We start from the raw sequence: 53,824 nt of genomic DNA, 5'->3' as shown, positions 1-53,824 counted from the left end.
GTTATCTCATGATACCTAGAGGACCCACACTTGCTACAATATTTGTCATCCGCAAACTCTTTCCAAAACAAAAGATAGTTTTTGGGACAACAATCATACTTCACATAATCCATGCTGAGCGCTTTCAACATTTTCTTTGCTGCATACATGGTTTTAGGCAGACAATGGCCTTCGGGCAACATGTTACCAACTGTTACCAAATTTTTTTCAAAGCATGCACGGTCTTTGTCGAACCGGGCCTTGTCGGCTAGTACTTGCGCGATGGCATCGAGCTGAGAAATTTTTGCACCCTCGTATAGAGGCCTCTTAGCCGCAGCCATCATATCATAGAAGGCCTTTGCGGTAGGCTCGGGTTCCTCCCGGTTACGGCGGTTCCTCTGGTTCTGGCGGTCCCTCCGGTTCTGGCGGTTCCTCCTGTTCTGGCGATTCTGGCATGTAGGCATCGTGGAGATCATCTAGCAAGTATCTAATCCCATCGTCCTCATTGCCATCGATTCGCTGCCTCATCACCTCACCTCTGTCACGTTCGTACTGAGCAAAGTCGACACACGTGACGTAATCAGGCATATACCCATTCAACCAAAGATGTTTAGTCATATCATCCTTTCCGTGACGATTGTAGGATAACGTTGCATAGAAAACAAAAATTTTCCTACCGCGAACACGCAATCCAAGCCAAGATGCAATCTAGAAGACGGTAGCAACGAGGGGGTATCGAGTCTCACCCTTGAAGAGATTCCAAAGCCTACAAGATGAGGCTCTTGTTGCTGCGGTAGACGATCACTTGCCGCTTGCAAAAGCGCGTAGAAGATCTTGATCACGATCGGTTCCGGCGCCACGAACGGGCAGCACCTCCGTACTCGGTCACACGTTCGGTTGTTGATGAAGACGACGTCCACCTCCCCGTTCCAGCGGGCAGCGGAAGTAGTAGCTCCTCTTGAATCCGACAGCACGACGGCGTGGTGTCGGTGGCGGTGTAGAAGTCCGGCGGAGCTTCGCTAAGCTACGCGGGCAATATGAAGTGGAGGAGCAAAGCTAGGGTTTGGGAGGGGGTGGCCGGCCACTCAAGGGGGGCGGCCAAGCTATGGTCTTGGGGTGGCCGGCCCCCTCCCTTGGCCCCTCATTATATAGGTGGATCCCAAGTGTTGGTGTCCAAGTCTTCGAATAAGACCCGAAACCAAAACCTTCCATAGGAGGGGGAAACCTAGCCCAACTAGGACTCCCACCCAAAAGTGGGATTCCCACCTCCCATGTGGGGGGTGGCCGGCCCCCTATGGTGGAGTCCACTTGGGACTCCACCCCCACTAGGGCTGGCCGGCCATGGAGGTGGAGTCCCTTGTGGACTCCACCTTCCTTGGTGGTTTCTTCCGGACTTTTCTAGAACCTTCTAGAACCTTCCATAGAACCTTCCGCGACATTTTATTTCACATAAAATGACATCCTATATATGAATCTTATTCTCCGGACCATTCCGGAACTCCTCGTGATGTCCGGGATCTCATCCGGGACTCCGAACAAATATTCGAACTCCATTCCATAATTCAAGTGCTACCATTTCAACATCCAACTTTAAGTGTGTCACCCTACGGTTCGAGAACTATGTGGACATGGTTGAGTACTCACTCCGACCAATAACCAATAGCGGGATCCTGAGATCCATAATGGCTCCCACATATTCAACGATGACTTTAGTGATCGAATGAACCATTCACATAAATTACCAATTCCCTTTGTCTCGCGATATTTTACTTGTCCGAGGTTTGATCTTCGGTATCACTCTATACCTTGTTCAACCTCGTCTCCTGACAAGTACTCTTTACTCGTACCGTGGTATGTGGTCTCTTATGAACTCATTCATATGCTTGCAAGACATTAGACGACATTCCACCGAGAGGGCCCAGTATATCTATCCGTCATCGGGATGGACAAATCCCACCGTTGATCCATATGCCTCAACTCATACTTTCCGGATACTTAATCCCACCTTTATAGCCACCCATTTACGCAGTGGTGTTTGGTGTAATCAAAGTACCTTTCCGGTATAAGTGATTTACATGATCTCATGGTCATAAGGACTAGGTAACTATGTATCGAAGCTTATAGCAAATAACTTAATGACGAGATCTTATGCTACGCTTAATTGGGTGTGTCCATTACATCATTCACACAATGACATAACCTTGTTATTAATAACATCCAATGTTCATGATTATGAAACTAATCATCCATTAATCAACAAGCTAGTTTAAGAGGCATACTAGGGACTTCTTGTTTGTCTATATATCACACAAGTACTAAAGTTTCTGTTAATACAATTCTAGCATGATATATAAACATTTATCATAAACATAAAGATATAAATAATAACCACTTTATTATTGCCTCTAGGGCATATCTCCTTCAGTCTCCCACTTGCACTAGAGTCAATAATCTAGATTACATTGTAATATACCTAACACCCATGGCATTTTGGTGTTGGTCATGCTTTGCCCTAGGGAGAGCTTTAGTCAACGGATCTGCTACATTCAGATCAGTGTGTGCTTTGCAAATCTTTACTTCTCCATCTTCGATGTACTCGCGAATCGAGTGGTAACGCAGCTTGATATGCTTCAGCCTCTTGTGTGACCTTGGCTCTTGTGCATTGGCGATGGCACCCATGTTATCACAGTAAATGATTAATGGGTCCAATGCACTAGGAACCACACCGAGCTCTACAATGAACCTCTTCATCCATACCGCTTCGATGAAGCCTCTGCCGCTATGTACTCGATTCTGTTGAAGACTTCGCCACCGTGCACCGCTTCGAGCTTGCCCAGCCATCGCAGCACCATTCAATATAAACACGTACCCAGATTGTGACTTAGAGTCATCAGGATCAGTGTTCCAACTTGCATCGGTGTAACTTGTTACAACGAGCTCTTGGTCACCTCCATAACAAAGAAACATATCCTTAGTTCTTTTCAAGTACTTCAGGATATTCTTGACCGCTGTCCAGTGTTCCATTCCTGGATCACTTTGATATCTGCTAGTCAAACTAACCGCATGTGCTATATCCAGTCTTGTACATAGCATGGCATACATGATAGATCCTCGCCGAGGCATAGGGGATGTTACTCATCCTTTCTCTTTCTTCTGCCGTAGCCGGTCCTTGAGTTTTACTCAATACCTTGCACTGTAACATAGGTAAGAACCCTTTCTTACTTTCGTCCATTCTAAACTTCTTTAGAATCTTGTCCAGATATGTACTCTGTGATAGCCCTATTAGGCGTCTTGATCTATCTCTATAAATCTTGATGCCTAATATATACGATGCTTCACCAAGGTCTTTCATTGAAAAACTATTATTCAAATAACCCTTAACACTGCTTAATAGTTCTATATCATTCCCGATCAATAATATGTCATCTACATATAATATCAGGAATGCTACAGAGCTCCCACTCACTTTCTTGTAAATACAGGCCTCTCCATGACACTGTATAAACCCGAAGTCTTTGATCACCTTATCAAAGCGTCGGTTCCAACTTCTTGATGCTTGCTTCAGTCCATAGATTGAACGCTGAAGTTTGCATACTTTGTCAGCATTTTTAGGATCGACAAAACCTTTGGGTTGTACCATATACAACTCTTCCTCAATGTCTCCATTAAGGAACGCCGTTTTGACATCCATCTGCCAAATCTCATAATCGAAAAATGCAGCTATTGCTAACAAAATCCTCACAGATTTTAGCTTCGCTACAGGTGAGAAAGTCTCATCGTAGTCAACTCCTTGAATTTTTCGGAAACCCTTTGCGACAAGTCGAGCTTTATAGACAGTAATATTACCATCAGCATCTGTTTTTCTCTTGAAGATCCATTTATTCTCGACAGCCTTTTGGCTATCAGGTAAATCTACTAAAGTCCATACTTTGTTATCATACATGGATCCCATTTCGGATTTCATGGCTTCTTGCCATTTGTTGGAATCTGGGCTCATCATCGCTTCTTCATACGTCGCAGGGTCCTCATCATTGTTATCTACAATCATGACATTTAGACAAGGATCATACCAATCAGGAGTGGCACGTTCCCTTGTCGATCTGCGAGGTTCAATAGTTTCCTCGTTCGAAGTTTCATGATCATTATCATTAGCTTCCTCTCGTTGCCGGTGTATGCGGTACAGTACAACTTCCGGCATCGCGCTACTCTGATCAACGAGTATAGATTCATCAATCTCATCGAAGTTCTACTTTTCTTCCGATCACTTCTTTAGTGAGAAATTCTTTCTCAAGAAAGGTTCCGTTCTTAGCAACAAAGATTTTGCCTTCGGATCTGTGATAGAAAGTGTACCCTATAGTTTCCTTAGGGTAACCTATGAAGACGCATTTCTCCGCTTTGGGTTCTAGCTTGTCCGGTTGTAACTTCTTTACATAGGCTTCGCAACCCCAAACTTTCAGGAACGACAGCTTAGGTTTCTTATTAAACCATAATTCATACGGTGTCGTTTCTACGGATTTTGATGGTGCTCTATTTAAAGTGAATGCGGCTGTCTCTAATGCATAACTCCAAAATGATAACGGCAAATCAGTAAGAGACATCATACTACGAACCATATCCAAGAGAGTTCGATTACGACGTTCGGACACACCGTTTCGTTGAGGTGTTCCCGGCGGTGTCAATTGTGAAAGTATTCCGCATTTCTTTAAATGCATGCCAAACTCATAACTCAGATATTCACCTCCACGATCAGATCGTAGAAATTTGATCTTCTTGTTACGTTGATTTTCTACTTCACTTTGAAATTCCTTAAACTTCTCGAAAGTTTCGGATTTATGTTTCATGAAATAGATATACCCATATCTACTCAGATCATCTGTGAAGGTTAGAACATAACGATAACCACCGCGCGATGCTACGCTCATTGGTCCACATACATCGGTATGTATGATTTCCAATAAGTCAGTAGCTCGCTCCATCATACCATAAAATGGAGTCTTTGTCATTTTTCCCATTAGACATGCTTCGCATCTATCAAGTGACTCAAAGTCAAGTGATTCAAGTAATCCATCAAGATGGAGTTTCTTCATGCGTTTCACTCCAATATGACCAAGACGACAGTGCCACATATAAGTAGAATTATCATTAAGTTTAATTCTCTTAGCATCAATATTATGTATATGCGTATCACTACTATCGAGATCTAACAGAAATAAGCCATTCTTTTGTGGTGCTCGACCATAAAAGATATTATTCATAAAAATAGAACAACCATTATTCTCAGACTTGAATGAATAACCGTCTTGCATTAAACAAGATCCAGATATAATGTTCATGCTCAACGCAGGTACATAATAGCAATTATTTAGGCTTAAAACTAATCCCGAAGGTAGATGTAGAGGAAGTGTGCCGACTGCGATCACATTGACCTTGGATCCATTTCCAACGCGCATCGTCACTTCATCTTTCAGCGATTTGTCGTTTATTCTTTAGTTCCTGTTTCGAGTTACAAATATGAGCAACCGAACCAGTATCAAATACCCAGGTACTAGAACGAGAACTAGTGAGATAAACATCTATAACATGTATATCAGATATACCTTCTTTCTTCTTCTTGACAAGGCCGCTCTGGAGATCAACCAGATACTTGGAGCAATTACGCTTCCAGTGTCCCTACTCCTTGCGATAATAGCACTCAAGATCGAGGCTTAGGGCCGTTCTTAGGTTTCATAGGAGGCGTGGCAGCTTTCTTGCCACCCTTCTTGAATTTTCCCTTAGACTTGCCCTGTTTCTTGAAACTGGTGGTCTTGTTGACCATCAACACTTGGTGCTCTTTCTTGATCTCAATCTCAGCAGCTTTTAGCATGCCAAAGAGTTCAGGTAACTCCTTGTTCATGTTCTCGCATATTGTAGTTCATCACAAAGTTCTTGTAACTTGGTGGCGTTGATTGAAGGACACGATTAATCCCCGATCTGTTAGGAATCACTATTCCCAAGTCACCGAGTTTCTTCGCATGCCCGGTCATGGCGAGCATGTGCTCACTAACGGAGCTGCCTTCTTCCATCATACAGTGAAGAAATGTTTCGATGCTTCATAGTATTCCATCGCCGCATGAGTCTCGAATATAGCTTTCAGCTCATTCATCAACTCATGAGGATCATGGTGCTCAAAACGTTTTTGAAGATCGGATTCCAGATCGCACAGATGGCACACCGAACTTGAGAGTACCGAGTTTTCCGAGTCGCGTAAACAGCTTTTACTTCATCGGATTCATCTTCTGCAGGAGGGTCACCTAGCGGTGCATCAAGCACAAATTGCAGATTTCCGCCGAGAGAGGAAGATCCTCACATGACGGAACCAGTCGGTGAAGTTGCTACCGTTGCTCTTAAGTTTCTCTTTCTCTAGGAACTGATTAAAATTGATTGGGGACGCCATCTCTACAACATATATTTGCAATAGTTTAGACTAAGTTTATGACAAATTGAGTTCAAATTTTAATTCAACATAATTAAAAACCTAAGTGAACTCCCACTCAAAACAATATCCCTCGCATTGTCTTAGTGATCACACGAACCAAATCCACCGCACCTAAACCCGATCATCACGAGAAAAGGTGTGATTTCAATGGCGAACACTCAAAGTGTTCATCATATCAACCATATGATTCATGCTCTACCTTTCGGTATCACGTGTTCCGAGACCATGTCTGTACATGCTAGGCTCGTCAAGGCCACCTTAGTATCTGCATGTGCAAAACTGTCTTGCACCCGTTGTATGTACTTATCGAATCTATCACATCCGATCATCACGAGATGCTTCAAACGATAAGACTTGATAACGGTGCTACTAAGGATGAACACTTTATTATCTTGAGATTTTAGTGAGGGATCATCTTATAATGCTACCGTCGCGATCTAAGCAAAATAAGATGCATAAAAGGATTAACATCACATGCAGTTCATATGTGATATGATATGGCCCTTTTGTCTTTGCGCCTTTGATCTTCATCTCCAAAGCACGGACATGATCTCCATCATCTTCGGGCATGATCTCCATCATCGTCGGCGAAGCACCAAGGTCAATGGCACCGTCTTCATGATTGTCCTCCATGTAGCAACTATTACAACTACTTTGAAAAACTACTCAACATGAAATTTAAAGACAACCATAAGGCTCCTGCCGGTTGCCACAATACAATAATGATCATCTCATACATATTCATCATCACATTATGGCCATATCACATCACCAAACCCTGCAAAAACAAGTTAGACGCTCTCTAATTTGGTTTGCATATTTTACGTGGTTTAGGGTTTTCGATATAGATCTAATCTACCTACGAACATGAACCACAACGTTGATACTAATGTTGTCAATAGAAGAGTAAATTGAATCTTTACTATAGTAGGAGAGACAGACACCATAAAGCCTCTTATGCAATACAAGTTGCATGTCGAACGAGGAACAAGTCTCATGAACGCGGTCATGTAAAGTTAGTCCGAGCCGCTTCATCCCACTATGCCATAAAGATGCAAAGTACTCAAACTAAAGATAACAAGAGCATCAACGCCCACAAACCATTGTGTTCTACTCGTGCAACCATCTATGCATAGACACGGCTCGATACCACCGTAGGATAACGTTGCATACAAACCAAAAATTTTCCTACCGCGACCACGCCATCCAAGCCAAGATGCAATCTAGAAGACGGTAGCACCGAGGGGTATCGAGTCTCACCCTTGAAGAGATTCCAAAGCCTACAAGATGAGGCTCTTGTTGCTGCGGTAGACGATCACTTGCCGCTTGCAAAAGCGCGTAGAAGATCTTGATCACGATCGGTTCCGGCGCCACGAACGGGCAGCACCTCCGTACTCGGTCACACGTTCGGTTGTTGATGAAGACGACGTCCACCTCCCCGTTCCAGCGGGCAGCGGAAGTAGTAGCTCCTCTTGAATCCGACAGCACGACGGCGTGGTGTCGGTGGCGGTGTAGAAGTCCGGCGGAGCTTCGCTAAGCTACGCTGGCAATATGAAGTGGAGGAGCAAAGCTAGGGTTTGGGAGGGGGTGGCCGGCCACTCAAGGGGGGCGGCCAAGCTATGGTCTTGGGGTGGCCGGCCCCCTCCCTTGGCCCCTCATTATATAGGTGGATCCCAAGTGTTGGTGTCCAAGTCTTCGAATAAGACCCGAAACCAAAACCTTCCATAGGAGGGGGAAACCTAGCCCAACTAGGACTCCCACCCAAAAGTGGGATTCCCACCTCCCATGTGGGGGGTGGCCGGCCCCCTATGGTGGAGTCCACTTGGGACTCCACCCCCACTAGGGCTGGCCGGCCATGGAGGTGGAGTCCCTTGTGGACTCCACCTTCCTTGGTGGTTTCTTCCGGACTTTTCTAGAACCTTCTAGAACCTTCCATAGAACCTTCCGCGACATTTTATTTCACATAAAATGACATCCTATATATGAATCTTATTCTCCGGACCATTCCGGAACTCCTCGTGATGTCCGGGATCTCATCCGGGACTCCGAACAAATATTCGAACTCCATTCCATAATTCAAGTGCTACCATTTCAACATCCAACTTTAAGTGTGTCACCCTACGGTTCGAGAACTATGTGGACATGGTTGAGTACTCACTCCGACCAATAACCAATAGCGGGATCTGGAGATCCATAATGGCTCCCACATATTCAACGATGACTTTAGTGATCGAATGAACCATTCACATAAATTACCAATTCCCTTTGTCTCGCGATATTTTACTTGTCCGAGGTTTGATCTTCGGTATCACTCTATACCTTGTTCAACCTCGTCTCCTGACAAGTACTCTTTACTCATACCGTGGTATGTGGTCTCTTATGAACTCATTCATATGCTTGCAAGACATTAGACGACATTCCACCGAGAGGGCCCAGAGTATATCTATCCGTCATCGGGATGGACAAATCCCACTGTTGATCCATATGCCTCAACTCATACTTTCCGGATACTTAATCCCACCTTTATAGCCACCCATTTACGCAGTGGTGTTTGGTGTAATCAAAGTACCTTTCCGGTATAAGTGATTTACATGATCTCATGGTCATAAGGACTAGGTAACTATGTATCGAAAGCTTATAGCAAATAACTTAATGACGAGATCTTATGCTACGCTTAATTGGGTGTGTCCATTACATCATTCACACAATGACATAACCTTGTTATTAATAACATCCAATGTTCATGATTATGAAACTAATCATCCATTAATCAACAAGCTAGTTTAAGAGGCATACTAGGGACTTCTTGTTTGTCTATATATCACACATGTACTAATGTTTCGGTTAATACAATTCTAGCATGATATATAAACATTTATCATAAACATAAAGATATAAATAATAACCACTTTATTATTGCCTCTAGGGCATATCTCCTTCAACGATGACGCCTCTTGCAACGAGCGCAAGGGCAACTTGGACGAACGCCTGACTTTGAACCACGCGCTAACTCCTTCACTAATAAATTGGTCTTCCATACCCACTCTTCTGTCATTTCAGTCGAACTAGCACGGCCACTGTACATCCACCCATTATCAGCCATCCTCTGCTTGATTGGGAGACAAACAACAAATAGTACCATGAAATTAAATGCATCATATTTTTTTTTATTTTACCGGGCGAAACGCATGCATCAACCTACATCTCTACTAGGTGGGCTCCTAGCAGCCGCCGGATCCGTAGTTGGCTACGTTCTCCATGCTCTACCCCGGTCCAAGTTAGAATTTCGGCAGCACCTCCCCGCTGCTCTCCCGATACACGTCTCGGCAAAAAACCGAGAGGATGTGCATCCGGAGAACAACGGGGAGGCGCCGCCGAAATCCTGACTCGGACCGGAGTAGAACATGGAAAACGTAGACAACTACGCATCCGCCGACTGTCCCGTAAATGCCGCAAGCGTTACGGTTGAAAATATGCCGACCACTAATGCATATTTATCCGCGTAACGCTCGCGGACGGGAAGTGACTCCTAGGTTACGCAACTTTACTTGAAAAATGAATCTAGTGATGTAAAAAAAATGCGGAGAGGGGAGGCGAAGTTTTAGCTCACCCTCGGCGGTGGGAGAGAATCGCCGACGACACGGCGGTCACGACGACACGGCGGTCACGACGGAGCGGTCGTGGTCACGACGGGGCAGTCACGACGGAGCGGTCACGACGGGGCAATCATGGCGGGGCCTAGTTAAAACAACAACAAAATTAGTTTCCAACTATATTTCCAACTATATTTTGTTTTCCAACTATTTCTATTTGCTCTATTTACAACTAAATCATCTACAACAAATAGAAATAAAAAAAAGGAAAAAATGGGGGGGGGAAATGCTTACGATGAGGAGGGCGGCAGCGAGGACGGGCTCGGGAGGAGGGTGGCAGCGGCGCGCAGTGGCGGCGGCCGGCGGAGAGAGGGCTTCCGGGGAGGGGGCGCCGGGGAGGGGGCTGCCGGGGAGGGGGCTGCCGGGGACGGGGCGCCGGGGACGGGGCGCCGGGGACGGAGGCGGCCGGGGACGGGACGGAGGCGGCCGGGGAGGGGGCGCCGGGAACGGGGGCGCCGGCAGGGTGGCGTGCGCGGCGCGTGGGGAGAGGGGCGTGCGGCTGGCGGCGGCGCAGTGGCTGGCGGCGGCGCGGCGTGGCCGGCGGCGAGGGGGCTGGTGGTGGCGGGCGGTGGCTGGCGGCGGCCGCAGGGAGTGGCGCGGGCGGTGGCTGGTGGGGGCGGGGAGTGGCGCGTGCGTATGAGCCGGACTCGGTCCGGCTCGGTCACATAAGCTGCCCTAGCTGTGCCGACGGCCTAGCCGTCGGCACAGGTTTTTCATTTTTTTTTTTAATCTTTTCTGATTTTTTTTCTCTGCAGGACTACAATCAAGTAAAATATAGAATCTGGAAACTGAAAATCTATAGGCATTTTTTTATTTTCATTTTTTTTCCTTTTAACTGAAAATAAGGTGGTTTTGTGTTAAAAAATGACTTGCGCTAATTACCGTGCAGAAAATCTATAGGCATTATATATTGAAACGGAGGGAGTATTATTATAGGGAGACACACACATTTTGGGGCCATTCCGACCTTTCAATGCTCGATTTCTGACGAAAACCTAATTCTGTTGACCGCGCGATCTACCCCTTTGACTACATCCCACCGGGGCTCCCCTGGTGGGCATATGCCTCTATTTGATCTTGGTTACGTCATAGGTACATGTGATAACAACTATCAGCCCATATGACTTCGTTTGCTTAACCAATCGTGCAAAACGGGGCCGCCGTGACATGCGGTATGGTCGTAAATGCGGCGCGCGGTTGCACCCGTCCGCCAACGCGCGAAACGGAAAACATTTAGCACATAAAATGACGCGTCATAGACCTAAAACCATTTTTCCCTCCATTTATTGAGCGAAGGAAAGTGTCGCCCCAGTTCAAATCCGGTCAGTTTCCAGCGGATTCGGCGGGGCACCGCAGGAAGCGGGTGGGATTCCCAGATGGCTTCCGCGCGCATATGGCATGTGATAGGTGGTGCGTAGGAGGTATCCTACCGCTGCGCGGAGGTCCCGCGCGATACTGAAATGCGCACCATGTAGCTGCTTCAAAAAAAAAGCCCTTCCGGCACCCCGAAAATGGAAAAACCGTCGCCCGTGGTTCAGATTGGAAATCCGCGACCGGGGCCTTGCTTCCCATCCTAAGGCCCATGCACGTGCCAAATATGGCCTCGTTCCGACAAACTATGTGGTGAAACGGGCCGTTTCCTACTCATTTCCCCTAAAAGCCATAGAACTCCGGACGAGATAGCCCTGTTCGTGAAAGGTTCTCCAAGATAATTGCCGTATCCCAGTTCCGTCTTTTGCAGTGGTTGCTAGGACACATAAAATGATGCCACGCGGCTCCGCTCGATTTTTTGGCTCCGTTTGCTTCGCCAACTGCGCAAAACGGGGCCGGGACATGCGGTATGGCCGTACGGGGCGCGCGGTTGCACCCGTCCGCCAACGCGCGAAACGGAAAACATTTAGCACATAAAATGACGCGTCATAGACCTAAAACCATTTTTCCCTCCATTTATTGAGCGAAGAAAAGTGTCGCCCCAGTTCAAATCCAGTCAGTTTCCAGCGGATTCGGCGGGGCACCGCAGGAAGCGGGTGGGATTCCCAGATGGCTTCCGCGCGCATATGGCATGTGATAGGTGGTGCGTAGGAGGTATCCTACCGCTGCGCGGAGGTCCCGCGCGATACTGAAATGCGCACCATGTAGCTGCTTCACAAAAAGCCCTTCCGCACCCCGAAAATGGAAAAACCGTCGCCCGTGGTTCGGATTGGAAATCCGCGACCGGGGCCTTGCTTCCCATCCTAGGGCCCACGCACGTGCCAAATATGGCCTCGTTCCGACAAACTATGTGGTGAAACGGGCCGTTTCCTACTCATTTCCCCTAAAAGCCATAGAACTCCGGATGAGATAGCCCTGTTCGTGAAGGGTTCTCCAAGATAATTGCCGTATCCCAGTTCCGTCTTTTGCAGTGGTTGCTAGGACACATAAAATGACGCCACGCGGCTCCGCTCGATTTTTTGGCTCCGTTTGCTTCGCCAACTGCGCAAAACGGGGCCGCCGGGACATGCGGTATGGCCGCATCGGCGCGCGGTTGCACCCGTCCGCCAACGCGCGAAACGGAAAACATTTAGCACATAAAATGACGCGTCATAGACCTAAAACCATTTTTCCCTCCATTTATTGAGCGAAGGAAAGTGTCGCCCCAGTTCAAATCCGGTCAGTTTCCAGCGGATTCGGCGGGGCACCGCAGGAAGCGGGTGGGATTCCCAGATGGCTTCCGCGCGTATATGGCATGTGATAGGTGGTACGTAGGAGGTATCCTACCGCTGCGCGGAGGTCCCGCGCTATACTGAAATGCGCACCATGTAGCTGCTTCACAAAAAAAAGCCCTTCCGGCACCCCGAAAATGGAAAAACCGTCGCCCGTGGTTCAGATTGGAAATCCGCGACCGGGGCCTTGCTTCCCATCCTAAGGCCCACGCACGTGCCAAATATGGCCTCGTTCCGACAAACTATGTGGTGAAACGGGCCGTTTCCTACTCAGTTCCCCTAAAAGCCATAGAACTCCGGACGAGATAGCCCTGTTCGTGAAGGGTTCTCCAAGATAATTGCCGTATCCCAGTTCCGTCTTTTGCAGTGGTTTCTAGGACACATAAAATGATGCCACGCGGCTCCGCTCGATTTTTTGGCTCCGTTTGCTTCGCCAACTGCGCAAAACGGGGCCGCCGGGACATGCGGTATGGCCGTACCGGGCGCGCGGTTGCACCCGTCCGCCAACGCGCGAAACGGAAAACATTTAGCACATAAAATGACGCGTCATAGACCTAAAACCATTTTTCCCTCCATTTATTGAGCGAAGGAAAGTGTCGCCCCGGTTCAAATCCGGTCGGTTTCCGGATTCGGCGGGCACCGCAGAAGCGGGTGGGATTCCCGAGATGGCTGCCGCGCCCATATGGCATGTGCTAGGTGGAGCGTAGGAGGTATCCAACCGCTGCGCGGAGGTCGAGCGCGCTCCTGATATGCGCACCATGTAGCTGCTTCACAAAAAAAAGCCCTTCCGGCACCCCGAAAATGGAAAAACCGTCGCCCGTGGTTCGGATTGGAAATCCGCGACCGGGGCCTTGCTTCCCATCCTAAGGCCCACGCACGTGCCAAATATGGCCTCGTTCCGACAAACTATGTGGTGAAACGGGCCGTTTCCTACTCATTTCCCCTAAAAGCCATAGAACTCCGGACGAGATAGCCCTGTTCGTGAAAGGTTCTCCAAGATAATTGCCGTATCCCAGTTCCGTCTTTTGCAGTGGTTGCTAGGACACATAAAATGACGCCACGCGGCTCCGCTCGATTTTTTGGCTCCGTTTGCTTCGCCAACTGCGCAAAACGGGGCCGCCGGGACATGCGGTATGGCCGTACGGGGCGCGCGGTTGCACCCGTCCGCCAACGCGCGAAACGGAAAACATTTAGCACATAAAATGATGCGTCATAGACCTAAAACCATTTTTCCCTCCATTTATTGAGCGAAGGAAAGTGTCGCCCCAGTTCAAATCCGGTCAGTTTCCAGCGGATTCGGCGGGGCACCGCAGGAAGCGGGTGGGATTCCCAGATGGCTTCCGCGCGCATATGGCATGTGATAGGTGGTGCGTAGGAGGTATCCTACCGCTGCGCGGAGGTCCCGTGCGATACTGAAATGCGCACCATGTAGCTGCTTCACAAAAAAAAGCTCTTCCGGCACCCCGAAAATGGAAAAACTGTCGCCCGTGGTTCGGATTGGAAATCCGCGACCGGGGCCTTGCTTCCCATCCTAGGGCCCACGCACGTGCCAAATATGGCCTCGTTCCGACAAACTATGTGGTGAAACGGGCCGTTTCCTACTCATTTCCCCTAAAAGCCATAGAACTCCGGACGAGATAGCCCTGTTCGTGAAGGGTCAACGCCGGGTACATGCAAGGTTAGCCAAACCCTACATCACACTTGTGCACATATGCTAGGGACATATGCAAGTTTTTAAGCGGTTCCGACGCTCCGATGATCTGTATCTTCGGAAACCCTAGGGCGGGGACCCCGCAGATCTACCCCTATAGCTTTCTCCGTGTGACGGTGTAACAATGGATTTTTTTATTTGCTTTGGTTTGTTTAGGACATATGTACATGGGAAACCATAGGTTGGGCTTACTTTACCATAAAATAGGCTCCATTTTAGCCGTACTGTGAGTTTGCACATACGGATCCCGGATTTTCACCAAGTCTTGGCCCATGTCTGCGAAAATCGTCAACGCCGGGTACATGCAAGGTTAGCCAAACCCTACATCACACTTGTGCACATATGCTAGGGACATATGCAAGTTTTTAAGCGGTTCCGACGCTCCGCTGATCTGTATCTTCGGAAACCCTAGGGCGGGGACCCCGCAGATCTACCCCTATAGCTTTCTCCGTGTGACGGTGTAACAATGGATTTTTTTATTTGCTTTGGTTTGTTTAGGACATATGTACATGGGAAACCATAGGTTGGGCTTACTTTACCATAAAATAGGCTCCATTTTAGCCGTACCAGGAGTTTGCACATACAGATCCTGGATTTTCACCAAGTGCTGGCCCATGTCTGCGAAAATCGTCAACGCCGGGTACATGCAAGGTTAGCCAAACCCTACATCACACTTGTGCACATATGCTAGGGACATATGCAAGTTTTTAAGCGGTTCCGACGCTCCCTGATCTTTATATTAGGAAACCCAAGGCGGGGACCCCGCAGATCTACCCCTATAGCTTTCTCCGTGTGACGGTGTAACAATGGATTTTTTTATTTGCTTTGGTTTGTTAATGAAAAATTTACATGTGAAACCAAACGATCGGCTTACTATAACATAAAATAGGCTCCATTTTAGCCGTACCGGGAGTTTGCACCTACAGATCCTGGATTTTCACCAAGTCTTGGCCCATGTCTGCGAAAAATCGTCAACACTGGGTACATGCAAGGTTAGCCAAACCCTACATCACACTTGTGCACATATGCTAGGGACATATGCAAGTTTTTAAGCGGTTCCGACGCTCCGCTTACCTGTATCTTCGGAAACCCTAGGGCGGGGACCCCGCAGATCTACCCCTATAGCTTTCTCCGTGTGACGGTGTAACAATGGATTTTTTTATTTGCTTTGGTTTGTTTAGGACATATGTACATGGGAAACCATAGGTTGGGCTTACTTTACCATAAAATAGGCTCCATTTTAGCCGTACTCAGGAGTTTGCACATACAGATCCCTGGATTTTCACTAAGTGCTGGCCCATGTCTCTGCGAAAATCGTCAACGCCGGGTACATGCAAGGTTAGCCAAACCCTACATCACACTTGTGCACATATGCTAGGGACATATGCAAGTTTTTAAGCGGTTCCGACGCTTCGCTGATCTGTATCTTCGGAAACCCTAGGGCGGGGACCCCGCAGATCTACCCCTATAGCTTTCTCCGTGTGACGGTGTAACAATGGATTTTTTTATTTGCTTTGGTTTGTTTAGGACATATGTACATGGGAAACCATAGGTTGGGCTTACCAGGAGTTTCCACATACGAGATCCTGGATTTTACCCCTATAGTCTATAATCTGCTGAGTTTTGGGACCATTCCCACCCTCCGATGCTCGATTTACGACGACACACAATAATAATACACTTAAGAACTTGAGACCCACACACGTTACAAAGCACTTAAATAACTAGACCCACACACAAACCAAAACACTTAAAGAACTAGACCACACACAAACCAAAGCACTTAAAGAACTACACCCACACACGAAGCAAAGCACTTAAAAACTACACTACTAACACACAAACCAAAACACTTAAAAAACTAAACCCACACACGAACAAAGCACTTAACACTGGGTCGACACATGACCCGTTAGACACATGGACTCGACACACACACATACTAATCGGTTCTCGAAATCTTCGTCCTCGCTAGGGGTGTCCTCGAAGCGGTACTTGAGAGGTACGAAAACCACCGTTCATCATTTTCCCCCATGTCGACGCCTCTCCTTTGGCGTACTCCGCGTCATATTCGGCCCTCCTCTGCCGCTTTCCCGCCCTCCTCTCTCTCATGTACGCCGCTTCTCCTTCCGTAATGCGCGCGTGGCCGCGACGTCTCGGGATGGTCTCTGCGCCACTGTGCCATGAACTGCTCGTCCGACTCGGTGGGATCAATCAGCCGCTGGCCATCTCTGAACCGCTGCGTTTCACCCTCTGAGCGAATTAGCGGCTCGATGAGAGACTCTCGGCTTCCGTCGGAGACCCGACCTCCGGAAGTTCAATTCGTGGCGCGACCGGCCAAACCTCCAAGCCGCAACGTCGTATGCGCGGGCAGCAGCCTCCTTCGTGTAGAAGGTGCCGAGCCACACACGCACACCACCGGCGGAGATTTCGGACGCGAAATGGCCCGCAGCCCGCTGGCGAACGCCGATGAAGCCCGTGTTGCTACGGCGACGAGGAGCCATCTCGACGGCAGCTGAGCTCAGAGGATTCTATGGTGTTTTTTGGATGAGAGAGTTGATGAGGAGAGAAATGTTGTTGGTGATGTTAGTGTTGAGAAGACATGGCTATATATAGGACGACGAGGGCTGAAACGGCGGGAATAATTGGCGGGAGAGAATGGGCGCGAGAAGAATGGCGGGAGGGAAGGAGGGGGAAAAATGGCGGGAACCTGTGCCGACGGCCTGGCCGTCGGCCTACATAGGAAGTGGCGCGAAAAAATGGCGCGAATAAGGGCGGGAAGAAGGAAAATTTGGCGGGGAAGCTGTGCCGACGGCCTGGCCGTCGGCCCACATCACGCCGTTTGCCACCTGCTGACGCCGTTGTCGGTGGCTGTCTGTGGCCCCACCATATGACCATGTGCCGACGGAGGCTACGTGCCGTCGGCACAGATAGTGTTTGTGCCGACGGCCAAAGTGTGCCGACGGCGGCCGTCGGTTCTGGTGGTTCTGTGCCGACGGCCAGGCTGTGCCGACGGCTACTTTGCTGGGCTGACGGCGAGCGAGGCTGTGCCGACGGCGGCCGTCGGCACAGATTCTGGCCGTCGGCACGTCGGCGGGTTCCCGTAGTGATTAAGCTCACTAAGAATCCTAACAATATTAGCTTGTACATTGGCATCAGGCCCAAATATAATATAGACTTCAACATTTAAATGTTGCTTAACAAGCCAACCATCTATAACATAAAAAATCGACACCATGATAGTACATTACAATTAAATATGGCCTACCTATCTCTAGTGGCTACGCTCCGGCATGGATATGGCCTAGGTATTGTGCCCTCGCAAGCTGTACTTTGTTGTTGATTAAGGAAAATATGCAATGGATTAGTTCATAATGAACTACAAATGCTAGCTTGGCTCTACTCATTAATGTTCGAGTTTGAGCTGAGTTGAGCCGAGTTTCCGAGTACTCATTAGGCTCATGAGTTTTGGGTTTATTTCCACCCATAATCTTGACCTTGTACGGTTGGCTGCACCTGGCTAGCTACATGTATCAATTGACCATTGATTTTTTTACAACTATACCCATTAGCATATTATCTATGTTATATATGGCCCTCCAAAATTGGTTAAAAATACTCGGGAGAAAGTGGAAAAAGTGACATGTGGCACTTCCAGCTATAGAGGTGGCAGGATGGATCTTTTTTGCCATCCCCAATGGTCGGAAGTGTATGTTCGTTGTCTGCACCACCGTCACCTCCTTGTCACTCATCTCTCAAACAAAATAAAAACCTTTCTTCGGTCACTCCGAGTGGTGGGATGTACTTCCCGCCACCCCATTGGGGGATGACACGTTCACATTCACTTCTAGCCCGCGTAGTTTTTACAATCGATTTTGGGAGGGTATTTAACATTGACAATATGGAGAGGGGTATATGTGTAGAAAAATCATTTGACCATCATTTAACATTAACATTGACACTCATGTCCCTTTCCCAAGTTTCTTTTCTTATTCTCACGGCTCTCATCGCTCCCTTCACCACACCTCTCTGGCCCTCTCCCGTCTCCGAAGACACACGAGGCCGAGCTAGGCTAAGCTAGTGCAAGACAGGCAGAACGACCGAGCAAGGGAGGGACCGAGGGAGGGGAGATGAGGCGTCTCCTCCATGGCGCGGCGCTCTCGCTGCTGCTTCTTGCGGCGGTTGCCCACGCTCAACAGACGGCGAGGACCCATCCAGGCGACGGTGAGCATGTTCGATTTCGTCTTTCCTGAATCTTCAGTGTTCGTTTTCCCCCGCGCTGTTCGTTGCTGAACCGTCTCCAGTTGATTCGCCAGTTCGCCTCTGTTTAGCTCTGTTCTTCCATCAAACTGCCACGGAAGAAACTCAGGATACACTCTCTGTTTTGTCTGCTTGCTTCTTCTGAATTTTTTCCATGGTTAGCTGTTCCAAGAAACCAGCGCGTTCTGGATGTCTCCGTCGGAAGTTTAATGAGGCACGTCGACGTCTATGACTGACTTTTGCTCCTCGGGACAGAAAAGTCAGAAACCATGTCCCACAAGCTCGTTAGTCAGCGAACTGGCCGTCCAAAGGAGCTCGACCAGCCGTGTGGGACATGGTTAAGGGCATCTCAAACAGGGCGACGTAAATAACCTTGAACGACCGTTTGCGTCCGCTGGGCCGAAAACTGCGTCGGGTTCCTGCTCCAGCGGGACGACGCAAAGTGATCGGGCCGTTCGCGGCGATGCAAACCTGGCACAAATATGCGCCTCGGATGCATCTCTGCGGACGTTGCACGGACGCACAAAGTGTTCGCTCGCGGACGTTTCGTCGGGCCCGTTTGGCATTGGCCCTGCGTCGATGTCTTCTCAGGCACGCCAGCGACTGGCGCTGCTGCGTCGCTTTGGCAGTCTGCGCCACGTTAATGGCGATGCCAGCAGCCCCGTGCACCTCCACCAACTAAGTAATGGCTCGCCTGCCTCCCGCCTATATAAAGAGGGTGTGTGCTCTTCTTCCTCATCCACTCCTCCACACAAACCCTAGCCACCACAAGCTCCACCGCCTAGCTCTTCCTGCGATGCAGCCAAGACCTCGAGGAAGTCCATGGAGGGTCCTGGTGGCCGGCGAGGCAGTCGAGGCCGCGGGCCTGGGCACCCTCGGGGTCGGGGCAGGCGCCGCCGTGGTGAAGCAGCTACGGCCCCACGGTCGCCATCGCTTGCGCAGCTCCGAGTTGCTCCTATGGCATCGATGATGACCCACTCGGCATCAAGCGGCTCCCGAACAAGTTCGCCGAGTTCGTCGATGGCGTCGAGCCGACGCATTTGCAGCTACGGGAGGCCAGCTGCAACTTCTGCCGGTGGCCTGTCGAGGTCTTGTTCGATGGGCAGGGCAAGATGTACCTGCACATGGGGTGGGACAAGTTCGCTCGCGACCTTGCGCTCGAGTCTGGCTGCCAGCTCACCTTCCTCTACGAGAGGGACGGCGAGATGATCGTCAAGGTGTTCGACGATACAGCCTGCCACAGGCACTACCACACCGGCGAGTCCAGCTCGGACACCGATAGTTAAAATTGTTAGAGTGTTATTTTTCTTTGCAGCAATATGGCCACGAGCCAATTGAAGCCATTAGTGCTGGTCTCTGTATGTCCTACCTTGGTTGGACCAACAGAGCTATCATCACCAGCTGGATTTTCCAGTTTGGGTGACTGTGAGTGTTCTTTCTTGGTAGCAAATATACGGAACCAACACTACTGGCTTTCCTCATTTTGCAATATTTTTAATTTGTGTCAACCATGGTTCAAACTATGTATTAGTTTGTGTAAACCATATTCCCAATTATGTATTTGTTTGTGTAAAACCATGTTCTTAATATGTAATGTTTGGGACTATGTTTATAAATTGAGGAGAGAGAAAAAACAAGTAGAAAAATGTGTCGCCCCGCTGAAGCCACCCACACTCAAACAGACGCGCGAATAAAAACGGTCATTTTCGTATCCGTACGGCGACGCAAACGGGCCGCTCGCATATAATTAAATACGTCTCGAGATGACCCTGTTTTGACCAGTTTCTTTTGTCTCGCAGCGGCGGCGCTGAAAGCGGTGTTCGCCAAGCTCCGCCTGCCTTTGTCCGCATGGGACATGAGCTTCGACCCCTGCACCGGCCAAGCCACGGACAACACTGGCATAGACAACCCGCTTCTCAACCCGGGCATCAAGTGCGAACTCTGCACCGGCACCGGCAACACCTCCGTCTGCCGCATCACCAGGCTGTATAAATAACGCCAGTGTCCCCATTCTCCCCCTCCGCGCCCACAGCGTGCTTGACGGATTGCCCACGTCTGACGAGACACTTGTCATGCAGGAAAATATTCGCCTTGGACGCTGTCGGACCGATACCGGAAGAGCTGTGGAACCTCACTGCCCTGACCAATCTGTATGAGCTCCAAACCGAAACTCTGTATAGTGTCCCAGTCTCCTGCACCAAGTTCACTTATAACTGTATCTGATTTCCACGGTCTTTCAGTGAATTGGGGCAGAATTACTTAACAGGGCCTCTATCATCGCTCATCGGGGAGTTGACTGCTATGCAGTACATGTGAGATTTAAAACTCTGATCATGATTTCATGAGCTGAAATAAAACGTAATATTACTTTGCAATTCTTTGCATCTAATCTCACACTTTTTCTCTTTGAACATACAAGGTCTCTTGGCATCAACGCCTTATCTGGACCTCTACCAAAGGAGCTCGGGAACCTTACCAATCTTATATCACTGTAAGGATTTTTTTTTGTCACCACAAATTTAGAGTTAAATTCAGTTTGGATGGTAACTATGCTGATAGGCTTCATGCTTTTTAGAATATAAATTTACATGTCTAACCTAAAGTTTTCGGTGTATTTATAGGAGCATTAGCTCAAACAATTTTAGTGGCTCGCTTCCTCCGGAGCTGGGAAACCTGGCAAAACTTGAGCAGCTGTACGTATTTACTGAATTCTCGGGAATCAATTTTTCATCTGCCAAGCCAGTGGTCTTTTTCGCATGGACTATAGTCATCTCCATGTCTAATTTGTGATGTTTCTGTATTTCTCAATAACAGGTACATTGACAGTGCTGGCTTTACTGGTCCACTACCATCATCACTTTCCAAGCACACGAATATGAGAACACTGTATGCCTATAGTTTACGTGTTGTTGACATTATAATGTTCCACACCATTCAATCTTATGTACTTTTTTTCTTCTCCATGTTTAGGTGGGCGTCAGATAATGATTTTACTGGGCTAATACCTGATTATATTGGGAGCTGGACTAATTTAACAGAGCTGTAAGATTGCTACTGATCTCAGTCGTAGTAATTCTTTTACAAAAATGAAATTTCTGCAAATAATATGGGATATGTTGTTTACACATTTCAAAGAATAATTTTTGCAAGGAGCTTTGAAAGAATATTTGTGCAGTTTGATATTGTTATATACAAGCTGAGCTTTAGATTGTGCAAAACATAAGTTGGCGTGGAAGTGGGAGATTCTTTAAAATAAATAACTGTTTTTGTCCCAGAGATGGCATTTTAGGCCATAGAGCCTTTATTGACCACGCTGATCTCCGTATGTGGCATTTTGCAAAACATTGCATCTTCCTACATTGCATCTTCCTTCCTCCATTGTCCAAACTTATGGTTGCTAGTTTCAGATAGAGTGATAGTATCAGTAAGCATTGGATCCCTGGTATTTTGTTCTATAATAAGGTGTACATCTAGCTGCATAGATTCACTTTCTTTTGTTTTTGAAAGGATAGATCTCTCTCCTCTTTCACTACTAGATTGCTGCATCCGTCAAGAAGGTGATTCTCTAAATGACTAACTTGAGCTATGGAATTGTAGGAGGTTTCAAGGAAATTCTTTTCAAGGTCCGCTTCCAGCTACCCTTTCCAATCTTGGCCAATTGACAAGCTTGTAAGTGCCTATTGCCAGTGATAAGACCTAACTGTCATTCTTAAATATCAAGGTTGCAGCAGAGAAAAATTAATAATATACTTCTGTTGTGCAGACGAATCGGTGATATAGTAAATGGAAGTTCTTCATTGGCATTCCTCACTAATATGACATCTTTGACCACCCTGTATGCATAACTTGTTATTCAGTTATTGGATCAAATTACAGTTCCTACTTGTTGTAATTCACCGAGTTGTTATCTTAAAACTTGTATTATGTTCTTTTTGCAGGGTTTTGAGAAACTGTAGGATATCTGATAAGCTTGTATCAATAGACTTTTCGAATTTCACAAGTTTAGGTTTATTGTAAGCATTTTGACAATAAATTACAGCCCTGCATTGCTATGGATTGTATATTGGTGTATGACATCTTTCCTGTCTTGCTTTTTTTACAGGGATTTGAGTTTCAACAATATCACAGGCCAAGTACCACAAACATTGTTTAACCTGAGCTCACTCAGCTTCTTGTATGGATTCTCTTCACTTGCAAAGCGTATTTCTGTGGAAGGAAAACTTTCATCATTCTTCTCTCTAATCTTTATAAATTTTGCCATGACTAGATTTCTTGGGAACAATAGCCTTTCCGGAAGCCTTCCAAGCTCTATAGGATCTTCACTTAAAAATTTGTATGCAATGTGGTTCATTTTTATTTACAGTATTACACAATAAAAACCGGGAGATGTCTATTTAATTTCTAATGGTGCTTTCATTTTCTTATTATGTAGAGATTTTTCTTACAATCAGCTATCAGGAAGCGTTCCTTCTTGGGCTAAAAATTCACAGTTGTAAGTTCCAAGTTCTGAAACTCCCATTACGTGCTGAACCAAATCCAGGCCAACTAATGCTTATTAGGCTTATAGTGTACACATTAAATGAGCAAGAATCATATTTGATAAATATGAATACCAGTTTTGGTGCATCTATCTTATATTTATTAATAACATTTCATGATAAAAAAAAGTATTAACAACGTTTTGTAGGATGCCTATTGTTTGTGAAGTTAGACATTAATCTTACAGCCTGGCACTAATCGTGCCAGTTATTTAAGCCTTACTAAAGTTGTCCTATTTAAGCTATAGCAAAGAAGCCCTAAATGCTGTGTGAAGTATGAACAATGCCTTCTAATTATTGCTTATTATTCATTCTCTTAGGAATCTGGTGAGTAACAATTTCACGGTGGATAGTTCCAGCAACAGGTTCGTCCATATTTTAATAATATCTCCTCAAGATCTGAAGAGATAGTTCGTAAGCTCTCTCAACTTGCATTTTGGGTTCAAAATATCACTGTTACATTTGCAGTGTCTTACCTATGGGGTGGATGTGCCTTCAGCAAGATACACCATGTTTTCTTGGTTCTCCAGAGTGTGAGGCTTCTGCTTTTGCAATTTTAAGCATATAACTACTTGAGGAAATGTGAACCTGCAAAACTAATACCACTTTTAAATAATTTAACTTGCTTGCAGCTTCTTCCTTTGCTGTGGACTCTGGTAGTGTTCGATCCATATCAGGCTCAGATGGTCCCATGTATGAACCTGATGATGCCAGTCTTGGACCTGCATCATATTATGTTGCAGCATCATATTATGTTACAGGAGCACCAACATGGGGTGTGAGCAATGTCGGAAGGTTCATGGATGCATCAAATGGAAGTTATATAATATACAGTTCGCAGCAGTTTCAGAATACACTTGATTCGGAACTGTTCCTGAATGCAAGGATGTCGCCGTCATCTTTAAGATACTTTGGCATTGGACTTGAGAATGGAAACTATACAGTTACACTTCAATTTGCAGAGTTTGACTTCCCAGACGCTGAGTCCTGGAAGAGCCGAGGTAGAAGGGTTTTCGATATATATGTCCAGGTAGGTTCTCACTGGTAAGGGATAAGCAGTACTCTTAGCTTATCATCCATTCATACTTTCGTTCTTCTTGTTTGTATAGGGTGAACGTAAGGAGCAGAACTTTGACATAAAGAAGGCGGCAGGAGGGAAATCTTACACTGCAGTTAGGAAGCAGTACACTGTTCCTGTTACCAAGAACTTTCTTGAGATTCATCTCTTCTGGGCTGGCAAGGGCACTTGCTGCATTCCTAATCAAGGATACTACGGACCTACAATATCAGCTTTGAGTGCAACGCCAAGTACTCCCCTTAACTTGAAATAATGATTTTCATTCTGACTACCATATATTTTCCACGTTAACATGGATAATTCAATTTCTAAATATGCTGATGCAATCCTGAGAAGTAACAAATAAAAGCAAACGAAAATACTAGAGCATTGATATAAAACTAGGTAGGAAAGTGCGGCCGCGTACTTGCCCGCCGAAACAGGTCGATCCCACACCTAAGGAAAAACGTGAGAAACTCGTTCTGAAAGATATGTAGGGAAAAACATTAACTGCACTATTTTTTTAGAAGGAAAACATGTATTCCATTACTAACACAAGCTAGGCAAACCACGAACAACCAAGTTCTTTACATGATTTAGAAGGAAAAAAATTGCGCTCCCCTAATTGTGATAAAAGTTTGCCAAATGAGAAGCCCATTGAGTATCACTGGGTCTAGATAAACCCATTTCTTGACTTAGTCCACTTTCACTTTCAATTTCACCCATCTCAAGTGCTTCTAAATCTTGTGGAGCTCTAACATCTAGAAGCATGTCATGACACTTGCAAAAACTCCAACAGTATTGAACATGTAAGATACATGATAAAAAAAACCACACACTTGCTTCATTTTCCTTTGCCACGGCAATAAGAACCAATTGAAGTTGATGTGCAAAGCAATGGATATAATAAGAAGATGGAGACTCTTTCATGATCAATGTTTTCAACCCTTTAATCTCACCCTTCATGTTCATAGCCCCACCATATCCTTGTCCACGAATTTAAGTGGAAGACCTATGATGATCTTTTAGCAAGGATATAATTGCAACCTTAAGAGATAATGAGGTAGTATTGGAAACATGAACTACTCATCCAAAGAACCTCTCGCATATTCTTCCCAATCTGTCAACATAACCGAAGCAAAGAGGAAGTTGTTCTTTCTGAGATATATCACTGTCGGTATCGGATTGGATCGGAGGTGCGGAATCAAGGCACACCAACCAAATCCCATCGTCTTTGATTTGTTCATCATCTACTATCAAAGGTGTTCAAAAAGATGCAATTTTCTTTGCTTCATGTTTCTCGAAAAGTGTTGCAATTTGGTTATCTCTCTTCATTTCTACACCATAGAAACATTCAAACATATAAGTGACGTATATTTCTATTCATTTCTATAAGCATCAAACTACCGATTGAACCAATGCAATCATGCAAATTGAATTTTAATAGTAGCTAGTACAAGCCACACACACAAAAATTACCCGCAAAAAAAAGCACAAGCCACAAAGAACAGGGGCAATTTTAACATAGGATAGGGCCAAACATCCGGGTAGAATTGGGGCAGACCCGAAGGCAGCGTGACCCCTTCGCGAGGAAGCCGGGGAAGGCGGAAACCGGCGACCGGCGGCCGAGCACGACCCCGCTTCTGGATGAGGGAAGCGATGGCCACACAGAAGAGGGACTCAGGGAGAGGGGCGGTGCCGTGACCGGACAGCATAGGGAGAGGGGCAGTGCCGCGGCGGTTGGGGCCAACGCGGCTGCCCGCAGCTCAGGGTGCAAGTGGGACAAGATGCGGGGGCCTGCAGATGTGCCGCATGTGCCTCAATCGATAAACGGGATGCCGCAACAACCTGCAAAATCTAAACGCATTTAAGCGGGCCCCCGCCTAAGGCCCGCATAGCATTGGCATATCTCAAGCCTGGAGCGATTGGGCATACTTCCTGCCTCTGCGTTGTCGTCCTTCCCGGCGCCGCCCCCTTCTCGCGCCGTTCTCCCACCCTCTCTCTCTCCCTGGCGCCTCTGCGTTGGCGGAATCTGGCACCGGGCGGCCTGGCGGGTCTCCATCTATCAGGGGCAGCACTTGCCGCGGCGCCTGCGGAGGCAGCGCACGGCCATCTCCAAGACTGGCTCACTCGGCGGGAGGCTGGCAGCAGGTCGTCTGTCCGGCAGGTGGCGCCTGAATGGAGGGCCTGTGCTTCAACCGCAGGAATCGCCCAGCCACGGCCGTTCCTAGGCAGGGCGCGCCCCTGCCTGAGGAGCGCATCGACGCCCCGCTCAGCGTGGTTCACCCAAGAGCGGCGGAACGATGGATGGAAGATGTAGAATCTAGAGAGGGTCGAGGAGAGACAGAGGAGGTAAGATGGTCTCGAGCGCGGCAGGACGGCGGCCATGGGAGACGGTCGCCGTGCTCGGTACTCAGCCATGCCTGGTGTGCGGCCGCATCAGTTGATGCGGGCTTGGAAATGGGCCTTATGTTTAGCCGTTTAATCCAACATAAATAATTCTGTCTGCTGCGGGCGTCCACACATGATTATTTGCAGGGCGGTTGTGGGCCGCCGCAGAGAGCCCACCTCCGCTTGCACCCTGACCCGCAGCGGCGGTGGAGTCATCATAATCGTGTCCGCCATGTCCGTCTCCTTCCAGTCGCGTCGAGCGCTGTTGGTCGGGTCGTTGGGACGCAATGAGCACCCGGCCAATTGGGCTCTCCTCTGGTCCAAAATTTTGGGGTTGCCCCCCCCCCCCCCCCCCCGAGCACACAGCATACAGTTGTAAACCGTGAGCTAAAACATTACAAGCCCAAAGGTAAACTTCAACTTTACAAACTTGAAAATTGGAAAGGAAATCTGCATGAGATGTTTAACTCTCTATATCTTGAATAACTGTTGGATATGTCTGTTTGATAACCTGCTGAGACTTCTTCATGTTCTATGTGCCGCAATTTGGCCCTGCCCAGTGTCTATCCTATATAAGATGCTTCCACCTAGTGTTCCACCACCAGAAAGAGTTTTTCTAGCCGATAGTGTAAACCCTAACCTAAGGTTAGGCCCGCAACTTTTTCCTCATTGTATCAGAGCAAAGGGGGCAACGGCAGCAGGAGTGGTTGATCCAGAATGCTGATAGCGCTAATGAAGGTGATATTAAGCTTCATGCAGTAGCCAACGCAACCAAAACTCCGAACTGGTGGAAAGAGCTTGGCAATCTACTTATACACTTCAATCCCCTCATGTGTGATAGGAAGACAAGGAAGACAAGTTAACACGTGTAGCGTCAGAGGCAGGCTCAAGAGGCCTGTACATGCCTATACGAGGACACTGAGGGGGCAACACCAATTTTAGGATAAATTACGGAAGTCAGGGCGAACTTGAGAACCTGGGTTGTGATACCATGTTAAGCTTCATGCACTAGCCAATGCAACTAGAAGTTCAAACTGATGGAACGAGCTTGTCAATCTACTTATACACTTCAACGGGTAAGACCACATCTTAGAGACAGTACTGAGGCTCATAAACTCATAAGAAAACTAAGGCTAAACACTATAAGAGGGAACTACGGCAGCTTTAGCATCATCATCACTCCATTGAGTCTAAGTAGCCAGACCATCACGATAGGTACCAAGAGCAGCCAAGTAGTCAAGTACCTTTTGATCATATGCATCTGCAACGACCTCGACAACCTTGGTTGCATCCTTGGCAGCCTGGGAAGCATCAGCAGCAAGGACCGGTGGCACGGACGGAGTAGGAGCCACATGAGCAATAGGGCACAACAGACAAGAGATCTCGCCAGTGAGAAAATCTCAAAGTTGAAGATCGCGCATATGGATGCGAATGAAGGAAAAAAAACTCACCACAGTTGGTACCATCGAAAATCACCAGGAAATAAGGAATGCTAACATAGCCCGGCGAAAAGGATGCCATAATCATACCTTGCTCTCTATGATTTTTTTGTGTGGAATGACCCCTTGTGGTGATTGCTCGGAGTGAGCGAATGAGAGCGCTCGTGAGGGAGCTAGGCGAATGCCCATCCTTACGAGAGGAGTAGGTGACGAGTAAATCAGGCTAGAGGCCAGCCGAATCGAGGCATGGCTGGCCGAATCGTGGCGGGGCCAGCGGATCGGGGTGGTGGCCGGCCAAACAGGATGACCATGGCCGAGATCTGTGGCGGCCAGCCTGCAGCGGGCGTACGAAGAAGCGCCGACGGTTCCAAGACGGGGCCAGCGATGGCTCGTTGGTGACCAACTGTGCCAAAATAGGCCGACAATGACACGATCCGGCTGGAAAGGGGGCTGCGAGGACATGGGCTCGACGAAGACATCGACTTAACTGGGACGTCCTGCACGAATCGGAGCGGAGAGAGCAGCGGATTAGGATTTCGACGATGGCGATGGTGGTGGAGCTAGCACGGAGTTGTAGTGTGCCGAGACCCTAGCTAGGCTCTGATACCATGTTAGAACTATCATTCACAGGGGCCAAAGTAGAGCGCACCGGACTAGGATTTCGACGACGACAATGGTGGTGGAACTAGCAAGGTGTTGCAGTGTGCAGAAACCCTACCTTGGCTCTGATACCATATCAGAATGAGAACTATCATTCACAGGGAGCCAAAGGCTAATACATTTACAAGAGTGGCAATATGCAGAGGTGATGCGGGCTAAGCCCTAGGGTGTGCCCGATCTTCACGAATTGACCCGGGTGAGTGTGATTGCGGAGGGGGATTCGCGGGGAAGTGGATGAATGCAAAGAACTCGATACAAACGCACGCACACACACAAATTGGTTATCCTCGTTGGCCCGAACCACCAACCGGTAGAATTGCGAGAGAAAGACCAAAGGTAGAATCTCTTGCAAAAGATCGACAAATCCAAATAGAATTCCCAAAGAGCAAAAGACCAATTAAGAATAGAGTTGCAAAGCAAGAGATTCTCAATTGATAGAATTACTAGAATGGAAAAAGATCCGGATAAGGAGGGATACAATAGATGGGTAATCTAAGGTGGGGGTTTTCCAAATCCACAAAGGGATAATAGAGGCATAAGCCAATTCATCTAAACATCATCTCTCCCTCATGAAGGTGGGGGTAGGTTCCTGTTTATAGGTAGGGGCCGAAGGGGTAAGTTACAAGCCAAAGGGGCTGAGATAGGTTCGACAGGCCGGAAGTTCCGGCTCCTGGGGCGGAAGTTCCGGCCATCAGGAGCGGAAGTTCCGGCCGCAGCTCTTCAGTGCGTGCATCTTCGGTCTTGACAGTGTCTGGGCGGAAGTTCCGGCTGTGTTGGGCGGAAGTTCCGGCCTGGAGCGTCCAGCTCCTCTTTCTCCTTCTCTTCCATGCTTCCGTGACATCGGCCTTGCGTCCTCGGGTCTCCATGGCATCCTCTCTTCCCTCCGTACTTGTCGTCGAGTTCCTATCATCAAGGTATGTCGGAGTATGAAGTAGTATATCGTTCCACATAGGCGATTGTAGGCACGCATAAAGGAGAAGATTCACCTTTGCGTGTCGTCTTGGCGATGAAGCATATGATGCGGTGAAGACCGAAGGTCGGGCTGCATCAAGAGGACCCCTTATACAACGGGGATATACATGAAAAGGGTCTATACATCTCTAACAACTAGAACCTTTAATTTGACCTCACTTGAAATATACTTGCTATGTTAACATCACATTTCTAACAAGTGAACTTTCTGTCAGATTTCAACCCTACCGTACGTAATGCTTCGGCAAAGAAGAAAAGTAGTAAAACAGGTGTGGTTGTGGGAGTTATAGTTGGTGTGGTAGTTTTAGGATTGACAGCACTTGCTGGTATCTTTGTTTGGATACAGAAAAGGCGAACACTATCACTGGAGCAAGAAGGTATGAGATATACTAGTATCTCTTTATATTCTAAGAGAGAAAAGGAGTAGTCAAATTAAGTTTTTTATATGTTTTGTATGTCTTGCAGAGTTGTACAATATTGTGGGAAGACCTAATGTCATCAGTTATAGTGAACTGAGGTCAGCTACTGAAAATTTCAGTTCTAATAACCTTCTTGGTCAAGGAGGATATGGGTCGGTATATAAGGTTAGTTCATTTTGTACTTATAGTCTTGAATTTCCTTTAAAATCTTCGTTCCCGAAGGAGCTTCCGATAAGCTAGTAGTAAAAGTAAACATTGGAACTTTCAAAGACAAACCTGTTTATGCTGGTTAAATTTTTGTAATTATTTGTTTTGCATCTACATGCCCATAAAATTTCTAAAGTGAAGAGGGGGAATCTATTTCAGTGTATCTGGAGTGAATGATGACAGTGTGTTTTTGCAGGGAAAGTTAACTGATGGTAGGTTCGTGGCAGTGAAGCAGCTGTCTGAAGGATCTCATCAGGGGAAAAAAGAATTCGCGGCGGAAATAGAAACTATATCTCGGGTACAACATCGCAATCTTGTGAAGCTGTATGGTTGCTGCCTTGAGAGCAATAAGCCGTTGCTGGTTTACGAGTACTTGGAGAATGGAAGCCTGGACCGTGCTCTGTTTGGTGCAAATTCTGTTGATTGACGCAGCTGCATATCTACAAATTCAGACTTAGTATAGACAACTAAAAACTTAAACCTATATTTGCAGGAAAAAGGTATGCATACTTAGACTGGCCAACACGTTTTGAGATATGCTTAGGCATTGCAAGAGGTCTGGCATATCTTCATGAAGAATCTAGCATCCGTGTTGTGCACAGGGACATAAAGGCCAGCAATATCTTACTTGATGCCAATCTCAATCCTAAGATCTCTGATTTCGGGCTTGCAAAACTTTATGATGATAAGGACACACATGTCAGCACCAAAGTTGCTGGCACATTGTAAGTGCATGTCCATCTTCTTAATCTTTACGTTCATGTACTATAGGTATGCTAACGATGATTTTCCTCATATTTGTCAAGTGGTTATCTCGCACCTGAGTATGCCATGAGAGGCCGTATGACAGAGAAGGTTGATGTATTTGCGTTTGGCGTCGTGGTATTGGAGACTTTAGCTGGAAGACCTAATTATTATACTAAGGACGAAGACAGGGTTTATATATTTGAATGGGTAAGGGATAGAAGGAACTCTAGGCCCTAGTGATCTGTTTGTTATTTAGTTCAGATATCATTTCCCGGAATAAAACATTGTGAAAACTAGTTAACCCACTCGAGCCTAGACTATCTCGATGCTTTCAGGTCTGGGATCTCTTCGAGAACAACCGTCCTCTAGACATGTTGGACCCAAGGCTTGAGGAGTTCAACGGCGAGGAGGTGCTCCGGGCCATCAAGGTGGCACTCATCTGCACCCAAGACTCGCCCTACCAGCGTCCGCCCATGTCGAGGGTGGTGGCGATGCTGATGGGCGATGTTGAGGCCCCTGACGTGGTGACCAAGCCCAGCTACATCACAGAGTGGCAGATCAAGGGCGGCTGTGACACCAATTACATGATCTCCAGCGTTAGTGTGCAGTCTAATTCGGCACCGAGGGCACGCGGTTCATCGCAGATCCTAAGCTCTGCCATCTACGAAGGCCGTTGATATGATTCACATGGTCGACCGATCAGTCCATGGCGGCTTCGTGTGCTGCAGATTTGTTGAGAATGGTTGCGTGAATGCAGGTTTGATTTCATTTGCTGGTGTTCATATTTGCATTGGCGTTGGAACTATATATATAGGAGTAGTAGATAAAGCTTTATGTGCATGTGTAGGTGTAGGTGAGAGGCTGTTTATTCTTTGGTCCTCTTTGGACGCGCTCGCTCACGCGCATAAGATTTCGTCAATATTTTTTTCTAATGAACTGTACAGTTGCTGGGCCAGTTGGGGCTAATCTCGGACAAACGTATCTGGGTTGTTAGATGAAATTATACTTGCGGTATGATAGTGGGGGCGACAACACAAGTGAAGTTCAGAGTCCTACCTTTCAGGGTGAAAATCCAAGGTCTGGCCTTAACTGGTTGTGCCTGTCAATGACCTTGTTGGAGGCATTGTTTCGAGAGTGAGGACTATCTTCAGGGTGAAAACCTAAGATCGTTGATCGGGCGACGACGGTGTTAGAGCAATGTTCCCTTCTTGGAGGCGTCGTGTTTGGAGAGTCTGTATTTCATATGTTGTCTTGGCGGTGGATGTATTGTTGTTGGTAGGCCCGAGATAATGTTGCGGGACTTTTGTTTCTTAGTTTTCTTTTCCTTTTTTTGGCTGTGTGCATCCGTAGTGCCATTAGGGTGGTGCGTCGTTGCAGAGGCTGGGTGTAATTGATATCTTTTTGATATTAATATATTCCCTTTATCGAAAAAAAGATGAAATTATACTTGTCCCTTACCACGACTAATCTAAGGTGTTAAGCTTTATGCACTAGTCAACGCAATCAAAAATCCGAACTAATGGAAATGTCTAGTTAATCCGCTTAAACATATTTTTTTTCGAAATGGGGTCTACCCCGGCTTCTGCATCATGGTGATGCACACAGCTTTTTATTAAAAAATGTTCAAAGTAGTATTGTTTACAAATCACTCATCATCAAGAATCAACCCTCGAAAGAAACACATAGGAAGACTATAAATCAACATATCCTCTTAGTATGTCGCCAACCAGCCAGACACAAGATATCCGCTTAAACATATCAATACCCCTCTTGTGTAACTGGGAGAAGAAGAGAAGTTTAACACGTGGAAAGAAGAATAGCACATGTATGAATGATCGTATACGCGGCGGATATAGGGATGGGCAAATATTTCGAAAGCCAGGACTCACACGCATAAGATTTTGCAATAATTTTTGGATTTTGACTTTCAAGTTTGAGGAAGGTTTATTCGTGCTCACGTGCTTGCTTGTGAAGAATGTCTATCTAGTGATGGTGATACCACTGCACTTTTCAATTTCCTCCTAGCTTTTTAAACTGGACCACGAGCAGTTGCTGGCTACATGGTGCCCACCCTGGCACGCTTCGCTTCACAGATTTACTTGGCCTGTCGACTCTCTTTCAAGGAAACCACGAAAGCTACGAACTGAACCTTGACGCAACCCGTCCAAGAGCCCTCACACTTTCTTCTCACTAGTGGATGGGGCGCCCCATGGGGCGCCTCCTCGCTGTACAGCGGCTCTCCAATTTCGTCCCAATAGCAGCCATATTTTATTCTGTGTGTTCCTCTCTTTTTTTCGCCACTCCTTCGACTCCAACCGCATCCCAAATGCCTCATCAAAACGAGAAAACCACAGGTTGATAGAATGGTATAGTAGGTTTATTCCTATTAGGTATCCATAGTCAATCAGGCTGTAGAAAAAGCAAAAGTTAGATGTTACATCCACGGTCCATGATTCTTCTGTTAATGGCCAGGTTACAACATACATCTCTACACGGCTACACACAGCTTAGCTTGAGTTTTTTTAATGGATGTGGATTAATCTGAATCTGCCTTAGTACTATCTCTTACAAGAAAACCCATCGTCCTAGGCATACAGTGGCAAGCCCAATCTCATCATCCCAATCACTGCCCAATTTTGTTCTCTATCAATTCCTTTTTGCCGTACACTTCGGTCAATTCTTCAAAGCGTCCGTCGCAGCTCTCTTTGTTCACTCTTTTCCCGCTGGCATGCCGCTGCCGCCCCTGTTCGGTCTTCAATGTGGATGCCCTGCTTCATCAAGTCACGGGAGGTACCTGTCTTGGACCTTGGCATGCCAATCTGCATGGCCATCTTTTCCAGGAAACTGTCATGTCCTCTCGTCATCATTGATTAGTTCTGACAAAAGAGGAGAAACAGAAAGGCCTCAGTATATGGTGTGATTTCTAATTACGACCGAAATAAGAAAAAAACTGACTAGGCAAGAAGCATGATATCATAGTTTCATCAATCAAAGAATTTATCCTACATGAACTACATAAGTAATTAACAGGACGATAAGTATGTGCGAAACCTTTGTTTAATAAAAATAGGTGTAACCCTTGCTAGCAAAAATTAGAATGCAAAAGAGATCTGAATCCAACTCAATGCAAATATTACAACATAATGAGCAATAGAGGAAAGCAAGTTTATACAGTTCACATAACATTCTTCAATAATAGAACAATGTTGGTTTTTTCGGCCCAATAAGGTAAAACAACCCAAGTATGTGCATCACGAAATATGAAGTAGCTTACATAAAAAAATAAGGATAATGCAGTGCTAAATTATGTATGGCACCATAGCCAACATAGATCCTTATTTCATCCTATTTACCTAGAATAATTAGATTTATAAAAGACCAATCATCGCCCTAATTGTGACACTTGTTGGCAGACTAAGGGGAGATCGCAGATACATCAAATCTATCTCGAACCTAAAAAGAGAAGGCCGAAAGGCATTGAAGAAAATGAATATGGTGCAAGACCAACTTAAGACAGTTAGTACAAGGGAATTTTATGATGAAACAGGTAGGAGCTCACATTCCTCTTTTTTTTTTAGAAACTTCATTATACTCCGATCTGACCTCCATCCAACTGTCTTGGTGTTCATAACCTATATTGGTAGAGGCAACGATCTTGCACTGTCTTATTGATCTCTGAATACTCAGGAGTGTAACTATCCTAAACATTGTACACAATGGAGACAAATGCTATGGATATAGCCTAAGATGATAAATGTACAGTATGTAGTAGATTTTCTCAAATAGATTCTTATCATGTAATCGTTTAACAATACTGCTATTACATCTCCTAGCACGAATTATAGATAAATTGGAAGGAATGTCAATGTATCAATGTAGCTATACTATGTATGTCATTCTTTTAATGGACGAATGAAAATGGTTAGAGCAGCAAAGCATACACGGTTCTCACATGAACAATAGTTACCTGAGCTTCTTTGAAAAAAAAAAACCATTTAAGGAAGACATACACATGTGATTGGAACTATCTCAAGTATCTGATGGACATGGCAAGACAATTTGGGCATTGTTAGAGATATAGGAGCAGAAGCACAAAATTTAACAGAGTTAATAGTAGTGGAGTTAGAGTTTGTCCAGACCTGATTTCCCCAGAATCGATTTATGAACAAAAGCAAAATGTTTTAAGAAAACCTGGTCAATAAGCAATTAGATGAACTCAAACAATTTTGAGTGTTGCGCGCCTCCCTGGATGGTTTTTTTACCATATCTAAATTTGGTTCTTTGTGTCCTATGAATCAAGCACTCATGCAATAACAACATTGTATACATTCCTTCAAATGCAGAAAAAGGAAAACACTACCGCTATAAAGTCATAGTACCCTGACCTATTATTTTTACCCCTAATTATGAGCTATAATAGAGAACAATAATCATGATCAACATGATTGTTCAAGAAGAACCAAAGAAGCAAAATAAGACAAATAGGTTGTAGTATGTAAGAAGACCTTGTCTGGTCTGTAATAATTTCTAGAGGATCGGGCGGGTTGGCAATGAAATGGAAGCTTAAATCATCGGAAGCCATTTCTTAAAACTTTCATGAACTTTAGATCACCTGCAAAAGAAAAGGAAAAAGTTAGATTCTTACCAGAACAAAATTTTCTTGGTGGCAAGTTAACAAATTTTTTTTTTTTTCGAAATGGGGTATTCCCTGGCCTCTGCATCGGTTGATGCACACAGCCTTTTTATTAAAACATTCCAGTTTCAAGTTTACAACTCATGGATCAGCGAGGGTCGATACAAAAATCAACCATCGGAAAAATAAAAAAGTACGAAGCAAACTAAGCATCATGTAATCTCTTAACATGCCGCCAAGTAGCCCGGTTGAAAATATCCTGGGCAACCAAACGAAGGCGGTTGCATCCAGAAACCATGCATTCCCGCTGATCCTCCGGAAGCAAGAAACGCCAGAGCTTATTTATTATAGGAAGCAAATAAAGCAGATAGTCCTAGAATAGTATGCAAATATTTGACAAAATTTTCATGAAAATAACATGTAAAATTTTAGCTTAATTACCTCAATAGGAAGTCACCTGAATTCCAACGAATTGAACATGCTCATGCAAACTTTGCTACACACAGTTTCTGTCATGCGGATCTCATCAAGTTTACAGAGAAATCATGAGGTTGAGTTTGTGAACATCGTCAGTGTAGATAGATGTTATCTTTAACGATGTTATCTTTAACAAATTCAGAAAATGTATGAGGCGTATGATACTCCTTACAAGGATGCTATCAAGTGGTAATTTCTCTAGCTTCTCAACTGATGCTGCTTCCATCGGCCACTGCATGAATGCCTATGGCAACACGTGGAATATGATACATTGAATGAGACATGAAATCCAAGGTCTATCCTGATTGGTTCATTTTTTTGCATCAGACATAAAAACAAACGGACCCATCAGCTTACCTAGTCTGAAGTTCTATCTGGTCATGCCAATTGGTTTCTTCCAGCTCGGATATTGCTTTTCTACAGATTTCTGCATTCAAAGATACCTCATTATCTGTTGTGTTTTCTAGAAATTTTACACTTCACCGATGCTACGCAGCCAACCTACAAAGTGACGATGCCACACATTTTAGTATTTTAAAGCTGCTGGAAAATTATTTCCTTATACAGTTAACCAAGCCCAAAGATTCACCGCCATTATAAGGGACAAACTAATTGGCGTGATTGCTCAGTTTGTCTAATTATACCGTTAGGAGAGAAAAACCTGTGACAAACTCACAAATCCATCACTAATTCTAATTAACAACAACTAAATGTCACTTGAGCCATGGCAGAAAAGAAAACTGAAGAAGAGAGAGACAGAGAGCTCACCACAATGACCACCCAACTGCACCCATAGGCGTGGCGGCCATGGGTTGCATTTGCTCGCCAGGGACGTGTGCTCGTCTATGAGCATGTGTATGCAGTCAGAAAACCTGAAAAAAAATAGATTCAGCTGTATGAAGCATAACAACAAACATGTAGAGGGCACTAACACAAAAAATTATATGCCCAAGATTTTTTTCATCAATTATTTGTGTGACATCAGTCAGCCTAAAGATTAATTTCTTGTACACATTGTACCCAGTACTTAGCAGTTAAAACACAATTTATCATGCTCACTGGAGCACCCACATTGAAAAATAAAATTGTAGTTCATTACTTGTCTTGCCTGCATATTCTGAACGGTGTGCTCCTCTATCGAATAAAACAAACTCCTGGTCCTCCTGAAATGATCCAAAAATCAGATTGTGTAAAAGGATTGAGGAGAGGGGAAAACAATGAAAACCAGATCGAACGCTGAAACGGAAAATACAGAGAAAAGAGGTGTTCTAGGAGATGAGATGAGTTGGGGAATCAACTGGCTGCTGCGGTGCCGTGAAAGAGTTTTTGTTGCTGCCAGTTCTGCTTTTCTAGTTGGTTAGTTTTTCTCCTCCAATGGTCCTGCTGGAAACGAGAAACAGGAGATTCAAAGGAAGTAGTAAAAGAGAAAGAAACTCAGAGCTGCTACAGCCAGAGCTTATCTTACAGCCATGGGCACGTGCGTTCCCGACTCAACGAGCACGAAGGAGAGGCGGAGCGAAGGGGTGGTGCAAGCTCATCGAGGGAGAAGGATGAATGAGGAGAGGTGGGACATTCCATGGAGGCAGGTCGAGGCGGGCGCGTGGGAGAGAGGAACGGACGAGGAACAGAATAAGGGTGGCGGCGGCTCGGGCTAGGGTTTACCCCGCATTGGGGGAAATTGGGACTGCACGAACTATCGAGATTGATGCGGACCGCGCTCTTGGATCGAACGGCTCGCGACGCAGAACAGCGCCCTACCGCTGCGCGGCAGTTGGCTATCGTGGATCACTCTGGGATAGGGCAAGCATACATGCACTTGCTTATTCTCAATTTCTGAGAGTGGAATTTTGCCTCCCAACCTGGAACGAGATACTCTGACATAGAGCAAACTACTCAGGTGACTCAGAGGCACTAAAAACTGCTGCTAATTCCACACAAAGTGCCGGCAATACTGTTTAGAGGCAGAAAAAAACTGCTGCATTTTACTAGTGACGAGAATGGTTTCAGCCGGCACTTTTTCAGCACTGCCTCAAAAATTGTATGCAGGCGTTTTAAACACTGCCTCTATTTTGATTTTGAGGCACTTTTGTAAAGTGCAATTGATTTCAGTTTGGGCCAGTTTTTAGTAATGCCTTTATTTATTTTTTGAGGCACTTTTCTGAAATGCCTTTGATTAGAATTTCAAGCATTCTTGAAAAGAGCCTGCAAATGCAAATAAAGGCAGTACTTAAAAGTGCTTAGATATTAAAATAAGGCACTCTTTTAAGTACGCAATTCATTACAGCATTTACCAAAAAAATCAGTAAGTAACAATTCTAGCAATCATTGTCCCAGCACTCACAAGTGTAACTACAGAACCGAACTGCATTGTTGGTAATTAACTTACAGAACTAAAATGAACTCACGGTTCACAAAACTGAACTGCAGCTTCACTTTACAGAACATAACATAATTGAGCTGAACTCGCAGCACTTACATGTTTCTAAAGGCCAGTAATCACAAATCCACGCAAGCTAACTTGCATAACCGAAACATGTGAATCATCTACCTTTCTTTGATGCAATACAAGCATTAATGCAAGGATCATAACTATCCTTGAGACATGCACTTGTTGCCTGAAGAGATGGCAACATAGTGCCAATTCCATAGCCTTCTACAGTACTGCTTCAAAATAGTATTCCACAAAAAATAATTTGCATAGTCTTCAGTGTTGGATCAGTCCTAAGAAAACAATAATTAAACTGAATGCACCTTAAAGAGATAATTTTCAGATCTAGATGAACCACAAAGAAACTCTCGTAATTTTCTGTGAAATGTAAAATATGGAACCATCTTCCCAACCGAACACACATGGCATTAAGAATAAATTGGATACTGAACACTGATGTTGTTTCACTCGTATAAAAGTGATAAACCATTAACCCCGAAGAATATTTCTACTGACAATTTATATTGCTCAAGTTAGTGCTACCTTCTCTCTTGTCTACCATGGAAATATACTGCTTCTCCTTTAATACAGTTAAGTCCAAAATGAAAGTAAGAATATAACTTATAACAGTACCTGAGGGGTCGTCATACCAGGTGTAGCTTGCCCACAGAAAAGTTGCGGCCCAAGAGAAGCCATGAGAGGGTACATGGGAAGCCGGGGAGTCGCAGAAGGTGTCAATGGTACATTGCGCATCTGAGAGAATTGAGCTTAAATTCAGCCTATAAAAATGGTCAAGGATAGTAAAAAGCTCACTAATGAGGAGCCAAATAAATTTATCAATACTAAAACAAAGCTTTTACTGACAACATAGCAACTTATCCAACTACTGTATGCAAGTGAATGAACAAAGCATCCATGTAATAAAACAAGTGATATGGCTCTTATCTACAACTGTATGCAAGTGTAGCTCGAACGAATGAATAATGTGACAGAGCAAGTGATAATGCCAATTTGCCGGCCAGCAGCAACGCTCACATTATTACATGTATTTAATATGCTAAAGATATTCCATGAGTATTTATCACATCTCACTTTTACCAAACGATGCACATAGAGTGTAACCATCATGTAGTACATTCACATCGTCATCTGCTTATTTACTGCAAATTAGAGGCAAGCAAGAGACAGGGGATTATTTATGGATTCATTCATCTATCTAGGCACTGGTGTTCATCTTTTATCCTTAATTAGCTCAATGAAGGAAGCAGAACGACGTGCACCTGTAACCCCAAGGGCAGCGTGTGCAGGCCCCCAATCTAATCCAGGTAGAAGGCGCCATGTAGGCGAGGAACAGCGCGAGGTTCCCGAGCTCCTTGGCCGTCTACCCTCCATCGCCAGTGCCCGAAGAAGAGGAGGCGGAGGAGAGAGCCACCTTCTGCCAGCACCCAAATTCCTAGGATATGCACATGCTGGAGCAGGACATGATCAACTGAATTTGGAACAGGCAGACTGTTTACGGATCCTGAGCTCCTCTCTGGACAATTGCACCTACGAGATCGTCAACGCTTCAGCGGTCAAGACATTCAGCAGTAAGCATTAGCTAGCAGAACTCGTCGAGTCGAACTCATCATGGCAGAGCAGAGCAGAGATCAGTCACTTACTTTCCAGCTACATAACTGACAGGTGATGTAGTAGACAATGGAGATCTTGGTGATTTCATGTCCAACAACGTTCCGAGCATCGGCAAGTTCATCGTCGTCAGCTTGTCTGCATCATCTGGTGTGCCGGCTATGTCTGCCATCTCGCACGTCATGCCAGTGCTTCTAAGGTTTCTTGGATTCAATTGCCTCTTATACCTACTACCGACATTAATCAAGCAAATGTATTGTACGAACAAGTTCTTAGCCCTTTAGCTGGATGCACACCATGTCGCATTTTCGAATTCAGTCAGATCTATGAACTCGATCATGGCACATGCATGAGTGTCATCTCTGTTGTGAAGATGTACCACTTATTTTTCAGGTCTGAATTCAAAGCTAACTACGCAGAGTGGATAAATACAGTAAAGCCCAACCTCGGCCCTGGCATCCGGGAATGGGTGCAAGAGGCCGCCGCCTCGGCAGATGATCCAGCCATGGAGGATCTTCACACCGTGAGAACCGAATTCAGGTCCGCCCTCGCCGCTCCCTAGAGGTAAACAAACCAACCCATCAATCATGCAACTGCTCAAAAGAATTCATCTTTCTGTTTTGCTATGCTTGAACGAAGTTCGTATCGATTTGTAGGACGACGGCATCCTGGTGATCCCTACTGTCCCCGACGCGCCGCCCAGGCTGCGCATGGAAGCGGCAATGCTGGAGGATTTCCGGGCGAAGGCCTTCTCCCTGCTCTCCATCGCCGGCCTGTCAGGGTTCTGCCAGATCAGCATTCCACTGGGAATACGCAATGGCGTCCCGGTGTCGTTCTCGCTGCTCGCGCGGCACGGTGCCGACCATTTCCTCGTCGGCGTGGCGCAGGAGCTCTACGAGGCCCTCAGGGACGAGGCCCTCAGGGACGAGGCCGCCGCAACCTGGGGCTCGTCGGCTAAGCCTGATTCGCCTTCTTGCCAGCCGAAGTGAATCCTCCATCAATCCATATATACAAGATATTGTATGATTCATCTGTCTGAACATATATAATAGGTAAATGCAAAGTGTGTGAATGATGAATGATATTGCTGCAATCCATAACGATTTTCCATGATTTCTAACACATCCAAAGATGAAAAGGAGAAGAATATGCATATCTAGTGTAGGGACAATATGCTCACCATGCTCTCAGGATGGAAGCTGCGCCTCTCGTGCGCTAGTTGCAATTATCCTGTTCAAGCACAATTTACCAAGATACAATAAGAAATTGTCAATGGAATATTCAGTATGCAAGTAGAAAAACCTACGGAAGAAAACTATTTTGCAATTCAATATTTAGCAATTCAGATGCCATACTAAAGAAGTTGGATTGCACATCTGTGTTTGTTTTGAACAGATCCTCGTTTGAACTGAGCATCTGCGGGTTTTTTTTTTTTTTTTGACTTGAGCATCTGCGTATTTTAGAAGTCAAAAGTGGTTTTAACAAATAACAACTACTCAAAGTGAAGATAAGTGCAAAACAAGTACTCAGTACTCACTAGGAGAACTACCCAAAGTGAAGATAAGAATGAGTACCATTGGGTGTCTACAATCCTACAATGTTTTGAGCCCCATCTACTTTAGCATACTGCATCCAACCTTGGTGAACAAAATGCAAAACAAGTAAACACAAGGTTTTGAATCCATACTTCTACAAAAGCATTCAGAAGAATCCATGCTACGCATAGTCGACCTATAGAAATAATTTAAGACCATGAATTAATACAATTTACATGTGCGCTTCCCTAGGTTCTGAATACAGAAGAACAAAATTCACAACTTCAGTTTCTGATTAAGAGGGAAGCAGCATTTTTATTGTGTCAGAATAAAAATTTATACAACAAACCCAACTATCAAGACGACAGAGTTTAGAAGAGCCTAGATAGTCTACAAAATCAGCTGTGATTTATTCTTGTTTAAACACCAAGAAAATGACAGCTACAAGTTACTGCTTATCCATTCTTTCATCAAAGGTAGAAGTGCTTAAAAGATACCCCAGCCACCATTATGTATCATATGACTACCTGTTGTCTTGGCAATATCAAACATCCCAGCATATTTACCGTTTTTTCCTTTTAATCTGCCCACATGGAGGTGGTTATTGAGAAAAACATCTTACGTGAATAAAAAAAAACAGAACAAGATTTCCCTAACAAACACAATACCAATCTACCTAATACTGTGTCAGCTCGCATTTATTACAAGTTTACCACCAGGAGCTGCTATTGCTACTATGGTGTAGCTAATAATGACCCTCAAGGTTCAGGAAACTAGATTTGGCCAGGTTACTTTCTGGGGGAATACTACAAAGAGGACCATTTCAGTGATATTTGTTTCTCTTGGAGGAGTTTCCTTTTGCTGAATTTGTTAAAAGTGGTGCTGGTTCGTTCTCGAAAACCAACCCTCATGCCGATTATATACTTCTCTTTAAGAAAAGTAAACTTCTAACTTCGTTGACATACCGGAATAGCGCATCTAAGAAACTAGTGGTCAAAATTGCCTATGCAAGTTCAACCAATTAATTTCTCCACAGTCCACATGTTGCACTAACTATTTCATTCAGTCCAGCATCATCAATGCCAGAATGAATAGGCTCTCAAGCTCAGAAAGTCAGGGCACTTGCATTCAACATTGTCTTCATGCACCCCAAAAATGACAAAATTACAATAAGCAAATTTCAAGTGAGAATATATGCAAATATGGTTTTTTGTTGAAAATTTACCAAAAAATAGAGTTAACAAACTTAGCGAGCACAAAATACCTTTTTAGACTTCACTTCTTGATCAACTTGTTGAGTTCCACCCATAAGTTTCAACCATAACTGCAATAACATTCTTGTTTCTCCTCCTGCACCAAGCAATGTTCAGTATAGTTTCCGGTCACAACCCAGAACAAAAAATGTCAAGATTCGCAACTTTTGCACTTTTGAAGCTCGAATCTATCCTGAAGTTTCTGACATTCTTGTAGTGGGATAACAGCATCTATTTCTTATCCTAAGCCACAGATGCATCATGCATGACGAATATTTCAGAACCAATATATAGTGGGATATAGCAAGTGAATATATGTTCTTAGTGAAAAAGGAATGTGTGAACAGTTCAAGAACATGTATTATTAAACAGAAAATTGAGAGCATACACCAAAAAGGATATCGGAACATGCAAACACATGGTATGTATATGTAGCATTTTTTAGGGAATGTACATGTAGCATTTAGAATGAAGGGAAAAAGGTAATGAAGAAAACTTATCTGTCACTTGGAAGTAGACCCATGTGGTACAATTGTTCCCCCTTCAAAGCTGAAATGCTTATTAGCTAATAGATCATGGTCCAGAATATAGCAAACCAGCAAAAGATAACCATGTAGGTATGCTCTTAATGCTTAATAACAGGAGGAGGAGGAGGCCTAAAGTAAAAATAAAAGCAGCTGAATATATGTTCTTAGTGAACAGTGCTGCATCTTAATCATCTCTACTTTCATCCATCTGCTCTACTAAATCTTGGTTCAAATCAACATACAGGCATATGTTATAGAGCTAACACGAGATTAAACCAACTGAGCTGCATCTTTGAAAATCAAGTAAACGAGTGACTAACAAAAATAAGGAACATTATACAACCATTGTCTTAGGTACCATTGCAGCAACATAGCAATTTTACAGCATCAACAAAAAATAGGGAAGCATTGTGGACGCTGAACAACAGAAAATGTAAGCAATGATATAGAAGGGTTACCAGACCTTTCAACAGCATAGAGCTCATTGTCAAACTTCGCAAGGCCATACAAAGGGTCTGTTTGGATTGTAGCCGGGCTCTGCCAAGCCAAAATTTTGGCGTTGACTGCGGGCGCGCCGCTCGTTCGGATTGAGGCCAACTTTTCGGATCCCTGCCAAAATTTTGGTTCTTGCGTTCACTTTTCAGCCGGCTCCTGGGTGAAACCACAGCGGCAAAAAGCTTCGCCAAATAATTGGCGCGGCCCAATTTTGGTAAGGCTAATGTGGGCACCATCCAAACAGCTCCAAAGTTTTTACCCCTTATATAAACCCTGATACTCTGAGCAGTTTTCAGGAGTTGTTTCAGAACTTACAACACACACCTGTTGTTCCAGAACATACAACGCACCAGCACATTCAGCAGTGAAACTAAGCACAAGTGTTGCCTAATTGTAACATCAACAGTCAGACCACAGAAATTAAATTGAGTGCACATACCAACATGCGTAAGCCACACGCACAGGCCACGGAAACCACATAGAATGCAGAAATAATAGTTATCATTCAGATAACAACATGAGCAGGTCACAACCACAGTAAAGCTACGTAAATCACATTACATGCAGATGCAGGTAACAGTATATCGAAGTCATGAAAAATTGAGAAGTCTTTTGCATAACCCTCTGTTGCTAAACCCCAAATTTCCAACACTCAAAAACACTGCTGACTAACACTGCATCACTTCCCTTGACAAAAAAATGAGTCGTTCAAAATAATGCTCTAGCAGCAGCTAATGAACGCTCCATCACTGCCTTGACAAATAAATAGGTCACTCAAAACTCAAACGATGATGCTCTCTAGCTGCTAAGTGCTAACAAATGCTCTCTCGGTGCCTTAAGAGAGGAATGGGTCGCTGATAGAAAGATCAGATGCTCTGCTGTACCTCCAAACATGACCACTTGCACGTCCTCGGACCTCCAAGGAAGTTGTGTCCAACACCTCAGTGGCCCACATTCTCTTGGAAGCCAACGGCTGCAGTTTGCGCTTGACCTCACTCACCATGATAGGATCCGGACCAGCCAACACGACTATCACCTTCTGCAGCAACACCGCTCTCCCAAGGACCAGCTTCAGGAACCCAACCTGGTTTGTCCCGCCGTTGAACTGATCGAACACCACCTTCTTGACATGCGACTCCACGCATTTGATCGGACCGACACCCTGCCAGAATGTAGAATTGATCTTGTCCCCAGCCTTGACTTCACCCGGGTCATCATAGTAGTCAGTGTCATTGTCGGACTGCAAAATTAAAGCGCGCAATTCAGCGAAAGATGGAACAGAAGTAATAAAAATTCAATGCTTGTGATGACGCAAATTGTGAATGCAGAGAGCCAGAGGGTAAAAACTCACAGCCATAACGTGTAAGGTCTCTACTTCAGGGAAGCATCTCAAGAAAGTCAGCAAAGTTCTCACTTCCTCAGAGACTCTGAAACGCACCTTCAAAGCTAACACCTTGACGCTTGGAACCACTGCATTTGGGCTCACATTTGTCACCCCAGCCTGCAAATCATCGCACAACGATCAAAATCAATGCAAATCAGACCAGCACTCAACGATTTGTCTAGCCGGTCACTGGGAAACGGCTTACATTGTGGAACAGAGTGATATAGGAGAGAAAAAATGCAACCTTGATGATGGTGTTGCCGATCTGAAGCACATGGGTGGCCGTGTCCAAGTAGCCGAGCACGGCGAGCTCAGGAGCATAGCCTATCTTGACGTTGATTTTCCATCCGGCCTCGGCGGGGTGCGTGCAGTAGATGATGAGACGCTGCAAGCGCGCGGCGGCCATGACGGCGACCTCGTCCGCCAATGAATGCCAGAGCAGCAGGCAGCGGAGGCTGTGGCTGCCGATGCGGACGCGGTCGGGGTAGCAGTAGTTGGAGATGAGCGCCAAAGTCTCCAGCTTGGGGCTGCACGCGAGCACGTACTCCAGGTCGCGCTCCTCCGTGATGCCGTGGCAGATGCCGAGCTCCTGGAGGTGGGGGAAGACGTCGGGGCTGCGCGGGAGGCCGGTGGTGAAGGGGAAAAGCCAGACACCGAGGTAGAGGCGGCGGAGCGAGGCGCCGCAGGAGAAGAGGGATGGGGGTAGCTGCACGGGCACGTCGAAGGACAAGGGGCGGTTGACGAGCGTGAGGTCCTCGACGCCCTTGTCGGCGAGGAGGCGGAGCCACTCCGCGAGGGCGTCCTCCTTGGATGCGTCGATGAGGTTGTTGGCGAGGCGGACGCAGCGGAAGGGGCCTGGATGGGAGGCGAGGATGCGGGACACCGCGGCGGCGGGGGCGCTCCAGTCCATGGGGCGGCCGTCGGGGAGGAGGTGGCTGTCGTCGAGGACGAGATGGGTGCCGCGCCAGAGGCCGCGCCAGCGCTGGGAGAGCGCGTCGGTGCGGGCGGCGTCCTTGACGGGCAGGCGGGAGACGACGTTGCAGAGGAGGTCGTCGGAGAGGGCGCTGATGCGGTCCTCGCCGCCGCCGTCGTCGGAGATGGCGGCGGAGAGGAAGGCGGCGGCGGAAACCGGGGAGGACGGGAGGCAGGCGTGCATGATGTCATCGAGCCAGGGGGACGTCGTCATGGCGACCGGCGCCGGCGTAGGAGAGAGAGGCACGCGGCGGTGGTCCGGTGCCGCGGTGGGGAGCAGGTGTTGCGTCCTTCCTTCCGACCAGTGAGAACTGAGAAGAGTCGTGTTTTTTTTTTTCAGAACAAATGAATGGGTTTGGTCTCACTCGCTAGGGTTTTGCGTAACTGGGCCGGAGCAGGATTTCGCGTCTGTGGATTTGGGCTGGAGGAAGAAGCGTCTGTGCTCATGTGTGCTACCACTACCAGCTACTCCAGCTAATTCTAAAATCACCCTAAAAAAAGCTAATTCTAAAAAAACCAATTCTAAAAAAGCTAATTCTAAAGAAAAATACCAGCTGCAGTAGACATTGTCCGCTCAAAAAACACTTAGAGGTTGTTTGGATCCGACATTTCATTTCATTTTGCATAAATAAAATGAATTTAAACTTTTAGATGTATTTCTTTTCATTTGAATTGATATTTCAACACCAATGACTTGTTTGCCCGACATACATAATTATAACTGAAATGAATTTCACTACGGAATTGATACATAACGAAAACATGATCTTTGCAAAACAAGAAATGTGTGTTCAACATGAAATGAATTGCAACACATAATAATTCATAACATCTTGACCTCACAACACAATTTCATAATGAACACATAGATTATCTCATCATCCACAACTACATATACCATGTTCAATTCCATAAAACAAAGATGCATTGAGACAAGAAAAAACAATGTCCAAAGTATTTGTGCTCCGCTTTCATCAATAGTCCTTACTCCTGCTCTAGCAGAATTATCCGTTGAGTAGAGTGTGCTTATTATGTCCCAGTATTAGATAACCTTGTACTTATAGGAAGCTACATGGGGAGGCCCTCATTTCCACCGTTTCCTTCTCTCTTTCCCCCTTCTCTTGAGAGTCACCTCCCTCTTCCTGGCTCCTCTCCCTCTCCTTTCCGACGGCCTCGCCGGCCGGAGACGACGGGGTAGAGGAGGTCGGCCACCTTCTTTACATAATAGCAGTAGTAGGGTTAGGTTTAGTTGTAGTTTGGAGTTTGCCCGTGTGGAGAATGGCGTGGTGCCCTTTGGGGTTTGGTCGCCGATGGCTGCTGGTGGTTCTTCTGTTGTCCATGGCGCTCGAGCGGATGGAGCCGGAGATGGGCGGCGGCGGTTTCTCTACTCCCCCTCTCAATAAGCTCGGTTTCATCCCAGATCTGGTGGTGATGGTGGTCGCCGGGAAGGAGGTTCCTCGCCTTCTCCTCGATCTGTGCTGCTGGGATTGTCTGCTGCTACTTCATACAGGAGTTCATACTCGGTGGCCCAACATAGGACGCCAACCTTAATGGCCAAAAGGTGGCTCCCTTCGACGCCGACGATGTTTTTCGGCGTCTACTCAACCTCCAGGTGGAGGCCTCTTCAAGGACTGGCGGTGGCGTCCCTCTTCTTCCCAGTTCCAAGTGGTGCCATCCCGGCACTGGCGATGAAGGCCACAACGGCAATCATGTGTGCTCAGGCGGTGGTGGAGGACCCGTTTGACAAGGGATTAACTTGTCAATGCCAACGGGTTGTAGACTAGGGTTTAGTTGGAAGTAGAGGGCATGTAGATCTCGAAGGTTTCAGCCGAAAAGTACTCGACGATTACGAAAACTAGGGTTTGTGAGACAATGATTCGATGCTTTCTTTGTCCCTCGACTCCCCCTTATATAGGAGGTGGAGCCGAGGGATTCGTATTGTACAAGTTACAGAGTCCGGGAGGGTTTCCAACTCATCCCGCAAGATTACAAATATTATCTCCTAATACAACTCTAGCTTTCCTTAGTAACAACTTGGGCTTCCGATTCTTCTTATTCTTCGAGTCATGGGCCTTCAGTAAACCCCGGGTACTATCTTCGGCAGGCTCATTGGGGATGCCTATGTCAGTAGCCCCCGAGATTTTGCTTGAATCGTAGAGTCAGGGAAAATCTCCACTGTTTATATTTATTCAACAACTTTAAACTTCTCTATATTTTTTCATATGAATTTCTATATTGTATAGGGATAATGGTAGTTGGGGCTAGTTCATCTGACGGATCAGGTACTAGTTAACAGCTCTAGTGGCAATCCGCAAAAACCTACTTCAAGATCACGTCCCTGGACATGATCTCGGGATACTGGTGTAAACTTCGACACGTGCCGCTTAAGGTCTTACCATTCTGTCGAGTCTCAGTCATATTTATCGGGTACCTAACGCGTCCGTTAGGATTTTTCTTCGTATCTATTGATACGGATAAAAGTAGCAAACCGACGTCAGAGACGGCGCCACGCCACACAGAACGGATCTGGGGTCTTACCTTCGCAAATTTTGCGGCATTCAGAAATTGTTCGCAACTTCGGCGTTCTGAGAATATATTGTCGAGTGCTTATTCGGCTGTTGGAATGGCACATTTTATTGAGTCAACGGATGACTTATATTGCTCTCCCGATGGGAGTATATGTAGAGTTACTTATAACTCGAAATATACTCTCTTGTTCTTCTATCTTTTCTTTTTTTTTTTATAATTTCATCGGGCACGCGAACAGCGTTCCCGATGGGAGTAGCCCCCGAGGCTACTGAAAGAACATTTCCCGCCCTTTTGGGTTTTGTGTGTTTGACGTCAACACTATGTATATTTTTATGTGTGTTGATGTAGACAGGTACAAGCCATCAAAAATTATGTTGGATCGGTGTATTGGTTTAGCTGTTCTGAAGTTCTGCAGGTTTTCTGTTTCTGGCGGAAGTTCCGGCCTAATCTGGCGGAAGTTCCGGCCTGACATTTTCAGCAGAAGCTTCTCAGCGCCGTCTGTGCTCAGTTTTCTCTTCAGGACCGGAAGTTCCGGTGGAGTTGGCCGGAAGTTCCGGCCAGCGGAACTTCCGCCCAACTTCCGGGCAAGTTCCGGAATTCCGAGTTTGAGGCTCTGTAATGTCCAGTAAGGTTTTCGCAAGTTTCCGGAACTTGGCCGGAACTTCCGGCCACCGGAAGTTCCGCCCAAGTTCCGCCCCTTCTTTTGCTTTGCAGGTTTTTTATCAAGGGCGGAAGTTCCGGTCCGAGCGGCCGGTACTTCCGGTGGAAGCCGGAACTTCCGGCCACCCTGGCCGGAACTTCCGGTGTTAGTGGATTTCGTCCCCAACGGTCAGATCTGAAAGCTCCACCCATATAAATAGCTTTCTCCTCCAAAGGGACAAGTTGCTCAATCATTGCAAGAAAAATCTGCCAAGCTTCATCACTGATACGTCTCCGACGTATCGATAATTTCTTATGTTCCATGCCACATTATTGATGTTATCTACATGTTTTATGCACACTTTATGTCATATTCGTGCATTTTCTGGAACTAACCTATTAACAAGATGCCAAAGTGCCAGTTGCTGTTTTCTACTGTTTTTGGTTTCAGAAATCCTAGTAAGGAAATATTCTCGGAATTGGACGAAATCAACGCCCAGGGGCCTATTTTTCCACGAAGCTTCCAGAAGTCCGAAGACGAAACGAAGTGGGGCCACGGGGTGCCCAAACCCTAGGGCGGCACGGCCCCCCCCCTTGGCCGCGCCGCCCTGTCATCTGGGGCCCCCGTGCTCCCTCCTGACTTGCCCTTCCGCCTACTTAAAGCCTCCGTGACGAAACCCCCAGTACCGAGAGCCACGATACGGAAAACCTTCCAGAGACGCCGCCAACGCCGATCCCATCTCGGGGGATCCAGGAGATCGCCTCCGGCACCCTGCCGGAGAGGGGAATCATCTCCCGGAGGACTCTACGCCGCCATGGTCGCCTCCGGTGTGATGTGTGAGTAGTCTACCCCTGGACTATGGGTCCATAGCAGTAGCTAGATGGTTGTCTTCTCCCCATTGTGCTATCATTATCAGATCTTGTGAGCTGCCTAACATGATCAAGATCATCTATCTGTAATTCTATATGTTGCGTTTGTTGGGATCCGATGAATAGAGAATACTTGTTATGTTGATTATCAAAGTTATATCTATGTGTTGTTTATGATCTTGCATGCTCTCCATTACTAGTAGATGCTCTGGCCAAGTAGATGCTTGTAACTCCAAGAGGGAGTATTTATGCTCGATAGTGGGTTCATGCCTGCATTGACACCTGGGACAGTGATAGAAAGTTCTAAGGTTGTGTTGTGCTGTTGCCACTAGGGATAAAACATTGATGCTATATCTAAGGATGTAGTTGTTGATTACATTACGCACCATACTTAATGCAATTGTCTGTTGCTTTGCAACTTAATACTGGAAGGGGTTCGGATGATAACCTGAAGGTGGACTTTTTAGGCATAGATGCAGTTGGATGGCGGTCTATGTACTTTGTCGTAATGCCCAATTAAATCTCACTATACTCATCATGATATGTATGTGCATGGTCATGCCCTCTTTATTTGTCAATTGCCCAACTGTAATTTGTTCACCCAACATGCTGTTTGTCTTATGGGAGAGACACCTCTAGTGAATTGTGGACCCCGGTCCAATTCTCTTTACTGAAATTCAATCTACTGCAATACTTGTTTTACTGTTTTCTGCAAACAATCATCTTCCACACAATACGGTTAATCCTTTGTTATGCGAAGCTGCGCAGTGAGATTGACAACCTCACTGTTTCGTTGGGGCAAAGTACTTTGGTTGTGTTGTGCAGGTTCCACGTTGGCGCCGGAATCCCTGGTGTTGCGCCGCACTACATCCCGCCGCCATCAACCTTCAACGTGCTTCTTGGCTCCTCCTGGTTCGATAAACCTTGGTTTCTTTCTGAGGGAAAACTTGCTGCTGTGCGCATCATACCTTCCTCTTGGGGTTCCCAACGAACGTGTGAGTTACACGCCATCAAGCTAGATTTCTGGCGCCGTTGCCGGGGAGATCAAGACACGCTGCAAGGGGAGTCTCCACTTCTCAATCTCTTTACTTTGTTTTTGTCTTGCTTAGTTTTATTTACTACTTTGTTTGCTGCACTAAATCAAAATACAAAAAAATTAGTTACTTGTTTTACTTTATAATATCATGCATGTTTTTATTACACTAGTTTGGCATAATGGACAAGAATGATCTTCTTATTCTATTTCCTGATTTAAAACATGGATTGTTTGATGCGAAAATTTAAAAACCTATGGAATCTTATTTGCATGCTGGTAGTAATATTAGTATGAGCGCTTTGAACACCATTGTTGATAATAATATAGAAAGTTCTAAGCTTGGGGAAGCTGGTTTTCATGATCTTTTTATTCCCCCAAGCATTGAGGAGAAAATTTACTTTGATGATACTTTGCCTCCTATTTATGATAATGATATTGGTCTTTTAGTACCACCTGTTATGGAGGATAAATTTGATTATGATTACAATATGCCTCCTATATTTGATGTTGAGAATAATAATAATAGCTACTTTGTTGAATTTGCTCCCACTACAACTAATAAAATTGATTATGCCTATGTGGAGAGTAATAATTTTATGCATGAGACTCATGATAAGAATGCTTTATGTGATAGTTATATTGTTGAGTTTGCTCATGTTACTACTGAAAGTTATTATGAGAGAGGAAAATATGGTTGTGGAAATTTTCATGTTACTAAAACACCTCTCTATATGCTGAAATTTTTGAAACTACACTTGTTTTATCTTCCTATGCTTGTTACTTTGCTCTTCATGAACTTGTTTATTTACAAGATTCCTATGCATAGGAAGCATGTTAGACTTAAATGTGTTTTGAATTTGCTTCTTGATGCTCTCTTTTGCTTCAAATACTATTTCTTGCAAGTGCATCATTAAAACTGCTGAGCCCATCTTAATGGCTATAAAGAAAGAACTTCTTGGGAGATAACCCATGTGTTATTTTACTACAGTACTTTGTTTTTATTTTGTGTCTTGGAAGTTGTTTACTACTGTAGCAACCTCTCCTTATCTTAGTTTAGTGTTTTATTGTGCCAAGTAAAGTCTTTGATAGAAAAGTAAGTACTAGATTTGGATTACTGCGCAGTTCCAGATTTCTTTGCTGTCACGAATCTGGGTCTACCTCCCTGTAGGTAGCTCAGAAAATTAAGCCAATTTACGTGCATGATCCTCAGATATGTACGCAACTTTCATTCAATTTGAGCATTTTCATTTGAGCAAGTCTGGTGCCATTTTAAAATTCGTCAATACGAACTGTTCTGTTTTGACAGATTCTGCCTTTTATTTCGCATTGCCTCTTTTGCTATGATGGATGAATTTCTTTGATCCACTAATGTCCAGTAGCATTATGCAATGTCTAGAAGTGTTAAGAATGATTGTGTCACCTCTGAATATGTTAATTTTTATTGTGCACTAACCCTCTAATGAGTTGTTTCGAGTTTGGTGTGGAGGAAGTTTTCAAGGATCAAGAGAGGAGTATGATGCAACATGATCAAGGAGAGTGAAAGCTCTAAGCTTGGGGATGCCCCGGTGGTTCACCCCTGCATATTCTAAGAAGACTCAAGCGTCTAAGCTTGGGGATGCCCAAGGCATCCCCTTCTTCATCGACAACATTATCAGGTTCCTCCCCTGAAACTATATTTTTATTCCATCACATCTTATGTGCTTTGCTTGGAGCGTCGGTTTGTTTTTGTTTTTGTTTTGTTTGAATAAAATGGATCCTAGCATTCACTTTATGGGAGAGAGACACGCTCCGCTGTAGCATATGGACAAGTATGTCCTTGGTTTCTACTCATAGTATTCATGGCGAAGTTTCTCCTTCGTTAAATTGTTATATGGTTGGAATTGGAAAATGATACATGTAGTAATTGCTATTAATGTCTTGGGTAATGTGATACTTGGCAATTGTTGTGCTCATGATTAAGCTCTTGCATCATATGCTTTGCACCCATTAATGAAGAAATACATAGAGCATGCTAAAATTTGGTTTGCATATTTGGTTTCTCTAAGGTCTAGATAATTTCTAGTATTGAGTTTGAACAACAAGGAAGACGGTGTAGAGTCTTATAATGTTTTCAATATGTCTTTTATGTGAGTCTTGCTGCACCGGTTCATCCTTGTGTTTGTTTCAAATAAGCCTTGCTAGCCTAAACCTTGTATCGAGAGGGATTA

General features: G+C 45.6%; 3 protein-coding genes and 2 long non-coding RNA genes across 12 annotated transcripts; 2 read left to right on the top strand and 3 right to left on the bottom strand.

Moving 5' to 3' along the window:
• Nucleotides 1-18,509: 18,509 nt before the first annotated feature.
• On the top strand, nt 18,510-32,165 carry LOC127336167 (probable LRR receptor-like serine/threonine-protein kinase At1g56140). 3 transcript variants are annotated; one of them, XR_007873195.2, is made up of 25 exons: nt 18,510-18,744; nt 20,580-20,766; nt 20,859-20,930; nt 21,021-21,092; nt 21,200-21,271; nt 21,402-21,473; nt 21,595-21,666; nt 21,751-21,822; nt 22,378-22,449; nt 22,544-22,615; nt 22,719-22,793; nt 22,883-22,954; nt 23,048-23,113; nt 23,213-23,272; nt 23,639-23,683; nt 23,787-23,851; nt 23,951-24,348; nt 24,428-24,626; nt 30,053-30,214; nt 30,303-30,421; nt 30,660-30,870; nt 30,957-31,188; nt 31,270-31,417; nt 31,546-31,967; nt 32,058-32,165. XR_007873195.2 is itself a non-coding variant. In XM_051362950.2 (24 exons), exons 1-24 carry the CDS (start codon nt 18,651-18,653, stop codon nt 31,885-31,887), a joined length of 3,051 nt encoding a protein of 1,016 aa, XP_051218910.1. In that variant the 5' UTR covers nt 18,510-18,650; the 3' UTR covers nt 31,888-32,165. The 3 variants fall into 3 exon arrangements, 2 of the variants coding, with proteins under 2 accessions (XP_051218910.1, XP_051218911.1); XM_051362950.2 differs by having other exon boundaries at nt 31,546-32,165; XM_051362951.2 differs by lacking the exon at nt 32,058-32,165 and having other exon boundaries at nt 31,527-31,740.
• Nucleotides 32,166-33,722: 1,557 nt separating this feature from the next.
• Nucleotides 33,723-38,133, bottom strand: LOC127336174 (uncharacterized). 5 transcript variants are annotated; one of them, XR_011752773.1, is made up of 5 exons: nt 37,786-38,129; nt 37,089-37,703; nt 36,285-36,747; nt 34,770-35,822; nt 33,723-34,086 (listed from the first exon to the last, which is right to left on the bottom strand). It is a non-coding gene; the product is annotated as an uncharacterized lncRNA (long non-coding RNA). The 5 variants fall into 5 exon arrangements; XR_011752774.1 differs by having other exon boundaries at nt 35,716-35,822; nt 37,786-38,126; XR_007873197.2 differs by having other exon boundaries at nt 33,723-35,822; nt 36,285-36,564; nt 36,678-36,747; nt 37,786-38,126.
• Nucleotides 38,134-38,300: 167 nt separating this feature from the next.
• On the bottom strand, nt 38,301-40,775 carry LOC127336172 (uncharacterized). The gene is made up of 4 exons (XR_007873196.2): nt 40,410-40,775; nt 40,029-40,296; nt 39,382-39,501; nt 38,301-39,041 (listed from the first exon to the last, which is right to left on the bottom strand). It is a non-coding gene; the product is annotated as an uncharacterized lncRNA (long non-coding RNA).
• Nucleotides 39,764-41,170, top strand: LOC139836179 (amidase 1-like). The gene is made up of 4 exons (XM_071826741.1): nt 39,764-40,337; nt 40,432-40,576; nt 40,771-40,941; nt 41,034-41,170. Exons 1-3 carry the CDS (start codon nt 39,947-39,949, stop codon nt 40,937-40,939), a joined length of 705 nt encoding a protein of 234 aa, XP_071682842.1. The 5' UTR covers nt 39,764-39,946; the 3' UTR covers nt 40,940-40,941; nt 41,034-41,170.
• A 3,021-nt stretch (nt 41,171-44,191) lies between these two features.
• Nucleotides 44,192-46,863, bottom strand: LOC127336169 (F-box/LRR-repeat protein At3g26922). 2 transcript variants are annotated; one of them, XM_051362955.2, is made up of 4 exons: nt 45,816-46,863; nt 45,539-45,688; nt 45,072-45,427; nt 44,192-44,511 (listed from the first exon to the last, which is right to left on the bottom strand). In XM_051362955.2, the coding sequence occupies exons 1-4, from the start codon at nt 46,755-46,757 to the stop codon at nt 44,499-44,501; spliced, it is 1,461 nt and encodes a 486-aa protein (XP_051218915.1). In that variant the 5' UTR covers nt 46,758-46,863; the 3' UTR covers nt 44,192-44,498. The 2 variants fall into 2 exon arrangements, with proteins under 2 accessions (XP_051218915.1, XP_051218914.1); XM_051362954.2 differs by lacking the exon at nt 44,192-44,511 and having other exon boundaries at nt 44,658-45,427.
• Between the last annotated feature and the right edge of the window lie 6,961 nt (nt 46,864-53,824).

Source organism: Lolium perenne, chromosome 2 (genome assembly GCF_019359855.2).
Source record: "Lolium perenne isolate Kyuss_39 chromosome 2, Kyuss_2.0, whole genome shotgun sequence".
Classification (NCBI taxonomy): Eukaryota; Viridiplantae; Streptophyta; class Magnoliopsida; order Poales; family Poaceae; genus Lolium; species Lolium perenne.
Note: the sequence above shows the minus strand (reverse complement) of the source record. Positions and strands in the feature narration are given on the sequence as shown.

Excerpts from the sequence above, each read along its gene's own strand:
- LOC139836179 (XM_071826741.1), top strand. The coding sequence starts at position 39,947 with ATGGATTCATTCATCTATCTAGGCACTGGTGTTCATCTTTTATCCTTA. Across the intron at positions 40,338-40,431 it reads AGCGGTCAAGACATTCAGCA|GTGATGTAGTAGACAATGGA; the intron begins GTAAGCATTAGC and ends CATAACTGACAG. Across the intron at positions 40,577-40,770 it reads GTCATGCCAGTGCTTCTAAG|GTCTGAATTCAAAGCTAACT; the intron begins GTTTCTTGGATT and ends CTTATTTTTCAG.
- LOC127336169 (XM_051362954.2), bottom strand. The coding sequence starts at position 46,757 with ATGACGACGTCCCCCTGGCTCGATGACATCATGCACGCCTGCCTCCCG. Across the intron at positions 45,689-45,815 it reads TCGGCAACACCATCATCAAG|GCTGGGGTGACAAATGTGAG; the intron begins GTTGCATTTTTT and ends GATGATTTGCAG. Across the intron at positions 45,428-45,538 it reads AGACCTTACACGTTATGGCT|TCCGACAATGACACTGACTA; the intron begins GTGAGTTTTTAC and ends TTAATTTTGCAG.
- LOC127336167 (XM_051362950.2), top strand. The coding sequence starts at position 18,651 with ATGAGGCGTCTCCTCCATGGCGCGGCGCTCTCGCTGCTGCTTCTTGCG. Across the intron at positions 22,616-22,718 it reads ATGACATCTTTGACCACCCT|GGTTTTGAGAAACTGTAGGA; the intron begins GTATGCATAACT and ends TTCTTTTTGCAG. Across the intron at positions 22,794-22,882 it reads TTCACAAGTTTAGGTTTATT|GGATTTGAGTTTCAACAATA; the intron begins GTAAGCATTTTG and ends CTTTTTTTACAG.